We start from the raw sequence: 57,740 nt of genomic DNA on the forward strand, positions 1-57,740 counted from the left end.
CGTGCTTCAGAACTAGCATTACGTTAGATCGAGTCTATTCTTTCTAGACTTTTAGCACAGTGTTGGAATTTTTATTCTCCACAATTAATGGTATTAATATCACAGAAAAAAGAAAAAAAAACCCTTAAAAAAGAAAATGTATTGAATGATCAATTTATCAAGTAGTTGCAGTTTTAGAGTTTGGACAACTATTTGTTCGCTCACGGAACCCTAGGCTTCTTGAGTTCTTGCGTGTGTATGAAGCTAGCGGCCGAAACCAACAGGGGTCCTTACTCCTTTTCAACGCCATCTTGTTGAGAACCCTTCCTGGATTTTGATCAAATTTGGTTACTCTAGGAAGATCTCATTTGATTATCTAACCTAAACAAGAGAATTAAATTACCGACTTTTACAGGCCATATATCTTTGCTGAAGGTATAGAGGTTCTGTTACTTCTGTAGATACATGGATTGAGGCTTCAGTGTTGAGACTTCCAGATTTTAGCCCTACTAGTATCCACAAGAGGTCTAAACCTTATAACACTCAAATGTGTGTGCACCATATTGAGCAGACCATAGGAATTCCCAACCACAATTTTGCCGACTACAAAAAGTTTTTTCCTCGAATATATTCCTTTTCGTTTTTTTTTTTTTTTTTTGAAGCTGATGTTGGGATTCTGAATCCTTAATTTTAATTTTAAAAGATGGTATACATAGCAATTATTAACTAGTTTTTAGTTATAAGAATGACTTAGGAGGTGGGTCCTAACTTTTACGCTTCATTTTTTTTATAAATATATATATATATATATATATATATATATTAAGCATGCCAACTCTAATCTGGAGGACCTTTCGTCATCTAAACATCTACCTATAAGAACCATCTATCTATTATAATAAGATCAGATAACTCTTGCTTCTTCAATTGTTATTGGGGTCTCTTTCAGGCCAAGTTGACCAATAATTTGTATATGGGCACATATGGACCAAAAATTCAAGACGTAAGACGAATATAGCCTAATCAAAACAAAAACATAGCATACAATTAAGGTAAGACAAATTATATATCTCTGATTGAGTTATTGTAAAATAAGCACCTGCAAAATGATTGTACTAATTATAGCTACCAACCCAAAGCCAGGTTGTTTCTGAGGATTAAACCCCACAGATATTGGTGCAGCTTAGTGGCTAGCTATCTCAAATTCTCAGGTTTTTATTTTATTTTATTTTTTTGATACGAAAAGACTATAGAATTAAATCTGGAAGCCTCTAGGGCATCCTGAGTTTACAAAATCAAATCGTAAGGCTCGAAAGGCCTCCAAAGGGAATGCTACTAGTCCATGAGGAGCCATTGGGATGGTTAAGACCTACATTTGTTGAAGTATCTGCCACAAAGTTTGCTTCCCTAAAAATATGCTTAAAGGAGATCACTTCGAATCTGTTGGCAATGGGTTGAATGTCTTGAATGATTTTGATCAAATGCCAGGGTGGCTGTATGACTTTGTTAACAGCCTTGATGACAAGTTTTGAGTCTCCTTCCACCGCGATTCTATTGTGTCCTTGTTCCAAGGCGCAAAGGAGACCATCTCGAAGAGCCAGAGCTTCGGCTTAAGGAATTGTAGTAATACCAATTCTTTTGCTACAAAGAGGTCTGTCATGAATATCACGTACAACAAAACCGCCAGCAGCAGAGGATTCGTTAACAGATCCATCAAAATTTAGTTTAACTGTACCAACAGAGGGGAGTTTCCACCTAATGGTGGTTGAGAGGTTTTGAGGAACTCCATCTGCATGAACAGTTAAAACATTGGAAGAGGTGAGTAATGCAGCAGAAGCTGCTACCACAGAGCGTGGATTTGGGTTTCCATTTCTAAACACTTTGTCATTTCTGGCTTTCCAAATTTGCCAGCAGGAAATGATCACTTTTGCAAAGAGATTGTTATCATAGTGACTAGAAAGAAAGAGCTCTTGGAAAACTTTAATATAGCCATCATTCCTGTCTAAGGATGCAGGCATACCTGACAATCGCCATACTTCAATTCTCAGGTTTATATATAGCTCCTTAACGTACTTAGTGCATAGTAAGAAAAAGGGCTTCTTATTCTTCTTTCTGCTTTTTATTTTTCATTTCTATTCTCGTTTCCATCAAGGCGATACTATAGTTAAATCTCTATAAATCAATAGCCTTCGGACTTATTAATTTAGCGAATATTAAATAATCTATAAATTAATAACTTACTGTTTAAGGATATCTCTATTTGTGTTTGGCCCAAACTCTAGGTTACTTGACCTAGTGGTAATAGGGTTAAATTAGAAGGATCTAGATTCCTATTCAATGTATGATTACTTTCCTTGTACGATTGAGATTCTATGCATTGTAATCCTCTATATAAAGAGGCCCCTATTATCAATGAGAATACACAGCAAATTCCTCTCAATTTCAGTTTCTCTACAACACGTTATCAGCACGAGCCCTAACCCTGAAACCATAATTTCGTAGCCTTCAAATCCCAGAGACCACCGCAGCCCACCTTGAAGATCTCAACTCCAGGAGCTCAGAACCGGCGGCGCTGCCCCCAGAACCGGTCGGAAAATACCCAAACCGGCCCCCGGAAACACCGAAAGTCTCTCTGCCCTGTTCGAAGCCTTCCTTCCTACCCCCTGCTGCCATACTCCACCAGAGGCTGCAACCTAATCCCAGATTGCCGGAGCCGAAAAATCGTCACCGGAACCGGCCGATTATTGCCTGAACCGGCCGCCTTAAGGCACTGCACCACTGAACTGCCGCCTGCCTCAGTCAACCCCTGCCTCAGTCAACCTCGCCCAGCCCAGCAGACGAAGCCAGGCCCAAAGGCAGAAGGAGCAGGCGAGCCCAAGAAGCAAAGAAATAGGCCCAAAAGCCCACTGACGTCAGCCTGCCACGTCAGCGCCCACGCAAGCGTCCAGTCAGCAGCCCACGTCAGCGTCAGAGTGCCACGTCAGCAACCGGCCGCCACGTCAGCACCCCAGGTCAACGCCGGTCAACCCTCTGGTCAACGACCAGTCAACGCCGGTCAACCATTTCCCGGCGACTTTCCCGGCCGACTTCCGGCCACTTTGCGGCGACTTTTCCGGCCAAATTTCCGGCGCCTTATTTCGAGGTATTTTTTACTAAACGTTCCCGTTTTTTTTGAGTTTTTAAATTCAATTTCTCTTCTTTTCTCGGGGACTTTCAACCTCCCTTCTTCTACCCCCCCTTTCTTCTTCATAGGGGAGACCAAAAGCCGAACTGTGGGGGTTCGTGCTCACTCCAAGCTTGGAGCTTGTAGAGTCCTCCAAACTTAAGAGTTTGTTGAGAAAAAAACGATCGACCACACACATCATTGTTTCGATCTAATCCAACCCTTCTTGGAATCGAATTTCTTGGAAGCGACTATGCTCGGAAATTCCTAATTTCTTGGAAGCGACTACGCTCAGAAATTTTATATGTTTTCGTGGTAGCTTTTCACGCTCCGAAACTAACCCTAATTTCTTGTTCTCTTTCAGGATGAGTAACCTGAACAAATTGGACTTTGCTCCATTGGGAACAACTGGCTCTGAATATCACAGGTGGGTTCGTGATGTCCGCCAGCATCTCAAGGCCGATGGAATCCTGGATACGATTCTCGAGCCTAGCCAGGACGTGCTAACTGTTGAGCAGGCTCAAGCTTTGGAAACAAATAGAGCAGCCTTAGAGGCAAATAAGGCGAAAGCCATCATCCTAATGACTCGTCATATGGATGATTCGCTCCAGTATGAGTGTATGAATGAAGAAGACCCCAGAAGGCTGTGGGTCTCACTCAAAGAAAGATTTGGCAACGTCTGTGACTCCTTCCTTGCTTCCTGACCTAGAAGTGAGATGGCATAGCCTCCGCTCCTATGATTTTAAGTCAGTTCTTGACTACAACTCGGAAGCACTTCGCATTAAATCCTTAATGGAATTCTGTGGTAAAGAGATCACAAATGCGATGTTGATTGAGAAGACTCTCTCTACCTTCCCCGTTTCTGCATTGATGGTTGCTAAGAACTATCGAATTGATGTTACTGCAGGACGGATCACAAGGTTTCATGAGCTCATTGGAGCTATGAATGTCACTGAAAAGTATGACAACATCCTTGTGAAGAACTATAATTCGAGATCCGTGGGAACAGAGCATATTCCGGAATCCAATTATAGTTGCGCCCCTAAGAGAAGGCGCCAAGAGCGAAACCCTAACCTTAGGGATACTTCTGGACGTTCTGGTCCATATAATCACTCTACTTGGGAAGGTAACCGCCAATATAGGCGAACACGGAACCGAAGAGGTCAACGTGGAAAGAGAGAGGGAGGCAACGCCTCTGGCCATGTTGGTGGCACCACCAACACTAAGAGCCATCTAAATGATGCTTTCAAAACGCCTCAATCAATGGAGTTTGAGCAAAGAGATGTATGTTCTCAATGTGGAGTGTCTGATCATTGGGCACACATTTGTAGAGCTCGTGAAGAACTTGTCACCGCCTACAAAGCATATTTGTGAAGCAATAGAAGCTCACTATGTAGAACAAGAAGATCAAGAAGATGATCTAGAGTGAAGGGTTGAAGACTACGAATCTGGCTGAGATCAATAGATCGCCAATTCTGTTTAAGTCTTTATTTTCCAAGAGATGTAGGCAATTGCCATATTATTTTTGTAGTAGATGCTTATGGTTTAGTCTTTCTTCAAAGTAGGCGTACTCAATGTAAATGTGATGTCTAGGAAGGTTTTGAGATAAGTGGTAATTAAGTGAGCTTTGCTCCATCGACATCTCCCTACTCACCTGGTCACATTTGCGTTGGAATTACCGAAAGAAGTTAGACGACTACCATTGTTTTGCATTAGCTAAGCATTTGGATTAGATTCTCCTAATGGATAAGAGACAATGATGTACTCCGTTGGCTTATGAATAAAATTTTGAGTTCTTTTCATTATGACTCCATTTTGATTCATGAGCATGTTACTTTGTGACTACGATGGCTGGGCCATCAGTATTAATTCAAGGACATGGAATAGCCCAAGTTCTCTTTGCCAAATGGCACCTTGATTAATGTCACAGAAACTCTCTACGCTCCTAGGGCAACTAGCACCTATGGATAGCCAACGGACTCCATCCGAAAACGCATGTAGAGAACAGAAATGAGTTCTTTTGCAATGCCTCTAATGATTGCGAACGATGGCGCATCTTAGAGAAGTTTATGTGTCTCTCTAGTGGACTCTATGTCACTATTCGAGCTATTAAATCCAATAAAGTTATGAGAGAAGATCTCTTGGATTTAGACACATATTGGCTTTGTCTCGACAGGATAAGTCACCCTGGTCATGATATGATGATCCGTCTACTAAAGACTTCACATGGACACCCTCGAGCGAAATGAAGCAAGAATCAAAAATTGGTTCCTGGACTTAGCAAGACCGCAACAATTGCAGCATCTGGCGCTGCAGCTGTCTTGGGGCGCCATATGGCCGCCCAAGTCCCTTGTGACAACGCTATATATGGCGCTACCCATGGCCATGACGCCATGGATGTCAATCCCCATGGTTATAACGCCATGGATGCCACTTCCCATGGTCATGACACCATGATGGGTGATGTAGTCACCAACTTTGCTTCAATATGCGTCTCAAACGCTCAGGCCCAACCAAAACTCTCATTGGTTGCTTCTAAGGTCTCTCGCTCATTTTACAAAGCCACTTCCTTAGAAAAATTAGGACTGAGACCGTCCTATGCAAAGGATATGAAAATACTCATTATGTTCTTACATAGAATCCGTAGGGATTCTGTGGACTGATTCCACCAACTTGCGGACGTTTAAATATCTCATGATGTTGGTTGATATGCAAACACGCTGGTCACGTGTTGTGCCATTGTCCACTTGTAATGCTGCTTATGAAACACTCCTAGCACAGATCTTATGACAACGGGCTCACTCCCCGAATCATCCTATTCAGTCAATTGGATTTGACAATGCTAGTGAGTTTACATCGAAGACTTTCGATGGATATTGCAATGAGACTGATGTTGGACATCATATTCTCCTGTACACACCCAAATGGTCTCGCGGAAACGACTACGATGGTAGTCAGGACATTGGAAATGCGCCCCAATCTCCTTATCCGCTTGGGGTGATGCAATATCGTATGCAGCAATGCTAATTCGTCTACGACCAACCGCCACTCAATCTACCTCTGCGTTACAGCTAGTGACTGGGTACAAATATCGTACTTACGCATATTTGAGTGTGCCATTTATGTGCCAATTGCGCCGCCACAGCGCTCTATAATGGGTCCTTACAGACGAATGAGCAACTCAGTTGGATTTGCGACTCCAACAATCGTCCGCCACTTAATGCCCTTGCATGGCGATCTCCTTACCGCTAGATTTGCGGATGTCACTTTGATGAGACAGTCTTCCCGTCGTTCGGGGGAGATAAGAACACAGATGTTCGACAGGAACGACAGGAATTGTCGTAGTCTGTCCCCACTATGTCTCATCTTGATCCCTATTGTTGACACCCAAAAATCCAGCTAACAAGCCCAATTCATGCTTTAAGCTCAATTCATATTTCGAGGCGAATTACACCCGCAAACATCACGCCACGCACGTGGACCCAAGCCACATTCACGCACTTGGGGCTTACAAGAATGGGTGTGGTGTGGAAGGTAACGGAATTGCATGAGGCCCGTTATTAGTTTTAGGCTCGTTGATAATTTTGGACTTGGGACCAAAATTCATGCCCAACGGCCTAACTCTTAATACGGGTAAAAGAAGAAGAGAGAGAGCCCAAAAAGCCCAAGCCCAAATCTTTTAGGACCAAACAAAACAGTAAATGTAAACATAGGATTCCTGATCCCAATAGCAGCACAACATAATCCCAGCAACACAGCAGAAATCCTGGGATTGTAATCCCAGCAGCAGATTTCACGGCAGAAAATCTGCCAAGCCTATTCCATACTCTTTTTTAGACAAGACCTGACAGACCAAGAAGCATTACAAAATCCAATACATGCATTTAACCCAAGCCATCTCTTTACCCAGCAGTAGAGACCTTCCACCAAAATCCTTTAGCTGCTGGAACTGCCTATAAATAGCTACTGCTATTAACCAAAGTGATCAGGACGGAGTGTGCTAGCAAGCTCCCTAGCACTCTTCTTCTCTCATGCTTCCTCTCTCCCACATCCATCCATAGTTTTCCATCCTTTCAAACTCACCTTCTATCCAAACCCCCTTATCTCACAAACCTCAACCAGTATACAACACTGTTGGAACCTCTTCTTCTCAAACTCATGCTTTTCTAGCTCCCACGCCACATGCATCTTGCCAAGCCTCTTTTGAAATGATCAATTCACTGCCATGCATATATATAGGAACTGCCGGGAATAACACAACAGCAACCTTCCTAGGATTTTTAATCTTTCGAAGTTTGCTGGGCCTAGTCTTCGCTAACTCAGACAAAGGGGCAAAGTTTTGGGTCCTTACCCATGAATATCCACTGCCGTACAACTCCGATCAAAGTGCCCCCTACATTTTTGGCGACTTCACTGGGGACTAGGCTGTGTTTCCACCTCAGCTTCCTTAACAGCAGCATTTTTCTCCAGAAATCTTCCATGCTCACTTCAAACCAATCATGCTTTATCACTGACGATGTGTATCAGATGCAATCAAGGGGAGCTCTCTTGATGAACATGCCAATACTCATTGAAACACAAGCTTGTTGCTTATTGTATTGACTATGAGACTTCAATCCATGAGTTTCTGTAACAGGAATCATGAAAGCTGTCAAAATCAAATTTATTCACTCATTATTCAAGCTTCAATATTGAGTGAACAAATTAAGAGTCCTATTACTCAATCTATAAAAGCTATCTCACCTTAAGGCTTCAACAAAACCAAACAAGCCACCACAAATAACCTCATCACCAGTTGATGCATTTCTTCTAGATCTGGTAAGGTCTGAACCTTCTGCCTGGAAATTAGGCCATAATTCCAGCAGCTAACCTCTTCCTTGCTGAACATATGTCACGCTGAATCTTGACTACCACTGCTGGGAGCAATATATAAACATCCTGCAAGCATCACAACCATCAGTGCCACAAAACTACCTTACCTTTGTTTAGCCATTTTTCAGGCATTTCGAGCCTATTTACCAGATTTTTCATAAACCTTCCCAACAACATGAAAAAATATATATATATATATCAGTCCTTATTTGTGTCAATACCATCAACTCAGTATACTCAAACTCAAAGTTATCATTTTTCTTTCAAGCATCATGCAAGAATACTTGGGGGCTTTGCTTAATGAATTTCAAAAACATGCTGTGATTTAACCATGGCTCCCTCCATTTCATAGTAGTGCTCTATGCTTCGAAAAAAAAAAATCATGCTCTTATTCCATGGTAGGATGATAATTTTCTTGAAACTATCCATGCTTTTGTTGTCACAACACCGCCAGATACAGTCAAGCAAAACAGCAGCAAAAGGTCAAAGTGATGCAAACAAGCTTAGTAAGAAGATACTTTTTTTTGTTCTTCACTTTTGAAAAAACCCAAATTCAATTTCATACTTACTTAACCTCTGATTTACATCAGAAAATGATATCAGTGAAAGTAAGTTTTGTTTTTCCCCTCAAAAGGCCAAATCTAGCTATTGAAAATTAAAGAAATCACATTTTTTCCCTCTTCCTCTCATACTCTGACACTACCTCTTTCCTGAAAATATTTATCTTTTATCCCAAATCATCATGTCCTTACAAGGTTGAAACGTTTACCTGAGGACTAGGCTATGATTCCAGCAGCTAGCTTCCCCCTTGTTGCAACATATATTAAGCTAATCTTTGTTCTTGATCTTTACAATCACTGCTGGGAGCAGTTTATTAACGCCCCTGCAAGCATTACAACCATTAAAGCTACATGCATAACAATCTTACTATTGTTTAGCCACTTCTTGAGCATTTCAAGCCTATTTGAACATACCCTTTCACTGAACCTTACCAGGAAGCATAGAAGATAACCTCTTCATTGTTGATGCTTATACCAGGCAATAATGATATTCTAGATATCTTATACCTATATCAATCTATATGTCTAGCTAACATAAATGTGAAGCTACAATTCTAGAGAGAAATACTCTCACAAAAGCAACATGCATATGTTTTCTAATCTAAAACCCAGACACACAGCAGTGATCATAAGCACAAGCCCCTCACACTTCTCAAGCGATATTCATTGCCAGAGAACATGCAAGCAAAAGTTAAATCTTGTACTTTTAATCAGGCTACTGCACTTGGGGGCTGATGAGTTGGTTTATGTTGATTACCTTAACAGTAGCTCATCCATCCTAAACTTTTTAGCCTCATATTCATGCATCAAGCTGATCCATCTGAAAGCAAAAAATATTCAAATCAGGCAAAATCATTCCCTTTACATACCACAACCGGCATCAAATTACATTGATATCCAAATCTTGACAACACCTCAAGCAAATCCACTCTCCATAATCAATCATACCATACCATTTCTATCTATTGCAAGCGTATTGATTTAAACCAGAATCAATACATCAAGCATAGGCACTCTTATAATCAGGCTTTTACCATATCTATTGCATCACTCAAGAGCACCTTTCCAGATCCATACGCCAAACCAACCAGCAACAAGCAAGTTTGAAGAAAAGAAGAACTACTATATTACTGACAGATCTCGTGCATATTCATATCAGGCACACACATGCAAAATTTACAATTTTAATTTGAGAATAAGTCTTTCAAGCATATAGAAGAAGTGAAAAGAAACTTCAAGCACAACATTCACTCTGTTGAAAAAAAAAAAAAAAATCATGTATGAAGACAGGAGCTCACAAGAAAAATGGGCTAAACATCATGCTACTCAAGCAACGCCTAAAGCAATTTAAGCATTCCAAACTGCTTAGGTGCTTTAACAAAGAGAAAAGTAAAAAATTCACTGCCAGAACCAAGCCAAGACTACATACATTGCTTATTCATGATCAAGTTGTTGCTGAACAATGCAAGTCACCACTCGCCGCCATGCTAAAATGAGCTCAGAAAAACAAGGCTTCGATCATATCCAAGGGATTCAAATGTTCCAAGCTATTTTGTTGCCTTAACAATATGCAAAAAGAAAAGAGAGGGGAGATCCATTCTGTTGCCACTAATAACAAAGCATTCAATGATTCTAGGTATTGCAACATGCTTGATAAGATGCTATAAATTCCATGAAGCATTTTCATATGTCATATATCCACTAAAATACCAAGCCTCAAGCTCTGCCATCAACAAGTAGCAGACCCATTTTGCTGCTGGGAATAAAGCCAACGTTTAAATACATCCATGAAGAAACTGTACTTTTAGCATGCCAATCCTATCTGACCATGGAAGAAAAACAATTCAATTCAAAGAATTTGAGCAAGCAAAGTATTATGCAAACCCAAAGATCAACAAGCACTTATTCAAGATTCAAGCATCCATGCACTACTGATTTCAGACGATCAAAGTCCCTATGATGTTCGAACTATTAAAAGTTCATCTACACAATGCCAAACTCATGCTCATGCCAAGCTCATTGTCAAGCCAAGCGGATCCATGGCCAAGAGTAACAAGTCAATACTTAAAGAAGCTTACGCCAAGCAAAAAATATTCTTAAGCATATAAGCATAGAAACACCAATCATGTCAAGCTTCTCTCTAAGGTCATGCATCCAACAGCGAACTAACAAGCATACAAAGGCAAGTCATTCCAAGCTCGAATCTTGCAAGATCCTATATGCATCGAAAACCAAGTGAGAATGACGCCAAGCCATTACATCCAAGCACATGCTTTCCAACACTAATGCACTCTCATTTGACCATTAAAGAAACTTGAGGAAGTCACAAGCTTATACCATCAAGCACATGCCTACGACGTGCCCAAGCATAATGGTCACTAATTGAATCTATTCAAACCGAAACACGCAAGGCGGACATCATACAAGCTCATGCTCTTACCAAGCCAAATTCCTTACATGACAACAAATTAATCAAGACATGTATACCTGGAGAGTCAAGCAAGACAATGCGAAAAACCAAATTGTCAAACGCTGCTGTAAAAGCAACACGAACCACTGCCATGCCATATAATTCAAATCAATAGTCTTTTCCAAACCATTTTGTGATAATCTTACTTCGTTAAACCAACATGCTAACCTATTTTTAACCTTATCCATACCAAATTTTTTCTAAACAATCTCTTGTTGTTGTGACAACCTCTTATCATGCTAGCTAGACCAAATCTCGATTCTTCTTAAAATGACCAGACCTAGTTTCAATAACCAAAAGCACCTTCCTATCAAGCAACATATGCTTCTAACCCTTTAAACAACCATCATGCCAAGCTAATACCTAGAACACCTCATGCATATGTCAATCGGATCATAACCAAGATAGCCATGCCAAGCATACAAACTTCTCTCTTTCAAACGAGTGCGTCCACCAAGTAACCATCTGCTAGCTCAAGCCATCAAAAGCTCATGCCTAGAATATGCCCAAGCATGACTATCTCAATCGAAACAAAAGCCAAGCCAAGCAAAGATATTTTTTGTTTTACAATATCAAAGCTAATCAAGCAAGACCAAGCCATGCAAACCAAAGCAAATCCAAGCCAAGCAAATTACTGATGTAAGTATCAGCAACATGTTCAGGCCAAGCTAAGAAACTAAAATTTAAATATACCAAGCCAAGCAATGCCATGCTATATCATTCATTTTCACGACTATAGCAGTAAAATAGAAAAGGCTCACAAACTGCTTGCAAAAAAGGGCTCACAAAGGCAGGTTACATCACAATCCTAGCAATAAAGCAAAGTATGTGATAGCTGCAACAATTAAAACACAGCAAAACATGCCATGCAAATTCATGCTATATCACTGTTGGATTCAATCATTGACAAGCAATATCCATATTCATATATTGTCAATCAATCATTGTGATTATTGAGCAAATTCAAATCCCTGCAGCAAGCCGAAAGAGTTCACCACCAGGAACCGACGTTTCAATTGCATTCGAGAATACAACTTTAAACATCAAACGCAAGCATATCTCATGAGAAGATTCTTGTATTGATACTCACCTGGATATCATGAAGAACCACAATGCAGCGATTTAGCCCAGTATACTAATTCCCAGCAGCCAATTAAAGCAACGACAAAGCTAGCACCGCTGCAATGAAGTCAAGGTTGTGTGTAGTCAGTGCATTACCACAGCTACCATAAACTATACAAATTCACAAGGAGCATGCTCAAAATAAGTAAGCAAGCCAAAGCCAAGCCTCAAAGAAATCCTATACAAATGAAAATTCTACAAGAAAGCATTTATCGATCTAGAAGATAACACCAAGCAAGATGCAGTAAAAAGAATGTATATGACTCAGATATGCTAGTCAGGCACATGATCATGCAAATCTGTGACAATGAAGGAAAAGCAAGCTAAGCAATTCAAGCAAAAAAAAAAAATTCCAGTTACCGTGATCAAGTTAAAACTCACTTCATTGTTGTGTTCAAAGCTTCCACTGCTTACTGACATCTAGTTTGTCATCGGAATTGATACTCTCATATCCTGTATCATTGGCCTCTACCACTCCACTGATGAAACAAAAGCTGCCGTAATCAATTTTATCAAGTCAGAGTTCAAGCACAGAGTATCCCATTTCAACAAAAAAAAAATGTGGAGAAGTCATAAACGCAAGCATTTACGATCCAGCAAGCATTATACAAACTTTCACATGCTATGATTTCAACATCAGGCATACTCTTAACTCAAGTTCCAACCTGCCATAGATTTTTGCTCTAACACCCATGCATATACAGATCCAAATATTGCTACCCACACAAAATTCAGCAACCAAAGTCATACTTTAAGCTTTCATTACTCTACGCAAACATCTACAGCCATACTTTAAGCCTTTATTACTCTATACAAGCATCTACATATCCGGTCTATCACCAAATTTAGTGTCCATTCTTCACAGCAAATATTACCATTTAAATGTCTCGTACATGTTTTGAAATCTAAACCCTATATAAGGTAGCAATCACGAGAAATTTCATGCTTAATACATGGCACTTAGTCTAACTTTATGAACCAATATATCATGCCAAGTCCATGCTAATACCAAGCTTGTGCTCATGCCACTCGAACATCATGCCAAGCACATGCTCATGCTAAGATCATGCTCAAGCCAAGCAGATTCACGACCAAGAGGAACACGCCAATACTTAAACAAGCTTACGCCAAGCAAAAGTAATTTAAGCATACAAGCATCCGACATGCTTACACAAGCCATGCCAAGCTCCTCTCTTAAGGTCGTGCATCTACCATAGAACATATGAGGGCCATGCCAAGCGACCAAGCTCATTCTTTTTAATGCTGACTCCCTCTAAAAATACTTAAGATGGCCACAAGCCCAAGCTACCAAAGCACACACCCAAGCCAAGCTACTACATGTCGTTCACACTCCAAGCAAGAAACCAAGCAAATCCAAAACCATTGAATTAATATGGCCAAGCCAAGCTAAGAAACATGATTTACATGGTAAATAAAGCCAATTAATACCATGCTGCATCAGGCTTTATTGCAATCACAGCATATATATATCAGCCATGGCAAAGCATACTATACAAAAGGATTTAATAGGATTTAATCACAGCATTGTAACTGCAGCAGCTAGCTGCATATATATATGTGTATCCTTGCAGATATCAAGATATTGAAAACTCACATTCTACACAAAGTGATGCCTATAATCAAAGTCAAGCAATTCAGCCATGCATAAGAGTGAAGTGAATCAGCAAAGTGTCAGAGGAAGCATACAATTTCTGGATTTCTAGCTAACCGGTTCACAGTTTTGTTCCCAAGATGGTATATTTAAGTGGTAGGGCTTGATGACAAGAAATTCAAATGCAGTATCAAGAGTTATTCTCATTCAGTCAGTTGCCGACATTGTTGAGCAAATTCACATCACAGCAACAAATCAATGTCGCTGAAGCAACAAGCAATCACTGCAGCAAATTGATGCAAAAACCAAAATACGCGAAACCCAGCAAATCAATCACAACAACAAATCAATGTCGCTGAAGCAACAAGCAATCACTGCAGCAAATTGATGCAAAAACCAAAATACGCGAAACGCAGCAAATCAATCACAGCAACAAATCAATGTCGCTGAAGCAACAAGCAATTACAACAGCAAAATTGATAACGCCAGAACAAAGCACGCGACATGCAACGGATTAATCACGGCAGCAAATCGAATCAAGAAGAAGATTATCGCACCGAGCAAAAGAGGAAGCAGTCGGCCAAGCTTACCAAGCGCAGAAATCACAAATCGGCTCCGCAATGAGCCCGACGCACTCGATCTGTTCTGAAATTGAGTAAAGGACTGGGAATGGAGCCTCTCAAGCCAAAGAAATTTGAAAGGAGAAGAGCCTTCTTTCCTTAGATCAAGGGTCTGACTTTTGAGGAGAAGGACGTCTTGTGGAACGAAAAGATGAGAAAAGCATAATGAGTTTCACGGGCCAAGACCACTTTCCTAAAAGAAAGGTGAATGGAGGCTGGACTCTTTCCTTCTAGGAGTTCCATGATGACTAACATTTATTTTTCAAGCTGAATAAGTCGTAGCTCATATTTGGAGGATTTGCAAGCCAACATATCTTTCAAGCCAATATATCATGCAATGAGTCTTCGGATTTGATTATGTAGCCCGCAACATGCTTGCGCGACCTACATAATCAAGGGGGCTAATGTTGACACCCAAAAATCCAGCTAACAAGCCCAATTCATGCTTTAAGCTCAATTCATATTTCGAGGCGAATTACACCCGCAAACATCACGCCACGCACGTGGACCCAAGCCACATTCACGCACTTGGGGCTTACAAGAATGGGTGTGGTGTGGAAGGTAATGGAATTGCATGAGGCCCGTTATTAGTTTTAGGCTCGTTGATAATTTTGGACTTGGGACCAAAATTCATGCCCAACGGCCTAACTCTTAATACGGGTAAATGAAGAAGAGAGAGAGCCCAAAAAGCCCAAGCCCAAATCTTTTAGGACCAAACAAAACAGTAAATGTAAACATAGGATTCCTGATCCCAATAGCAGCACAACATAATCCCAGCAACACAGCAGAAATCCTGGGATTGTAATCCCAGCAGCAGATTTCACGGCAGAAAATCTGCCAAGCCTATTCCATACTCTTTTTTAGACAAGACCTGACAGACCAAGAAGCATTACAAAATCCAATACATGCATTTAACCCAAGCCATCTCTTTACCCAGCAGTAGAGACCTTCCACCAAAATCCTTTAGCTGCTGGAACTGCCTATAAATAGCTACTGCTATTAACCAAAGTGATCAGGACGGAGTGTGCTAGCAAGCTCCCTAGCACTCTTCTTCTCTCATGCTTCCTCTCTCCCACATCCATCCATAGTTTTCCATCCTTTCAAACTCACCTTCTATCCAAACCCCCTTATCTCACAAACCTCAACCAGTATACAACACTGTTGGAACCTCTTCTTCTCAAACTCATGCTTTTCTAGCTCCCACGCCACATGCATCTTGCCAAGCCTCTTTTGAAATGATCAATTCACTGCCATGCATATATATAGGAACTGCCGGGAATAACACAACAGCAACCTTCCTAGGATTTTTAATCTTTCGAAGTTTGCTAGGCCTAGTCTTCGCTAACTCAGACAAAGGGGCAAAGTTTTGGGTCCTTACCCATGAATATCCACTGCCGTACAACTCCGATCAAAGTGCCCCCTACACCTATTAAAGTGACGAGATCACACAATTATGCTGCAAACATGCCTGCAAGGAAGGACGTCCCTACGAGAGGACGTAGCGCCACCCTACACAGAGGTAGGCATGGCGCCAACGCCATAGAGAGTGGCACTCTGGCGTTACAGGTCATGGCCCCAGCTAGGATGCATGGGAGGCCCGTGGGTTCGAAGGATACTTTGGCACATTTCAATCCTTTGATCATCGACACTCAAAATCCGTCTCATGAGTATCTTCCGGGTTATGGTTATTGTTGGGGGACGCCTCAACGTTAGAACCCTATTCCTGAGAATATAGAGCTCTATGAAACTTACACTAGTGTACATGAGACGTGGGATAGAAACTCCATCATAATTGATGATGTAGTTGCGCATTTCGTTGCGCATGAGTTTGTTGAGTTAGATGATATCGAACCACGCTCCGTTGATGAATGAATGCCAACGTAGAGAGATTTGGCCTAAATGGAAAGATGCGATCCAGGTTAAGTTGGATTCTCTAACGAAGAGGAAGGTTTTTGAGCTAGTGATGTCAACACCTCCTAACATAAAACCTGTTGACTAATGGGTCTTCGTTAGAAAGCGTGATGAGAAAAAGATATGGCAATCTCGCCTTATGGCGCAAGACTTCTCACAAAACGCCCTGGAATCGACTACGATGAGACATATTCTCTCGTAATGGATGTCATTGCACTCCACTACCTTGTCAGTTTGGTAGTTTCCGAATAACTGAACATGCAGCTTACAAATGTGGTCACTACGTATCTCTATGGGGATCTAGATACGGAATATACAAGAAGGTTCATGGTGAACTTCATTTACCCAAGTCAAGTGGCTCTAGACCACGGAGCGCGTTTACAAAGAGGTTGAAACGCTCACTAAAGTGACTACTTGATTGGGAAGGGATATGCCCACGCGTTTTCATAACAAGTTTCAGATTCTATCGCGGTTCATGTTGGACATGATCTTCATTGGAAGGGCTTAAAGGGTTAAGGGAAACCGCTGAACATTAGAAATCCGAGTTTGAGATGAAGGATTTTGGGAGAACACGATTATGTCTCGGTTTGGAACTTGAGCATCGTGTTGATAGATGCTTAGGCATTTTGACAAGGTCAAACCTTCAAGCACCCCCATAATCGTCCGTAGTCTTGATCCTGAAAAGGATCCTCTTCATCGAAAGGATGATGACAAAGATGTGCTAGAGGCAGAAGTGCCTTACTTAGTACAATTGGCGCATTATTGTACTTATCCCAATGCACAAGACCAGACATCTCATATGTTGTGAACTTGTTAGCTAAGGTATAGCTGTGCGCCAACGCGATGCCATTGGATTGGTGTAAAAGGTATCTTTCGGACTTGAGATGTACGATTGATATGGGCATGCTTTATCCCTACAGAGAGATGATGGATTCGGACCCATCACACACCAGGAACGCCGCCAACACCGGCATGTGTCCCCTCTCCCCATCCCAAAACGAAGTTAGCGTTTTGGAAGGTTTTGCTGATGCTGGGTATCTCTCTGACCCACACAAATGTCATTCCCAAACTGGTTAAGTGTTCACCATGGGTAAAGACTGCGATATCTTGGAGGTCTACAGAATAGACCCTAGTCACTATATCTTCGAACAATGCAGAGATCATTGCTCTTCACGAAGAGATTCGTGAATGTATATGGATTGGATCCATAATTACGCATGTTCGAACAATTGTGGTTTGAAGTCTACCATAGATGAGCCTACGAGCATTTAGGATAATGCAGCTTGTTTTGAACAAATGAAGCAAGGCTACATCAAAGCGACAACACCAAGCTTAATCAGCAACAACAGACTCTCCTCAAGATCAAAATGAACTAGGTTCGATTTGAGGACAGTGTGGCAGACTTGCTCACTAAGTCATTGCCTAAATTCCACTTTCGAGAAACATGTTGGTAGCATCGTTTACGGAAGTTATCCGAACTCCCATGACCGTAGTCATCAGGGGGAGATGCAGACATCAGGGGAGATGTCTACATGTATGGTCTCGAAACGTGAAGGGTGTGTTGTGCTCTTTTTCCCCTTCGACCGAGGTTATTTTTGTCCCACTGGGTTTTTGTTACTCGGCAAGGTTTTTAACGAGGCAACGAGAGAAGCACCGCGTTTGGACAACACAAGGGGGAGTGTTTAAGGATATCTCTATTTGTGTTTGGCCCAAACTCTAGGTTATTTGACCTAGTGGTAATAGGGTTAAATTAGAAGGATCTAGATTCCTATTCAATGTATGATTACTTTCCTTGTACGATTGAGATTCTATGCATTGTAATCTTCTATATAAAGAGGCCCCTATTATCAATGAGAATACACAGGAAATTCCTCTCAATTTCAGTTTCTCTACAACACTTACTAATTTATCATAGTATTCTTTATTTTCTTAAATATTGTTGTATTTTGTTTAATGTGCTATGTTGACTGATAGGCAGATAACTGCGAGCATCATGGAAAATGATCAAGATGATGAAGTTGAAGATGATATATAGTTCTACTATGGAGTCTGTTTAGTGAAAGGAAGCTCTCAAAGCAGTGATGACATTGAATAATTTTTTGTTGCAGCATGAGAAAACCACACCACTACTTCATACCAATTTCAATAAGAAGCAAATAACGATTGAGTTATTCTTTATGAAGACTTTATAATTGAATCATAAACACTATTGGCACGTTTACTTATCTAAAATGTAAATGAAAATGAAGGGAATGATTACAATGTATGAGATTTCTAACGTTTACTAACATATATAGGTATGAGAATGATTCCAATGTATGAGATTCTTGCGTTTACTAAAAAGGTATTCATGAGTCACAAAACCGCGCAGTTACCCCCACTAATTACATTGGCAAACAGACTAGAGCTCTAACTGGTTTAGGCCTTTCACCCAGGGGCTTGGTTCACAATTTGCTCACCAAGGTCACATTAAAACCACAGTCACACTAGAGACCAAAACATTTAAGGAGGTCACACTAGACCCAAAAAATGTCCCCAAAAAAATTCAATAAAATGATTTTACAATTGCACTCTTTACAATTGTCATTTCCACAACTCAAAACAGGTCTTATACCCACATCAGTAAGATCACCACAATAGACTCAAAACTCTCTCAATTAAATCATCGAACAAGATAAAAAAAATTGTATTCTTTACAATAATCGGTTTCACAATTTAAGACCATTTCAAACCAATATAAATGATTGCTTCAAAAAATTGTTTCCACAACTCGATACCAATCCCAAAATAGTATAGAAATTATTTTTAAAATATTATTTTTACACCTCAATAACAATCACAAAATAAATAACCTCACTTATATAATTTACAAACAAGAGAGGATAAGGGATACATTAGGTTTTCTTGGTGGCGTCAGGGCAAACTTAGCTGGTAGAGGTTCTTTGCTTCCTCTCTCTGGCTTCTTGGTGTGAAAACAGCTTTAGGTGGCGTACGTGGTCCTCAGTCGTGGGGAATGGTTTTCCTTTTTCTTTTTTCTGTGACGCTCTATGGTAGCGTTGATGGTGACTTCTCGCCGGTTGGGCGAGAGCAGGTGGAGGTAGTGGTCCCAACGCCTAATCTCGATGAGGAGTCGGCAGGCAATAATTGGATGATCTTTGGTTGCCGGAAAGAGTGGTGGTTAGACCATCCGGGTTGGGGGTCGAGAGACCCTGGTTCGGGTGTGAGTTGGTTCGACGTCGGAGGTCATGCTGCTAGTGCGATCTTTGCGGTGGTGGAATCCAACGGAGGATGTGACGCGGGTGGAGCCAGAAGGGTTGCTGATGGAGGCGGTTGCACGAAGGCTCTGGTGCCTAGATGCTTGGGTGTCCCTAGCAAAACCAGCTGCGGAGTTTGGGTTTCAACCCTTGTTAGAGATTTGGAATGCCCCGACGGCGGCGTTGAAGGCTTCCACAAGGGTGGCGACACTGCAGGTGATAGCGGCGGTGACTAGATGATAGATTGGGTGCCCAGATTGTATAGTGGCTAGATGTGGGCTCATACTTGGGCCTGGCTTGCAAGCTTTGTTAAGGTTTAGGAATTGGTTTTGGGTTTGTCTTTTATGCTTGGACTTGGGCTGTAGTGTTTATTGTTATTTTTTATTTTGTCATGATGGATGGGGGGTCTGCGATCTCTCTGCTAGCTTAGAAGAGATGTCGCAGGCTAGCCCCCAGTTCCTGTGCCATTTAATATTCATAGGTTTCTATAAGGCATTTTTGGCTGGGCTTAACAGCTTGAAAAGATGGGAATACTTAGGTAATGGTTTTTCTGTCAGCCCTACTAGAGTGAATCGTTATGTGTAATTCTCGTTGAATTATAAAAGACCTCACATTCTTCTAAAATAAAACAATCACAAAATGATACATATTTCTCTCAAATATGAAAAGTCAACATACAATTATTTCTTTTTCCAACTCATTTGTTTTCTTCAGAAAATCAAATCACAAAATAAAAGTATGATGATCATAATCACAAAACTTACTATTTCTACCTCATAACACAATTGCACTAATACACACACACACACACACGTAGTCATATTCTCAGGAATGCCACTAATATCAACTATAGTTCACTATTTATATAAACTGAAAAGCCTTTTAATTGAAACTCAATTTTGACTTTCCCATGGATTGTTGAGGAACAAGTCCATATATTTCAAAATCAATATTTATTTTCAATAAATATAAATTCACATGCTAACAATCAATTCAAATAAAACAATAAGGTGAACTCCGTTCACTACCAGAATAACATGAGTTTACTCAATCTAAATCATGCTGCGTCTTCACACACAGAATGAGATAAAACACAAAACCACAAATACTGCTCCAAACAACTTCGTCAAGCACTTAAGGAAATTAAGGTCTCAACTTAGTACACAATGAGTCAATGAATAACGAAAGCGTTTAAAGTTTGAAACGTACACTTTGTACTAAAAACCAAAAGCTTATGTCCTATGCTAAAAGGACTTAAAATAGTTGGTGACCCTATGGTAACAAAAAAAAAAATTCAGAAATAGCTTTATATGTAATTGACCCTTTTTATATTTATATATTTTTCTTTGTTATACAGAAGAATGCTTGTAGAAGAAGAGATTGAAAGATTGGAATTGAGACTATTCAAGATTCCAATACATATAAACTGCTAGTGCTTAGGGATTTGGGAACTGAAAAACCTGAAAAAAAACAAACAAACAAAAAATCGAACGGACTTATGTCGGTTCGGGTTTTTGTTGACCCCAACTTCACAATTTAACAAGCTCCACCCAAATGTAATAAATTACAGGCCTTGTGTTTTCACTGTACGACTCGACCCGTGTGCAGCCCTAGCCAGACTTGCCTGGCCTGACGTGCCAAATGAAATGATAACTCTTAAATTGTGTATATACCAAACCCAAAAGTCCAATCCAAACCGAGAATGGGCTCTCAATCCAAGAGGTGAAAAGCAGAGAAAAGAGCAACATGAAGGTTTCATGTGTGTCCTAACAAACACTGCAATCCCTGGGTCTATCCGTCTATAAATACCCTCACCTCCTCTTTCCTATTATCGTATTATTCAACATCTCTATCTCTCTCTCACCCAAAACTATCCCACCCTCCAAAATTTAGAATAAGGAAATGTCCGATGCGTATTGCTCCGACTGCAAGCGCCAGACGGAGGTGGTGTTCGATCACTCCGCCGGCGACACCGTCTGCTCCGAGTGCGGCCTCGTCCTCGAGTCCCATTCCATCGACGAGACGTCCGAGTGGCGAACCTTCGCCAACGAGTCCGGCGATAACGACCCCGTCCGTGTCGGTGGCCCCACCAACCCGCTCCTGGCCGATGGCGGATTGTCCACCGTCATCGCCAAGCCCAATGGAGCTTCCGGCGAGTTCCTCTCTTCGTCTTTGGGCAGGTGGCAGAACCGCGGCTCCAATCCGGATCGGGGCTTGATACTCGCCTTCAAAACCATCGCTACCATGTCCGATAGGTAACAACCCTTTCGGTGCTCTCCTTTTCCCTTTTTTCAATTGGAATTTTTAGGGTTTGTTTGAGAGTTTTGGAGTTGGATCGGTTGGTTCTATGTGAAGCTGATTCGGGATGTTGGGAGACTAGGAATCATAATTCAAGGTTGTGGAATTGGAAGGACGCTGGTTGAGGCTAATTTTAGGTTTCCCAAACTTGATGGAAATATTGAAGCATCCCTAGGACAATTGATTGGCTCTGAAATCATAATCTCAATAGTGCCAATATCTCAACTCGCAGTCTGTTTGATCCTTCTACTTCCAATATTCACTTGGGGTTGGGTTTAAAATTTCAATGTCTAATCCCAGAATTTTGGATTGGTAATAAAGATGAGGGGAAAAGTTCTCATTCCCGTCTGGTTATATATGTGTACAAGGACCGTATGTTTAGTTGTTTTAGTGGAACTACATGCCCCGTAGCTAACTGAACATAGTATTTACTCCTGTGCAAATGGCGTTCAGAGTCGAAATAAAATTGTTCGACTTTCAAATTTTGTCATGGCAACCAATGGAGGATATTACTATTACACTTTTGATATCAGTTACTATGATTTTTATTATTTCATGTGTGGAATTCTCACTTCTTCCCTTTCGTAATGAGTGATGTGTGGAGAGTACTAAGGGTTTGAATATTTTCCTTTTGTGCTACATTTCTTTAAAAATGAGACTGTAAGCTACTACAGAGAAAAATACCTGATGTGATAATATTGTGTTTCAGGTTGGGCCTTGTTGCAACCATCAAGGTATGCTAGTTGATCACTAATAGTTGCTTCTTTATGGGATCATCAATGATTCTAGTACATTTATCTGCCTATACACTTTTTAGTTTGAAATAAAATAATTTGTTGTTTCTGGTTCTATTGAGTGTTTTAGTTTGTTTTAAGGACTTCTTGTAATCTCTTGTACTGTGATCCTTTCTTCTAACAAAATTTGTGGTTCTTAAAAAAAGTAAAGAAATTTGTTCATGATTGTCGTTTGTGATTGTGAGTGACGTAGGACTTTCATATTATAAAACAATATATGAAAGTCATTCTGAATGAGTGACGGAAACGTATTGTCTGTTATTCAGTATCCATATGATATATGAAATCTTGTTCTGAAAATTTTCAGAGTAGCAGAACTTAGTTTAGTACTGTACATTTTCATTTCACGTATGCATATTGATCATAGTATTGCCTAAATGTTCAAAAGAGTTTGTGTCCCTGAGAAGAATTTGGTTTGAGCTGCCCATTACAGTTTTCGGCCACAATTTTTGAAGCAGATGGTATTAAATGGGAAATAGTTGGCTAATTGTATATGGGCAAAAGAGTGGACAATCAATAGATCATTTATCTTTTCACTCTTGCTTCCTGTGGCATATTTAGTTTGAGAAGGATATTTGGCTTGTGAAGGAAACATAAGAGTCAAGTGGAATGGGTTTCCTTAACAGTTGATTTCAGTTTTTTTGAAAGTTGGGGGAGGGTAGAACTTGTATAGACACATGTGCTATTATAAGGAGTATGAGAACAAGTTGAATTCATTTTGCTTGTTGCTTATGCCCTTTTGCATCATCTGTTTCTTGTTGTTGGTAGCTGTACAAGCAAAATATTTTAACTAGAGCCTATAAATCACATGTTCATTTCTCAATACATAACTGTTGAAGTTAAATGTTTAGGTTTATCACTTATCTTGCTTATTAGTTTTTTGTTTAATGATTTGAGTGTTAATCATACCTAATTTTACTTTTATGATTGATATGAAGGATCGAGCTAATGAGATATATAAGAGGGTGGAAGATCAAAAGTCTAGTAGAGGAAGAAATCAGGATGCGTTATTGGCTGCTTGCCTATACATTGCTTGTCGACAAGAAGACAAGCCCCGCACTGTAAAGGGTACAGCTTATGATTTTTTTTTAACATCTGGATGCTTCCTGAATTATCTTTCCCTTTGTGTATAAGCTTCCCTGAACCTGTGGATTTCAATTAGAAATTTGCTCCGTTGCCAATGGAGCCACAAAGAAAGAAATTGGCCGAGCAAAAGAATACATAGTGAAACAGCTGGGATTGGAGAAGGGTCAGTCAGTGGAGATGGGAACAATACATGCCGGGGACTTTATGGTGAGAACTGTTTTCTTTCTCGCTTGAATCCTTTTTTGATTTCAAGTAGAAAATAACCCTTGAATCTGACTTACCTGCATATAGAGCTAGAGTTAATAGTAGTTATTTTTCTCTTTGTTTTATGTTGCCACTGACTTAATATCAACTTGCAGAGGCGTTTCTGTTCCAACCTTGGTATGAATAATCAAGCGGTCAAAGCTGCTCAAGAAGCTGTGCAGAAGTCAGAAGAATTTGATATAAGGTAGTTCTTGTTTGTACGGATTATGAGGAAAATAGTCTTTAATTTCAGTACTAACCATTTCCTTGATAAGAAACCAAAAAAGACGAAAAAAATAATATTTCGTAGCAGTTCGGTTATTGTGAATAGCAGTAGCATATTCACATAGGTTCATGGTTCATTATACCAAATGTCATGTTCTACCACAAATGTTTTGATTTTGTTCATTAATAATAAAGAACATGTTATGTATATCTTATGATTTTTTGCAGTACTTTTAGGAAAAGGAACAATGAGGCGTCATAATGATTGGTTGGAACAAGTACCAAAGAAAATAAGAAATGATGTTCTGTATTTCTGTTTCAACTATAAAAACTGCCCTTCACAACTTAAGAAATGGTGAATCTATCATATTTGGCTATTTTTCAGTTGAACTCGACAATCTGCCATAAAGTATATGTACTGATAAGGTTAAAGATTCTAATAGTTTGAGATTTTTATACATTTTCTGTATGACCCAATCAATTTTGACTCATCCCCTGAGATTTGATGAGAATTATGGTTTATTTTATCATTTTCCTGCTCTTTATTTGCTTTTTTCTTAGACCATATGGAGCCAAGGTTTGGGTGTAAAGTTTTTCGGATTGTCATATGACATGTGCTCTTCATACTGGCTACTAACTATGGCATTATGTTTTCAGGAGGAGCCCTATATCAATAGCAGCAGCAGTTATATATATTATAACTCAACTTTCAGATGATAAGAAGCCTTTAAAAGGTTCAATATTGTTTTTCCTTTGGTCTATGATCTATATGCTGCATTATTTATATGTACAGGTCATGTTCATGCAATCTCAATATGCACCAACATATCTTCATAACATGTGCTGAACTTGAGCAATGGCTAATGTGTGCAGATATCTCACTCGCTACTGGAGTAGCAGAAGGAACCATCAGAAACTCATACAAAGACCTTTATCCTCATGTATCTAAGATAATACCCAACTGGTATGCCAAGGAGGAGGATCTGAAGAACCTTTGCAGCCCTTGAAATGTTGGCAAGCGGATTACTCGAGAATTGAATTGCATTGGAGCATTTTTCTTGGTTGTGCTAAACTCGGATGTATGAACAACGCAGAAGGCTTAAATTTCATTGGGGATTTTTTTTGCTTTCTCATAGTAAATTAATGTTAAACGAAAGACTGAACCGAGTTGAATGCTCGAACTAGGATAAATATGTATTCAAGTTTTAATTTTATTTTTATTTTTTATTTCAAGCAGGTGATACTTTCAGTTTTACCAATAAGAGGACAGAGGCAATTTTTGTCTTCTAATAAGTCTAGACTCTACCACTGTAACAAAAGTGCCCGGGCATATTTCTTCCTAAACCCTAAATCATTTGGGAAAAGATATTGCCAGGTAAAAAGAAGCTCACTGGTTGAGGCAGGGTTTATATCAGGTCACTTCTTCCTGACGTTACAGAGGTGACCAAAAATACGAGGAAAAATAATTTCAGTGAGCACCGTCGACTTTGGTGAACAATTCCCACCGTAAGCTTTACTAAATTTCAATTATAATTTTTTTTTTGGCTTTTGATAGGATGAAAATAAAATTGAGGGACTTAAAACTCCCAATGAGTGGAGGGCTTATTTTTGAGAATATTGAGTAGCGTCCCATTAGAAATTGGTCAACACCATCCAATGTAAGTTATCCACAATTCACCATACGTGCTGAGATATGTGAGAGCGTGAGTATTGTCCCACATTGAGAAATGAGATATAGTATATAAGGAATTAAGGTTATTGGCTTCACGCATAACCCTTCTTGTTGATTCTTTAGTGGCCCAACATTCTCAATAAAGACTATTTTTTATCTCAAAAATTCACTAGATATTTGGCGCCCTGGCCCAATTGTTGAAAGCTGCATTTTACTCCTTTATGCATATGGCCCAACCCATTGATACTGCTTCGCTCTCTGGTGAGCATAGGTTTGGTTTTTTTTGGAGGCTCCTTCTCCTACTTTGTCTGTTGTTCGAATTGAATTTTCGTACATGTTATTGCTTTTTTACCGGTTAATAAAAGAGCCTGATTGTTTCTCACTTTTACCAAAAGAATGTGAAGCGCCCTGTTGGGAGTAAAAATACATGAAGAAGGTTCAGTCCCATGCTCCTAAGAAGATGAAGATCAATGAGTGCAAGAAGAAGTTTACGGTTGTTGTACTTGTATGATAGCATAGGTATAGTGGTGTCACAATTTTTTTAAAACTGATCATGAATGACTTGTTTGCTTTTTGTCACGATCTTGCATTGTTCTTAGGATTATTCACCAAAAAAAAAAAATGTTCTTAGGGTCCTTAACTCATAATTCCAATTCTGGGAAAAATTTTCTCCAACAGCCAAAAAAAAAAAAAAAAAAAAATCAGAAACAAAAAGAAAGTTCGCCATCAACCCATTTAACCTAAAAATTAAACAAAAACATTGGAAAAAAAAAAATTAGACTTTTGATACATTTCCCTTTGTTCTTGACTTGTTGGCTATCTAAAATGTGTGTTTACTCAAGTTGTGAACATATATGGTCAAATATAATCTAGTTAATTGATGTGGTTGAATCCAATATGCTTATCAATGGATCTCGACATCCATAACCATGAGAAGGCAAACAGAAGAAGGGAGGTCGGCGACTCAGAGTGAATCTTTTTGTACATGCCCAAATCTTTTTCACTTTGAGCATTTAGGCTTTCTTTTGAACCAAAGACATCACTGTGGTATTTTCTACAAATCTTACACTCTGACAGAGAAGAATTCCTAATGCAATCATTATTCTTTACTGTGGTATTAGTCTTTCTATTCCTTCCCATTTTTGTCCTTTTTCTTTCTAATTCTTTTTAAACTTGGAAAAGCAATTTCTGTCTTAATTATAACCACTCTGATTCTCTCTTGAAACAATGCTAAAAAATTGAAAAGCACTCTCTGTTTCATTCTCATCCTATGTTTCTAATCTCTGGTCAAAAGTTTTGAGAGATCTTTTAAAAGCTTTTCTCTCCATATCTTTTGTTTCTTCAATGATTGCAACTATCGATTCATACTTTTTAATTAAACCCAGAAGAATCTCCTGAACTATCATTTTCTCTGCTATTACTTCACTATAGGATTTTATTTGATTCACAATAAAGCCAACCCTAGTCAAATAATCTTTAAGCAATTCATCCTTAGTCATTCGAGTATATTTAAAATCCCTTTTTAAAGACTAAAGTTTTACCACTCTAACCTTTGTTGTACCTTTGTATTCTTCTTGCAATGTTTTCTAAGTAGTGTTTGTTGTCTCCTCATTTGAGATGGGGAAATAATCTCATCGGTCACTGCACATTGAATCACAGCTAGGGCTTTAGCATCCCTATTAATGTTGCTCTTCAGAATCAATTTCTTGACTATGGTAAGAGTCTCTCTATCTATTCGACAAGACTTCAAAGATCATGTGAGACGAAAATTATACTACTCTTGATCCTCCAGAAGTCGTAGTTCTCATTGTTGAAGATTGGAGTAAGTATATCACCACTGCTACTTGTGTCCGCCACGATTTTGATGAAATTGATTCTAGGGTTTCATTATTTGAAATCTCCCTAATTGAATCACAGTACACCCCAAAACTCTTGGATCAAATTAGTGCTCTGATACCATGTTGAAATTTAGCTCTTTGCTTTATCGATCACATGCACTCACACAAATTCACAACAATAAATATGATTACTGTAGTAGCAAATCGATCACTGCAGTGATAGCAGATGAAAAGAGGCAGAAGGAATGAAGGAGTTGTGCTCACACTGTAGCTACGACCTATTTTCGTTAATATTGAACAACTAATTTGTGAGACTTATTATTCTAAAAAAAAAAAAAAATTGTGAGACTTATAACATCTCCTTAAGTCTGGAGCGCGTTCTTTGTTAGTTGGTGTGTATTTGAATACAATTGTTTAGTAGAGACTCAGGATATTATTTCAAGATGTACTCTAGGTGCCTATTGTAATCAGGGGTTTAGGCTCAATGTCCCCCTCTTGTATTCGACGGTTTCATTAATCAAGGCTTGAGGGCAGCCGCACCAGCCCTTTATTCAAAAAAAAAAAAAAAAAAAAAAATCTCCTTAAGTCAAACATGTGGCATATACTCTGACCATACAAAATCTATTGCAGCAAATTTCAAACATGTGGCATTTTCAAGAGTGTACGTAATTTTAACAATCTCAACATAGACCCTGCAAATTCACATATCAAACACCAATAGAGAAAGTCTCAGATAGACGATATCTCCTTCAATGAAAAGTCCACATCCCTCATTATCTAGAGGACCCTCTACTTCTCCACCAACAGTTCACAAATGCACCTAACCGTCCGATATAGATCAGATCTTAAGAAATCAAACGGGCAACTACACACACATCGTTGTCCTCATCGTCAGCGACGCCATCATCATCAACTCGGTCCACCACCGGAGTACCGGACCTCATGGATAACACTGTAGCCAAGCTCTGGGTAACGTCCTCAACGCAGCGCGCCTTAGTTGGATTGAGTAGAGAGAGAGATCGAGTTGCTAGCTTTCATATTTAAAAGTCAAAAATTGTTCCTAATCTCTATAATACTACATCTGGATCGTTATAACACGAAGTATAACTATTCGGGGTACTCTTTTCTTTGTTACTAGGCAGAAATTCTAACTACTTAGACTATTAAGTATAAACACCTGGATTTTTATTAGTTTCCACTTGTCAATAATGAAAGCTCTCTGCAGATAAAATGAAAATAATAACAAGTACAATTATTGTTGATCGAAATATTATATCTCTTTTTTCACCTACTTCATCTTATCTGATCTTGATTCTCATGCATATATCCTAATGACTATGAACACAGTATCTGTAAACCTGAATATGTAGCTTATCAATCCCAATTGCCACAGCTTACAGACCCAATTGTGAGATTGATCGAACTATATATAGTGATCGTTGAATACGCAAGCTGCAATTGAAAGCTATGAGCTGTATATAGTGACATGCCCGTCGACTGAAAACAACTCTTGGGAGTTGGAATAGCCGGTAATTGATCAATCAATTGTGGACAGATGCATGCTGCAGCATGCAATATGATCAAGTGGAGTCTGCGTGCGTAGGGCACAGTAATCAATCAATGAAAAATTAATTATATGGGGCGGCATAGGATAAGGATCATCAGAGATTCAGAATATGTATGTGTGTGTATCTTCCAAACATATATATAGGTTTGGTGTGTGTATGCGCCCGCGTTTTACATGCAAGATCATCAAGATTGAATTGTCTGGATGAGATGGCGTACGAATCAACTTATGATCAAACCAAAGAATCTACTGATGCTTTAATTAAATTTTGACAGGTTTCGGCAATCACAGGTTTCGGCTAAATTTTGACTCATCTGCTTGCCTTGCTTGGTTGTCGTAGGGTCTAGGCTTAAAAGGCCGGCAACGCTTTATTTATTTATTTGATATATTATTATTTCCTCCTGAATGAGCTCTTTCTCCTCCTCCTATCATTAGTTTGCTTATTATTTCCATCGAGTCCTCCCGTGTCAATATCATCATGGATTCGTATTCTTACGATCTCAACTAATTTCAAATTTTTAAACATGTTAAGAAATAAGTTGTCAAATTGCATTTTAAACACATTTATCTTAAGAATTTTCCCTCATTCAAACACACTTAGAATTTTAATCTTTTTGAAATTTTAGTTTTAAAATTTTAGTCGTGTTATACTTGAGCATCGATTTGTACTATGAGGAGTTTTCGAACCTCTCAAGCTTGATCAAATGAGGTCGTATGACTTATGTCAATAGATATGTCTTCCATTGCCCCAAAAAAAAAAAAAAAAAAAAAAAAAACTATTTTTTTGTTTTTTTTTGTAAGGGGAGTACCCTTCTTTTGGGGAAAGTAAAGCACGCAATCGTATAGCCAATAGGAAGTAACAGATTTGAATTTTATTTTTCTTTTTGTAATCTATTTGATTTTATATCATTTTGAGCCAAACAACACAAATGTGTATCCTCATGGGATAATGCTACACATCCCCAGTTGGTAGGCAGAGATAGTGGCTTGCACCAACTAATTTGGCCGAAGCCACTTGATAAGTTGATATTCGTCAAACTCAAATATTTTTGTTGCAGATTCTTTGCTATCTAATCTAGGATTGATATTAAAATTTAACCATTAATCTGGAATATCATTTTTCATGTAAGCAATGACGATGGGCTGAAGACCGATGTTTTTGGGGCAAAAATTGATTAGATTTTTATTAGGTAGAATTACACAAATGATTACTGAATTTTTACTTATTTGACACTTTGATCACCCATATCACTTTTTAAAAATATCACTTTACTTGATCAATTTAGACATCGTCTTTCACTTTAGTTATTTCATCAATTTTGTTTGTCAAAGACTCGTAAATATCCACTATTTGAAAAATATTTTAGTTAAGATGGTATTTGTTGCTCTTTTTTTTTCACTTTTCTAGCTCTGTCCACCGCACTCGTATTCATCTTTTTCACGATACTCACAATCTTGATTAAGCTTCAAACTTGACCTTCCTCGATCGAAAATAGAATTAAATAAAAAAAGGAAAAAGTAAATGAATATAATTTTATTTTTATTTTTTATGATTGAACTAAAATACCCTCAAGTTTAATGGTATATAACGACAAATTTGATGACAATGATTAAAGTAGATTGTAATTTTTAACTTGAGTGACTAAAATAATATATGTGAAAAATCAGTAACCATAATGTCGAATGAATTATAACTATAACTCGACCATTTGTATAATTCTTTCTTTTTTAGTAAATTAAAAACAATCATCCTTGTTGGTCAGCTAATGTATTTAATTATTCTTGTATGATCTCACTTTCCTTTTCTTTAATTAATTTGTGCCGTCCTATGTAATATTGTAATGTGCCTGCGGCCTACATGCCAGCTAAGTTAGGTCATAAAATCATAATGCAAGATCATGGTTTTTCTTCTTTTGGTAAAAAAAAAAAAAAAAAAAAAAAAAAAAAATAGCAAAAGCATATATCTAGGTTTATTCTAATGAACCGTCAGCAATAGCATGCAAGAACGTTGGTTTTTTTTGGTCGAAAGGTAGCATCAAATAACAAGGCTCAAAGCCAAACAACAGTACAAGGGACACAGCCCAATACAGACAAGTCTGTAAAGCATGATTCACATAGTCAACTGCTAGAACAAGCAAGACTAGAGAAATCCAAATACAAAAAAGAAACAGCCGAAAACAAAAAGGCCTAAGCAGTCCAAAAAAACCCAAATCGTATTCAAAGCTTCTTCTTCATCTCCACCTTGTAGCCGCCATAGCAGATTCGACACCGGAGCTCTGACGGAAATCATGAGCGACGGTTGGTAACCAGGGGTGGTCGGCAGAGGTGCAATGCATTCTCCAATTGACCGATTACGAGAAGATCTCGCATAAAAGGATAACAACAACCAAACCAAAATAGATCTTAGCAAACAAACCTGAGATCTGAAGAGGTGGTTGAAGAGGAGTGCGAACTCTTCCATGGCAGGGCAAGGTAGACAAGAAAGAGATTTGTTCACGGTTTGGACATCTTGAGGAGCAAAGGCAGAACAAAAACTGAAAATGACCATGAGAACAAATCTGAGACTAGATCTTAGAGATTCAGATCTAAAATCTAAAAACCGATTTGAACATTGAGGACAATAATCAGAGGCAAAAGAAGAGAAAAACAAGGAAAACAAAACACCACTTGGGGGAGGAATCATCACAGACGATGAGGAATCACCACAGAGGGTGAGGCATCACCACATGGGTGAGGAAAAACAAAGAAGAAAAAAGCTGCAGAGAAGAAGAGAGCCTGAGTAGAGAGAAGATGAACAGTAGACGACTCTCATCTGCCCCCCCTATATCTGTCCACTGCAAGAACGTTGGTTACAGATCAGTAGTGTGGGATGAGAGTACTGGTGGCTACTGTCAATTTATCGAATCAATAATTTTTGTGGCTACAGATCTATCGATGACAATAGACTATTCCCATGGCTGCTCATCGATAAAAACGGAAAGTGATCAACGACGGCTCGTGGTTGATATCATCTCAATTCTCAGAGATATCCAAAAATTTATAAATAGAAACATGTCATCTATCCGGTGCATACTAACGTTAACCACAAATAACAAAAGCTTTTTCTTTTTCTTTTTTCTTTAGAGATTTTGTCCATTTATCTTAATTCTAGGGATTTTTTTCCCACTTAGGTTTTTTTAATTCCCTCTTACCCATGAAAACTCTAATAAGGTCTTTCCTAATACCAAATTATGTTTTTTTTTTTTAAGTTATTTTTGATACTATTTTACTCTCACCCCTTTGTTATATAAAGAGAGAAGCTATAAGAGACTTCGCTAGAGTCCCGTCACCGGTCACCTGAATCCGGCCAATGATAGCTTGAATCCGGCCAACAATCGCTGAATTTCGGCCACCGGTGCAGGAATCCGGTCACCGGCCGCCACCCACTGAACTTCTCTAAAAACCTCACTGGAGGTCCTAAAGAGGTCGTCGGAGATCTCACAGATCGCCGGAAAGGTTTATTACTCCCAAATAGACGTCTATTGCCCCCTAATAGACATCTATTGGGGAGCAATAGAAGTTTATGAAACCTCGCTGGAAGTCACCAAAGAGGTTGTCGCAAATCTCATATGGGACCGGAGAGGTTTATTGCCCCATGAATAAACCTGTATTGCCCCCCAATAAACATCTATTGCTCCCCAATAGATCTTTCGGTTTCTGGAATGGAAACTAATCTCTCTAAAATTAGACAAATAAAACTTTGATTAAAAAAAACGAGGAGATTACATCAATTTAAAACATTTATTGCCCCCCAATAGCCCTTATTACGAGATAATAAAACGTTTTTTTTTCCTTCTTGGACTTCTTCTGCCCACAGTTTACCAAAAAAAAAAAATGATATGGGCACCCAACTCTCAACCTTTCTTCTCCAGTTGCAGACTCTCAGTTGCTGTTTCGGTCCCAACCGGTCGATCGAAACCGGAGCACGGAGATGTCTAAATGCTGTGGAAGGTGAGATTGGCGAGATGGAGATCACGACCTCACCGGCGAGTTGGAGATCATGACGTTTGTTGGATCGTCGAAATCTGCAAGAGAGAGAGAGAGAGAGAGAGAGAGAGAGAGAGAGAGAGTGTCGTGCTGGATAGTTTGTTAATTATGTCAAGGGTAAAATTGTCATTTTACTTGAAACAGGGTAAATGAGAATACAAATTTGTTGTTGGGCTTTTTTAGCCAATTTTAGTGCATTGGGTCAACATCCATTTTCTTTATTTATCTATGCATAACTATTATCAAAAAGCTTAAAGGTTGATCGATGAAAACAACATGCATGGGGATAAATAACATAGATATCATCATCTTGTTCAGAAGTATATATATCTTCCCAAAGTCCATACATTAGCCAACCCTTTCGTACCACAAACCTCATAGAGAGCCTGCACAGAAGTTTCGTATTCATGGCTTCCAACCACCAAAACAATGCCCCTAATGAAGTGGTGGTTGTCATGGTTCCTTTACCGGCACAAGGCCACCTCAACCAGCTCCTCCACCTCTCCCGCCTCATCTCCGCCTACAACATCCCCGTTCACTTTGTCGGAACCCCCAATCACAACCGTCAAGCCAAGGTCCGAGTCCACGGCTGGGATCAAACCTCAGACGTCAAAAACACGATCCACTTCCATGACTTCATCATCCCTCCTGTCTTTTGCCCTCCTCCCAACCCCAATGCACCAAACAAGTTCCCTTCTCATCTCCTACCCACGTTTGAAGCCACCACCCATCTCCGCCACCCTGTCGCCGCACTTCTACGAAATCTAGCCTCCCAAACAAGGCGAGTGGTGGTCATCCACGACTCCATCATGGCTTCCGTCATCCAAGACATTGGTTCTATCGTCAACGGCGAGTCTTACACGTTCCACACTGTCTCCGCCTTCGCCGTCTTCTTGTTCTTGTGGGAAGGAATTGCATGTCCACCTGAACTCGAAGGGGTACAAGTCAAGAGTAAGATCCCCGATACCACCCCGGGTCTGGAGGATTGCTTCCCCGACGAGTTCTTGAATTTTATTGTTACACAGTATGAATACACAGTGCACAACTCCGGGAACATCTACAACGCCAGCAGAACCATAGAAGGTGAGTACATTGATTTACTGAACAAACTTGGTGATAACAAGAAGCATTGGGCTGTTGGGCCGTTCAACCCAGTTTTAGTACCGGAAAAAAAAGAAGGCTCAAATGATGGTAAAAGGTGTTTGGCTCCAAAACCAGTTGGCTTGCAAACTGTCTCTTTTGAGCGTGTGATTGCGCAGGCGTGCCAGCACCGTGGGGTGTAGTCGTCGGGGTAGTCCCTTGATCTGACTTCTTCTTCAAGCGACCGTGGACGAGGAGAGCACCAACCTCGTCACGGGGTTCTTCTCTAGCCTTCCGGAGAAGGACTTCTTGCCTTACTGAGTAAGGGCTTTGGTTGTGGTCTCTTGCGTTCACCAAATCGATACTTAGTGTTGTAGACTAAGCAGAGCAATCATTGGGAAGTTGGGAGAAGCACGGGGTTGCGCTAAAGCGTGACTCTAGCTTCGCTGGGTGCGAGGGCGTTACCCTTGCTTCGCTGGAAGTAACAGTGGCGGTTGCGCTTGCAGTCGGCTCGCTGGGAGACTGGGACTGGAAGTACGGTCGCCGGGTTGATCTGGTGATGCTAGCAGTCGGCTCGCTGGGAGACTGGGACTGTATCGCGGTCACCGGGGTTCAACGAGGTTGAAGGTTTGCTCCTGGGAGGCTTTGTAATCGCTGGGATTGATTGATTTGAGAGAGGTCCTTCATCTGTCCTTGAAACCTGGTATATATACCTAGGGTTTCGACCGTTCCTTATCGTAAAAGGATTATTGACTGGAGTTTCCTAGTCAATCTCTATTACTTGATTCCAATAGGACATTGCTCTCCTCATGGATTCCGAAATAGGCGGAGTTGTAACCCAAAACCAAGTATGTTTATTTTTGGGCCGCAGGTATCGGCCCGCTGTGCTAGATCCACTGAAGGATATTGCCAAAATTACTTTTGGGCTCAAACATTGCCCCCCAGGCCTCGAAATCAGGCCCATGAAAGTGTAACTGATTGAAGGGGACTAAAACGACACGTTCGATGCTCGAAACGATGTCATTAATGAGGGTTGCGTCTTTTCACTCGCGAAACGCCTTTTTGTCGCATCGTTTCCCTCACAAAATCTCTTATTTAAATCCGCAGCCACTCCAGACCTGTCACATCAGAAACTCTTTTAGTCTCCTAAACCCAGAAACCTTCTGTTGCACACATCCTTCTCACAAAAACCCAGAAATGGCTCCCCCGAAAAAGATGGTTATCGACCAAGAAGAAGAACTGAATGAACAGGCTGCGCGCTCTTGGGGAACTGGGATTGGCGCCAGCCTGATTCTCCAGACTACCATCCAAAGACCTCTGCTCCTCCGACTTTCGAACCAACATGCCGGACTGGGTCCAACGCCGCGAGATGTGTTCCCGGCCGACGCTATCGCTTTTTATGGCCTACCTGTTCGCCGCCCCATCCCAGTCCTCCGAAGGACTCCTGGGGATTTTACCAGTTGGAGTGCCCCTAACCATCGATCAAAAATAGGGCATTGGCCATCCTCCATCAGTGCGGAAGAGCTTTCTTGGTACCGGGAAGCACGCGCTCGAGATCTAGCCCGCTGGAACGCAGCAGGTATCACCCATACTATTGATCTTTGTTTTCGTCTTCCGCGCGGTGGCAATCGTTCGCCACTCGCTGCCTTTCTGTGTTTCTGGAACACTGCTACCAACACCTTTGATTTTCGATTTGGCCAAATGAGTGTCACTTTACTGGACATTCTCACCATCACCGGCCTACCCATTGATGGTGAACCCTATCTGCACGGCCAATTCGACTCTGATACTTTCACCTCTACCATGGCCCAACATGGTCGTGGTGCCCATAACGGCTCCTATCCGCGGTGGCTGGCCTATTACCGCCAGGAGCACAATGCGACTGGCGGGATTGCCTTCTTAGAGTACTGGCTCTGTAAATTTATTTTCTGCACCTCCTCCTGTAAGCCCACTGGTGCCTGGACTTCCCTGGCGACGGCCCTCTACAACGGCCACCGTGTGGGACTAGGACAACCAGTATTAGGTGCCCTCTACCGTACCTTGTATCAAGCCACAATGCATCCCTTTGAGACTAGCATTTCTGGCCCCTTTTGGATCCTTGATTTCTGGGTTCAAATTTACTTTCCATACTTTCGTCGCGACGACATCCCATTACTTCCGCCTACTGACCAACTCTTGGGTCGATGGCTCAGTCGCGGCGAAAGGTACACATCCCCTCCTTATTTTGAGTGCTTCACATACCTGTACTTACTGCACGAGATGCCATACTGCGACTTAGTGCTGAGTAGAAGATTCCCAGCCCCGCTTGAACATGGATTCCTCCCTGGCGCCTCTCGCTACAGTGATCGCGCGCGCTTGGCTTTTCGCCGCGCGATCTCCTGTTCCGACATCAGGATTGCCACTGACGAACTCAGTTACGAGCTCTATGCTCCCAACCACTTCGCTCGCCAGCTCGGCCTTGTCCAATTAGTGCCATTCCCTCTATATGATGCTTGGAACTACAACACTTCCTGGCGTAGAATTGGGTCCCTCTCTGGGCCTCCGCCAGCACAAAGCACGCTCGCGCTGGTTGACCTTCCTGACTGGGCTAAAGAGATTGACTCTGTGGACGCGGCTGAGGAAGGATATGATGTATGGTGGGCAGAAGTCTCTGTTAACTGCTGGCGGCAACAGCACGATGAAGTATTCGCTGCCATCTTCGGGGAACTGCGATATCCCTACGCGGCCGACGTTGATCAACTTGCTCGCACCCCTGAAAACGCTGCACAAGCTCCTCCTCCTGCTGCTGAACCGGCTCCGCGACCCGCGCGAGCCCCACGTCAGGCCCAGGCTGGTATTGTAATCCGCGAACCCCTTCAAGAGGTAACTAATCTTGACTCATGTTTTGTCCCCTTTGTTCTTTTATCCCTTCCCCCTTAAATTCAAACTTTGTTTTTTCAGGGGAGCGCGCCACTTTCTGGCAGTCGCGCAGCCAACGCTTCCCAAGCCTCTGGCCAGTCTGGGAAGCAAAAGGCGGTAATGATAGAGCCTGAGGACAAAGAATCCTCCTCTGATGATGATGACATGCAAACGGTAAGAACCCTCTGTTTGTACAAGTCATGCTTTCTTTTACGAGTCATACCTAATCCCTTGCCTCTAACAGATCGCTGCTCTCTCGGCTCGGAAGCGCGCTCGTTCTGATCCTCGAACTGACCTGTGGGCAGAAGATGAACCAATCGCTGACCGACTGGTAAGACACAAGTACACTAAGCACTTGTTAGAAATTTCTTTTCATTCTGTGTGACTCTATAACAATCCTCATTTGCAGGTTCGCCACAGGTCCTCGAGACACGCTGAAGAAGGATCTTCAACTGTTGGTGAAGGCACATCTGCTTCCCAAGCTCTAGCGCCAACTGTTGTGACCCACTCTCCAACTCCTGCGGGCGCTGTAGATAACGCCCAATTGGCCTTGATACCAGTGCAGATCATAGATGACAGCTCGCCAGAGGCTGAAAATAGCGTACTGCCACTGGACGCCCCTCGCGAGGAAACAAACGACGTTCCTGTCCCCAGCGAGGCTAGCCCAGAGACAATGCTCGCGATCATTGTGTATGAGCCCCCAATCGAAGAGGTATTCCTCCCGACCAGCTATCTCATCATTACCTCCTGGTTCAAGTATTCTGACAATGTCTTCTTCCAGGTTTCAAACGTCGTGGGAACTGGGGACGATGTAATCGGGGCAGTAGAAGCAGAAGCTGCTGAGCCTGTCCCTAACATGGTTGATCAGGAACTTCCTCCCCCTGCCCCCAAGTCGCTGAAGCTGAAGAATTGGAAGACCTTCCTGAACCAACGCCGGAGGTACCTGAAACAGTGCCAGAAGTACCTATCGCTGAACCTCCTGAGGCCCCTGTCGCTGAGCCTCCTACTCCTTCTACTTTGGAAAGGTTAGCTCGCGTGCTTGAAGTGCCCCCCCCTGGGGTCGTAGATGAAGTCAGAGAAGGCCTTCGCCGCTTCCTGGGCCCCGACATCTTGATTCCTGGTGCGCCTGTGAGGGTCCTAGAATACTTGAGGGTGCTCTTGCGCGAGGGAGCCATCACTGAGGAACAATTCCAGGAAATCGATCAACTGTTGCAGGCTCTTCCTCAAGGGCTCAACGAGCGGGCAGTCGCGAATGCGCAGGCCAGGCAAACCGAAATGCATTATCAGAACCTTAATCAGCAAACGGAGACCGCGCGCGACGTCTTGGGTGACCAAGCTAACCTCATCAGGGACCTGACGCTTGAGAGGAATCACTTGAGGGCCCAAATTAAAGCCTTTCAAGCCCGGTTAACCGAAGTTACTGCTATGCTCGTTCATGCAGAGCCTCAGTTGGAACAACCCCTCGCTGCTCTCGAGACGCTATCCCAAGAACTGGCTCAGGCACGCGCGGCAGCCCAACAAGCCGCACAAGCTGCTGCAGATGCCAGTTTTCGTTTGGATGAACTCTTCCTTCGCCTGACCCATGCAGGCCGAAGACTTTTGGGCCCCTAGAGTTAGGCCTATATTTTGTATGAACAATATTATTATTATTATTAACTATTTATTTAGCCCACTTTGCTTGGCCCAAATAATACCTCATTCTCTCAAACGGTTCAACGCTTTAAGTTGCCTTTATTGCTTTAAAACCGTTTGATAAGATTGAAAAGATAATCTCGAAATGGAGCAGTTACCTCCTTGGAGACTGCCCCGTCTCCCACGCGCTTTCAATTACCTTCATTTCCGAGATCTTCGCATTTAATCTTGTTGATACGCTCATTGATGACAATGAGAATATCACAACTGCCCATCGTACGGTTGAGGCCACTGAGATTGGCGCTATAAATACCTGCACTCTGTAGAGATGATCGACACAAACGCAATATGGCTTTCCCAGAAATAGTATCGCAATCTCTACTTCTCTTTCTCCAGTTTCTACGATCTTCTCCTCATGATATTAGCCTTAGCCTCAAACCCCTAGGTCTTATGGCTTAACCTCAATACCTGGGTAGGTCTTATGGCCTAACCTCAGGTCCAACCTCATGTCTTTGGTCTCTGGAAGTCGCGGTGAAATCCACCGGCCTCATTTAGACCAAAGAACATGTGGTGCTCCCGTAGCGGCGGAACCAGATTTTGAGGGGTCTCCTCTCTCAAACTGCCCGCGTGGAGCAGGAGGAAGAAGGGCGGAAGACCAATATGGGTCGCCTGTTCTTGCTCCGTAGCCTGCCTCCAGGGTCTGACTACCAGGTTTATGTTTTTCCCCTGGAGGTAGATGTGGTTGTGAGTTGCGCTTCTCTGCGAAGACCATCTCCATCCCGGAGGATAATCCTTCCCAAAAGGTTGCGGTGGATTATTTCCTTCGTTTTGGTCCGGTACAGACGGTAGCGGCTGCAACTCAAAGCAGAGGAGGCATGTGGGTGAAGAGAGGGAGAGTAGGAATGCCCGAGCACAGCCCCTTTGCTGCCACAAGATCCAGAAACTCTCAGCAGACCTGTAACTTTATGGTTTTTACTCTAAGCCACTTCTGGCCTTGTAAACCGCAAACGTGGTTATTTTGATTTGCACTTTGTATTGCTTTTGGCCGCAAAGCCACTTTATGAATGAAAGTCTTTAACACTTTTCTGCAAATCAAAGTAAAATAAGGCCTCAGGTATAGGCCATTACATGCATTCTTAACACCATAATGTCAAAGAAAAGAACATTGAAATGTAAACATTATTGAAAATTTTTGAACGAAAAGCCTCAAATAAGGCCTGAATGTATAGAGTGTTGCCCCCCTAGTATGCGTAGGTGAAGCAAGTACAGGATACTAAGGCCACAGGAAAGGCCTGAATATGGATGAAGCGAACCTGGGGAGACTAAGGTTGCCCCCCTGTCTGAGAAGAAGGTTGATCCGGTGGATCGTCAAACTCCCAAACACTAGGGTAGTATTTCTTCAGGAAACGCCCGTTAATGGGATTGCGGTGGAGGTCGCCATCCAAATCTTTGAGGTGAAAGGCCCCGCGCTCCAGAATGCGATGAACAACGAAGGGTCCTTCCCATCGCGGAGTCCATTTACCGCGACCGGTCAACTTCTCGCCAAAAGGCAGAACAACCTTCCAAACCAAATCACCCTCTTTGTAACTAAGGCCACGTGTCCTCTTGTCATAGGTGCGAGCAATCCGTTGTTTTTCCATGACTAGGTTATCCAAAGCGGCCAAGCGCTGCTCGCTGAGATCTTCGTGTTCTTGCCACATTGCCTGAACATAATCTTCCCCGATCAAGTGATGCTGATCTTGGACGCGCAAAGATTGGACGTTGAGTTCCAAAGGTAAGACTGCATCATGGCCGAACATTAACGCATAGGGGGTTGTAGCAGTGGGATTCCTCTTGGAGGTACGATACGCCCATAAGGTTTCATACAACGTATCGTGCCACTGTCTAGGGTTTTCGACAAGCATCTTCTTGAGCAAGGTGATAATGATCTTGTTACTGGCCTCTGCTTGACCATTGGATTGGGCATAATAAGGTGTGCTGTGGACGAACTGGATGCCCAAGTCCGCGACAAGTTTCTCTACCTCACCGCCCATAAATGCTGCCCCCCTGTCGGAGACCAACACTTCTGGAATGCCGAACCTGCAAATAATGTTCTGAAAAATAAACTGGCGAATGTTAGCGCCGGAAGCTTCCTTCAAAGGTTCAGCCTCAACCCACTTCGTGAAGAAGTCAGTGGCGACAATGATGAACTTATGCTGGAGTGAGGAATGAGGGTGAATCATCCCAATCAGGTCCAAAGCCCAGCCTCTGGCAGGCCAGGGTTTAATAATAGGTTGCATGGGAATATTGGGAATGTGCTGCACTGGACCATGCGCCTGACAGTCTTGGCAACCTTTCGCGAACGCGATACAGTCCTTCAAAATGCTGGGCCAATAATACCCATGTCTTCTGATAAGCCAACGCATCTTGGGGCCTGCCTGATGGGCTCCACACACTCCTGTGTGCGCTTCGCGCATCAACCTCTTGGCTTCGCGGCCATAGACACAGCGAAAGTCTACGCCGTCTTCCCCACGTCGTCGCAGCTCGTCACCTCTGAGAAAATAATTCAGGGAGAGAAAACGAGTCTTCCTGTCTGCTGTAGGGTCTGGGTTCTTGAGGTAGTCAATCAGCGGCATGCGCCAATCGACGTCAATAGGCTCGAGAACCGCGATAACTGGATCATCCGGTGGGTCAGGTCGCGCGAGCCACGAAGGCAGTGTGCGGCGCTCGACCTTCAGGATGCGCTCGCGAACCCCATACTTCAATGTAATGCCTGTAGCCAATTGAGCGAGCTCATTGGCCGCAAAGTTGCGCTCGCGAGGTATGTGTTCCAAATCCGCTTCATCGAATTGCTCCAGAAGCTCAATGGCGCGATGTAAATAGGGTGTAAGCAAAAGGCTTTCACACTTATACTTTCCATGGAGTTGATTGATGATAAGCAAAGAGTCACCGTGTACCTGAACGTCCCTGACTCCCAATTCAAGCAGAACCTCTAGGCCGATGATCAGGGCCTCATACTCTGCTTGATTGTTTGTACATTTGAACTCCAACTGGAAAGAATAAGAAAAACGATCGCCCGCTGGGTTCTCCAGAACAATCCCTGCCCCTGCTAACGTTTCTGTTCTTGAACCATCAAAGTATAGTATCCAGGGCTGCAAGGAGACTGTGGCTTGATACCGAATAGCGTATTCTGGGATGCGCGCTAAATCTGGCCGAGCTATGGTAACAGCTGCTATTTCTAGCTCCTTCACTATAGGGATGTCTAAGGTAGGATGGTGTGCAAGGAAATCTGCGATAGCCTGTCCCTTAACTGCCTTTTGTGGCACGTACTGAAGCGAGAATTCAGATAAAGCCAATACCCATTTGCCAATGCGGCCTCTCAAAATAGGCCGCGACAGCATGTACTTGACCAAGTCAGTCTGAGCGATGATGCAAGTGGTAAAGGACAACATGTAGTGGCGCAGCTTGCATGCTGAGAAGTACAATGTGAGACACAACTTTTCCATTGGAGTGTACCTTGTCTCGCAGTCTGTGAGTGTCCTACTAAGATAGAATATAGCATGTTCGACACCATCTGCATCATCTTGAGCAAGCAGGCTGCCAACGGAAGCCTCAGCTGCTGAAACATATAGTTTTAATGGGAATCCAGCCCTAGGAGGAACGAGCACTGGTGGGCTCGCGAGGTAGGCCTTGATTTTATCAAAAGCCTCTTGGTGTTTACGCTCCCAGACGAACTCGCTCTGGCCCTGTAGCTTCAGCAGAGGAGAGAACGGCTGGATCTTACCTGCAGAGTTAGAGATAAAGCGTCTCAAAAAGTTAATTTTACCGAGCAAACGCTGCAACTCTTTCTTCGTGCGTGGTGGAGAAGCGTTGATGACCGCGCTCGCTTTGTCTTCAGGGACCTCAATTCCCCTCTGATGGACAATGAACCCAAGAAAGTCTCCTGCTTGAACCCCAAAAACGCACTTAGCGGGATTCATTTTAAGCTTGTGCTGTCGCATGCGCTCGAACACTTTCCTGAGATCTGTGATGTGGTCCCCTCTTTTCTGAGATTTGACAACCACGTCATCAATGTAAACCTCCAAAATCTTTCCAAGGATGTCATGGAAGATCAGGTTCATGGCTCGTTGATAAGTCGCGCCAGCGTTCTTCAGTCCGAAAGGCATAACCACGTATTCAAAAACGCCCGCGAACCCAGGGCAACGAAACGCGGTCTTGTGTCTGTCTTCCTCTGCGACCGGGATCTGGTGATACCCTGCAGTGCCATCCATGAAGGACAATAATTATGTCGCGCAACGGCGTCGACCAACATATCCGCGACCGGCATGGGGTAGACATCTTTAGGTGTAGCAGTATTAAGGTCTCTGTAATCTACGCAGACCCTCATCTTACCATTCTTCTTGCGGACAGGCACTATGTTAGATAGCCACTGATTGTATTTGGCCACCCTGATAATGCCTGATTTATGCATTTTTTCAACCTCCTCCTTGACGAGGATTTGAGTCTCTGAATTCATTCTTCGCGGCTCTTGTTTCACAGGCCTCTTGTCAGGGAGTGTTGGTAGCTGATGGCAGACCAAGTCCGGTGACAGGCCAGGCATATCCTCATACTTTTCCGCAAAGCAGTCCTTGAATTCTAATAATAAGTCAATAAGCCTCTGTTTCTCGCTAGGCTCTAAGTAAGCGCTGATAGCCACTTCCATAGGCTCCTCTGCTGTTCCGAGATTGACTTTCTCGGTAGGATCTCTGACCTTAGGAGGCGTGTCGTCCAATGCTGCAAGAGCGAGCTGGATTTCTACCTCATCCTCTTGTTCCTGATCAGAGAGTCCCTCTTCAACGATTTCCAAAGTCGCGATTTGCTCATAGGCCTCTTTTTCCACTAGATATGATGATAATCTTTCATGCAGCGAGTGGAGGGCCTCTATCCCTTCCTCTGGAAGGTAGTAATCCATTAATCGTTCAAGGGTTTAGGCACAGCGTGGCCAGGCCTCTCTAAGCCTTCTTTTGCGTGCGTAAGCCCCCACTGTGCCAGTTCAGAGGCCGTCACCCCTGTGGGGCGGCCTTTGTTATCGATGCCACTGACGTGCAATGGAGCGATAGGCTCCAAGTAGTACCTGGCATCTACATAGTTTGCGGATACTGGGAAAGGACGAGGGTCCGCCTTGATCACTTCAGCTTTGTCTGTCTCCCTGTTCCACATAATAAGTTCCTGATGGAGGGTTGACGGAACACAGTAGCTCCGGTGAATCCAATCTCTGCCCAGGATAGCGATGTAGGCCGCATAGCAGTCTGTCACAAAGAAAGCGTAAACTCCCTCTGCTGGACCTACCTTGATACGCAAGAAAAGTAAACCCAAGGTTTTTGTTACAGTCCCCGCGAAGTTCTTGAGAGTAAGAGACGTCGACTGGATCTTCTCCTTCTTGATCCCTAGCAGGTGCATGGTCCTGGTAGTAATGACATTAACAGCAGCTCCGGTATCAACCATGATCTTGCTTACTTTGGTACCGCCAATGTCCGCCGTGATGTATAAAGGTCTCATGTGTTGGACCATAGCAGGCGTTGGCCTAGTAAAACTCATGAAGAATTCTTTACCGTTAGCGTCCTCTGTTTCCAGACAAACAAACTCTTCTACCGGTGTTGGGACTGCTGACGTGATCTGTAGGGGTGGTGTATTACTTTCTTCAGCTTCTACGCATTCTTGAGCAGCGACCGGTATTGCATACCGCGCTGGAAGCACATAAACCATATTGCAGGACGTTTTGAGTTCATCTATGTCGTCCTCCAGGTTAAGCTTGGGTTCGTGGACGGGGATATCCGTGTTGAATTGTTTGACCAACCTGTCCACTAAGGATTCCTCGGCGAGGCCTTTTACTTCATATTGTTCGAGCTCTTGAACCACTGAAGCTTGTTCAAAGGAATCTGGCTTTAGTTCCTTAGCAATGTCCGCCTTTGGGGGAGCAACCACCAAACTCTGGACTTTCTTAGGTCTCCACTGTAAAGTGTCGGTAGTCTTGTCTTTGCCCCCCAGTCTCTCGAAAACCGAGGATTTGGCTTCGGGTTCCTCGCGAGACATCCTGCGCCTGACGTGTGGTCGCCTGGACGGCGAGCTCTCCTTTCGGGCCAGCGGAGGTGTTCTCTCCTTGGTAATCCTACAAAAAACAGTGGGCTTAGATGCCCCAGGTTCTGAGCTCGCCGGTTTTCGCAGACTGCGAGGAGCCACTAATGGCTTGGCGGCGAGCGCTTCCATCTCCTTCTGATACTGCTCAGGAGATTTGACCAACTGGGAAGGTTTGATCAGGCCCTGGTCTAAAGCCTCTAGCGCGCGCTTGGCTTCACCAAATCTGCGCTGCAGTTTTCGCTTCTTGGAAGGACTTATCTCCACTGCCTTCCCCTTTTCCCTGGTGTACCACTTTCCCTCTTTAATGGTAGCGGTTGAAGCAGGTGGTATGTAGGGCTTGGTCAAAATGTCTTTGTGCTTGTTCGCGACCTTTTCCTCCATCTTCTGGTCAGCCGCAGCTGCCTTCAGCTTCTTGAAGAGATTGGAGTCCTTTGGCGATGTAGGCGACCCCATTCCCTCCTTTTCTCTTGGGCTGGAAGGCTGGTAGTTTCGTGATAGCGAAGCCCACTCAATGGGCGGGAGAGAGCCAAAACAAAATGTCTGCTCGATCTCTTCGTGCGGCGCTTGGATGCCACACTCTTCTTTGCATCGCGAGCATAGCACTACTGGCGAGGCCTGACCAAATGGTTTAGTCTTCTTCTGGGCCGGAGCCTCTTTAGGCTCCGTTTTTTGTCCTTTCGTGGATAAATCCAGAGTTGGTTTCCTCTGGTTCTGCTTGGTCCAGTTCACATCGACCATGTTAATGCCAGTATCAGGAAAAGGGTTTAGGTCCACAAGCGCTGCCGCAGTTACTGGAGCTTCCACCTGAAGACTACCGTTGTTGAGCCATACCTGAATCTGGTCCTTGAGCTTCACACAATCAGCTGTATTATGGTTCCACAGGTTATGGAATTTGCAGTACTTCTTTCCTTTCAGCTGATCTGGTCGAGGGAAAGGTCCAAAGTCGGTCTTCACCATCTTCGCGGCGATCATCTCATCTAGAATCTCGTGTGCCTTGTTGGCATCATATGTATACGTCGCGAATTCAGGTTTAGTGAAGGCCATCGATTTGAGCTTGACAGGTTCCTTGGAGATTTTCAATTGCTTTAAGGCTGGGTTCTTTCTCCCTGTCAGCTCATAAGCGGCGATGTCGCTTTCATCTTCTTCCTCGTCCTCCTGAGTCACTTCCTCACTTTGATAGTGGTAGTAAGGATCATACGTAGCCGGCTGGTAGCTCAGGGCCACTACAGTGCGATGTTTCCCTGGTACGTATGTGCCTCTGGAGGCATTCTTCCTGGCGTCAGTTTCTCTGAGGAGGTGTTCGAAGCTTCCCACCTCTGTGATAAGTTCTCCCATTGACTGAATCATGCTGCCATGCTGCTTCTTTCGTTGGCGAGGCTCTAGGCCCTTGATCGCCAACTTGATCAATTCTTTCTCTGGCAGGATCACATTCAGCTTGGCCTTTTGAATCTGGAAGCGCTGAAGATAGGCCACAGCGGACTCTGTGGGCTGTTGGGCCATCTGGGTGAGAGAAGCCAAGTCTACCTCAGGTTCTGTGGCCCCGAAAGTCTCCCGGAAAAGCTTTTCCATCGCAGGCCAATCTGCTACAGTTCCTGGCCGCAATTTGGAGAACCACCTGAAAGCAGCTCCTGAGAGAGAAGTGCCAAAAATCCTGCACTTGAGGATATCATCATTCTGATACTGGCCGCATTGTACCCTGAACCTAGCCAGATGGGTTGCCGCATTCTCGGAGTCTTCCCCTGAGAAAGTAGCAAATATAATGTTCTTATAGCCCCTGGGGAAAGGCGCGAGCATTATATGTGGCGGGAAAGGTCCCTCATAGACCCCATCCATCTGGGCCCTAGGGTTAGCCTGTCTAATCATCTCCTCTACCTCATCTCGTCTCACATATTCTGGACCCGGAGGAGGAGGAGGTGGTACGGCCGCTGCATGGCGAACAGGCTGCACAGGTATTGCTTGGTTTACAGTCGCTGTTCCTTCTCCTATGTGCACAACGCGAGTTGTAGCGGGTTGTTGAAGAGTTACTGCTGGTATGGGCATCTCCTTTGCCAGCGCTGTTATCCTAACCGGATTACCAGCCTGGTCAATCCCATAGTAGCTTCCCGGCAGCTCTTGATATACGTTCTCTGCTCCGTCGCTGTCGTATTGAACGAACGTAGAATCGGACGAGGTTCCAGCGCCCTTTGAGGCCTGGTGCTTCTGCCTGGTAGTCTGCCCACTCGAGGCAGTACCTTTATCTTTGCTGCCACCGATAACTAGCGCTTGTTCTTTGTTTTTCGACGGCGTGGCAGCACCAGTTGTGGCAGGTATAGCGGTATGGCTGCTAACCCTCTCGCGCTGGTTCGGTGGCACGTATTTGCCCGAACCGGATGGTTGACCTAGAGAACCAAGGATAGCATTGGGATCACCCAGGGTCTGGTTTAATACCTCCTTAGCCTGGTTCAGCTCGGCCCTCTGCATGGCAACCTCGGTTGCGAGGATCTCTCCATCTTTACGGAGACCAGCCATGTCGGCCGTTGTTTGCTTCGTATGGTTCGCAATAGCCTCTATTATTCCTTTCTGGCGCTGGTTCTGCTCTTCTGCGATACCTGAAGCATGGGCCATCAACGCATTCTCAGTCTGTGAGATTTGCTGCTTAGTTTCCTTCGCTTGTTGGGAAATGCGCTGGTTTATCTCGCGTATGACCTGGTCGGCTCTCGCATTATCCCTTGCAAGGTCAGCAGCTATTTTCTTGCTGTGGTTTTCGATGTTCTCCAGGATAATTGCGAACGCGACCTCAGAGGAGGCCCCTTCTGGGATAGGCTTTGGAACAAAAGCCTCTCTTGGGACCCTCGTCGCTGTGTTGGAGCTAGCGACGGTATCAACCGGCTCGCTGGCCTGGTTATTAGTGACAGTTTGACCCTCAGTAGCGGTCGAGTGACTCTCTCCTTGTTCAGTTGACATATCGGAGGATTGGGGATGAAGAGCGAATCTTTGAGTCACTTGTTGCTCAGAAAGACCACGACAATCCGCGCGAGAATGCGGCTTGTAGCTGGAGGTCTTGTGCTTTGGGCAGTTAGCGTAAACCTTTTGGTAGGGGTTTTCGCTTGACTTCCCAATGGCTACGTTCACGAAGAGACACTAGTTTGGTCCCACTGGGCGTGCCAAAATGTTTGGCTCCAAAACCAGTTGGCTTGCAAACTGTCTCTTTTGAGCGTGTGATTGCGCAGGCGTGCCAGCACCGTGGGGTGCAGTCGTCGGGGTAGTCCCTTGACCTGACTTCTTCTTCAAGCGACCGTGGATGAGGAGAGCACCAACCTCGTCACGGGGTTCTTCTCTAGCCTTCCGGAGAAGGACTTCTTGCCTTACTGGGTAAGGGCTTTGGTTGTGGTCTCTTGCGTTCACCAAATCGATACTTAGTGTTGTAGACTAAGCAGAGCAATCATTGGGAAGTTGGGAGAAGCACGGGGTTGCGCTAAAGCGTGACTCTAGCTTCGCTGGGTGCGAGGGCGTTACCCTTGCTTCGCTGGAAGTAACAGTGGCGGTTGCGCTTGCAGTCGGCTCGCTGGGAGACTGGGACTGGAAGTACGGTCGCCGGGTTGATCTGGTGATGCTAGCAGTCGGCTCGCTGGGAGACTGGGACTGTATCGCGGTCACCGGGGTTCAACGAGGTTGAAGGTTTGCTCCTGGGAGGCTTTGTAATCGCTGGGATTGATTGATTTGAGAGAGGTCCTTCATCTGTCCTTGAAACCTGGTATATATACCTAGGGTTTCGACCGTTCCTTGTCGTAAAAGGATTATTGACTGGAGTTTCCTAGTCAATCTCTATTACTTGATTCCAATAGGACATTGCTCTCCTCATGGATTCCGAAATAGGCGGAGTTGTAACCCAAAACCAAGTATGTTTATTTTTGGGCCGCAGGTATCGGCCCGCTGTGCTAGATCCACTGAAGGATATTGCCAAAATTACTTTTGGGCTCAAACAAAAGGCACGCCTGCTTGGATTGGCTTGATAAACAAGAACCAAACTCGGTGATCTACGTGTCGTTTGGGACAACAACATGCATGACAGACGAGCAGATCAAGGAGCTGGCTATTGGGTTGGAACAAAGCAACCAGAAGTTCATTTGGGTGTTGAGGGATGCTGATAAAGGTGACCTTTTCATTGACGGAGACCAAGTTAGAAAGGCTGAGCTTCCAGAAGGGTACGAAGAGAAAGTGAAAGATAGGGGAGTAGTGGTCAGAGATTGGGCGCCCCAATTGGAGATTTTGTCCCACAATTCAACTGCTTGGTTTCTGAGTCACTGTGGATGGAACTCGTGCATGGAGAGCCTCACTTTGGGAGTGCCCATAGCATGTTGGCCGATGCACTCAGACCAACCGAGGAACACGACTTTGGTGACGAGGGTGCTCAAAGTTGGTCTCGTTATAAGGGATTGGGAGAGAAGGAACGAGCTTATTACGTCGTCAATGGTGAAAGATGGTGTGGAGAAACTGATGGGATATGGAGAAGTGGATGAGATAAGGAAGAAGGCAAGAGAGTTGGGTGCTGCCGTAAGAGGATCTATGGTGGAAGGTGGAGATTCTCGCGTGGAGTTGTCTTCTTTTATTGCTCACATCACCAGATAATTATGATGATCGAAAATGGGAATGTACGTAGTATTGGGAAGAATTGATGTATGATAATCAGTTGCGAAAAAGACTACTAGTTCATGCCCCGTCTTTTTGTAACCACTTTGGAAAGCAAAGCACAACAACTGTATGAAGTACCATCTTGAATTTTTCTTTTAAGTAGCAGGTGTTAGTTTCAATGTCTTTATCCTGATCGACGAGCTAGTGAGTTACTGCTGCACATGCAAGGACTAGACAGTTGGTACGTACGAGATAGTTGCTTCTAGCAACTAGACTTGGGTGCAATTCACTTGGTCAGAACCTCTCATGCAGTCAGTTTTCCTTGAAGTTTTTCATTACTCGAACATTTTGCTCCACGATGATGACTTTTACTGGGCATGATCAAAATTTTTTTAACCGGATCTATTCATCAAGCAGAAAGAATATCGGTGCTGATCGATGATAATAATGAGTGTACGTGTGAAGTCTGCAATATATTATTATTTTTTTTATGTTGTTTCTCCTTTTTTCTTCTTCTTAATTTTCTTGATTAAGCACCAATTATATCATATTCTGCATATATACGCTTGCCGACATGCTAATTAAGATCATGATGTTCAGTCAAAAATGTTTTGGAAAAAAAAAAAACTCTTGATATTTTAAGGTGGAGGGAGATCTTATGGCCATTATTCTAATATATATCAGCAATAGATGCATGGAAATTGAGAAGGTTTGAGTAAGAAGTGTGCGATAAGATATGCAGACGCTGAGACGGACTAGTCGATCTGTTCAACCTTTTCTGCAATGTTGATGTAGGTGATGATCAAATTTATCAAGATATTCAATTACTTATATATACAGTTATACTTTTTTTATTATTTTTGGCGGCGGCGATAAAACACTACTACCAGAGATGCATCAATAGTGAGTGACCATATGCAAAAGAAAAAGGGTCTTGACGGGATGATTAGGAAAAGAAATAATGATAAATAAATAAATAAAAGAGATGATAATGTTCAAGAATTTTTTTTTTTTTTTTTTGAGAAGATAATGTTCGAGAACTTTAAAAGGATTCTTTCAAAACAAGAACTTAAAAAGGGATTGGCCACCTACCATCTACAAGGTGGCTACAAAAGGAAAAGAATTGGTTAATTGAAAGGGGAAAATATCTCATAAAATGACCTTATCATAAATAATTTAAAAAATCAAATGGAAAAAAATCTCACACATGAAGAAAAGACCTAATAATAACATATAGGGGGCGGATCCGTGGCCACCTAAATTATAGTTAAAATTATACTCTGATTCTAGACCATTAGATCATATAACAACTTTAGTCTGAAACGACAAACAACATACAAAACATTATTTACTTTTCTTCTCTTTTTTAAGGTAAAAAACCTTAAGAGTCAGATTTATTGATTTATTGACGAGAAGAGAATAACATACAGGAAAAAAATAAAAAAACATAAATCATCTACATTTTCATTAGTATAAAAACCCTTGAGGCCTTGAGTACTGAACCCAAGAACTCATATCAAAAACCTTATAGGGCATAGTAGCCAACCATTTTTCAAGTTTTGTATTCATGGCTTCTAATGAAGTGGTGATTGTCATGGTGCCTTTACCATTGCAAGGCCACCTCAACCAGCTCCTCCACCTCTCCCGCCTCATCTCCACCTACAACATTCCCGTCCACTTCGTCGGAACCCCCAATCACAACCGTCAAGCCAAGCTTCGAGTCCAAGGCTGGGATCAAACCTCAGACGGCTCAAACTATATCCAATTCCATGACTTCACCATCCCTCCTTTTCCTTGCCCCCCTCCCAACCCTAGTGCACCAACTAAGTTCCCTTCGCATCTCCAACCCACATTTCAAGCCACCACCCATCTCCGCCACCCAGTCGCCACACTTCTACGCAAACTAGCCTCTCAGTCAAGGCGAGTAGTCATCATCCACGACTCCCTCATGGCTTCCGTCATCCAAGACGTGGGTTCCATCGTAAACACCGAGTCCTATACCTTCCACACTGTTTCCGCCTTCGCCATTTTCCTGTTATTATGGGAATCAATTGGAAAGCCTTCTAAGCTAGAAGGGGTGGAGGTCCAAATCCCTGACACCGTCCCCCGTCTCGAGGATTGTTTCCCCGACGAGTTCTTTGATTTCGTTGTTGCTCAATATGAATACAAAAAGTACAGCTCAGGGAGCATCTTTAACACCAGCAAAACCATAGAAGGTCAGTACATAGATTTACTAAGCAAATTAGGTGATAATAAGAAGCATTGGGCTATTGGGCCGTTCAACCCGGTGTCCATATCCCTGAAAACTCCAAAGCACATGTGCTTGGATTGGCTTGATAAACAAGATGCCAACTCAGTAATATATGTGTCTTTTGGAACAACCACCACCATGACAGATGAACAGATCATGGAGTTGGCTATTGGGTTGGAAGAAAGCAAACAAAAATTCATTTGGGTATTAAGAGATGCTGACAAGGGTGACCTTTTCCTCAACGGAGACCAAGTTAGAAAGCCTAAGCTTCCAGAAGGGTATGAACAGAGAGTGAAAGATAGGGGAGTAGTAGTTAGAGATTGGGCGCCCCAGTTGGAGATTCTGTCGCACAAATCAATTGCTTGGTTCGTAAGTCATTGTGGATGGAACTCATGCATGGAAAGTGTCACCATGGGAGTTCCCATAGCATGTTGGCCGATGCACTCGGACCAACCAAGAAACACGGTTCTGGTTACTAGGGTGCTCAAAGTTGGTCTGGTTATGAGAGATTGGGAGAGAAGGGGTGAGCTTGTGACATCTTCAATGGTGAAAGATGGTGTGCAGAAATTGATGGGATCTGGAGAAGCGGATGTGATAAGGAAGAGGGCAGGAGAGTTGGGTGTTGCTGTGAGAGGGTCGATGGCGAAAGGCGGAACTTCTCGGGTGGAGTTGTCTTCATTTGTTGCTCATATTACTAGATAATACTGAAACATGAAATGTCGTGCTAGGAATAAAAAAAATTATAAATAAAAACATTCTTATAAACGTAAAGTTGTATGTGCACTTTTAATTCTGTAAGAAAAACTTGTTAAAGTGGCTCAATTTCGGAAAGATCTACCAAAAATGGAGGTCTGCGCCTTTCCTCCATTCAATAATAGAAAGCTTTTTGAATCGTTTTAATTTTTTGAATTATTTTTTGGTGCATCGCTAATTTTGAATTGGAAATACAAATTCACTCTAGTTATACTTACCAATTCTTTTTAGAAACAATATCAGCAATCCAGTTCATCCGTAATCTGACTCGTATAGCCATGACATAATCAAATTGGTCTTCATATCTCGAAATGGTAGAATCACTTGTTCACCGCAAAAGGGATCCAGATTTGGACCACATAAATGTAATGATTCAAGTCATGCATGTAATAGAGTTTTTATTTTTATTTTTTTGGAGATTAATGAAACCCTTAAATCCTTAATGAAACTTCATTAATAATTACCAATGGGAGTAAACCCAATGGGAGATGCCCAAAACAGGGCCCAATTACAAATAAATCCAATAAGGAAAATTATAACTCAACCATAATCCACATGGACAAGCAAAAGAGTGTAACTCTAAAAATTAAATAAAGCATCAACTCCTACAATACTAACCCTTGAGGGTGCGAGAAGTGTTGAATCGAAGTGATGAGTACCGAGTGACCGTTGCCAGAAAAATCCCAAAAAGCAGATCCAGTCAAAACCAAAGTTTAAGGGGATGAGAGAGAGGAACCAATACCACACACTGACTTTCTCTTCTCCACCAGAGAGACTCAAACCGGAAAGGGAACAAAGCCACCGAAATGGGACAGAAGCCAATAGTAAAGAAAAAAACCAATGGTGAATGGGGAGTGAACATGAGTGAGCATCCATACTCCTTTAGGTAATTGATTCTCACTTTCAAGAGGTAGCCACAAAATCTTTCATGGAGCAGGTCTTTGGTAGATGGAGGGGAGTTGGTGTGAGGTAATGGGTGAGGGGAGTCATGGAGTTTTTTGGATCTGAATTTTTTTTGGGTTGATCGGCAAAGAAAGGAGGAACAAGGTCCTCTAGAACTGAACATAAGCCAGCAAAATCAGCACAAAATGGGTGTAAATCACCACAAGGGGTGTGAGAGAAGCGAGAGAAAAAGATGAAGAACAAATGAACTGAGAAACAGAGAGGCCAAACTAGAGAGGCCGCCCCCAACTCTCAAGCCTTCGATCTAGATCTAGAGGGATCAAGATCCGGGCAAGAGAGAAGGGGGAGGGAGATAGGTTTTCTCAGATATGTTTTCTCTCTCTAGGTTTTAGAGAGAGATGCTCTGTTGGTTGGAGTGTAGAGTATTTTGTTTTCTAACTTTTTGACTTTTCCTAGGTTCAATGACAGTTTCATGCTGTTTTGTTTTCTCACTTTAAGAAGATCGAACTAGGATTCACAAGGCCAAGGTGCTTTGTTATAGTCTATATATCATATCCATAATGATTGTAGAATTTATTTTTTATAAACTTTACATCGATCTCTAGATCGATTCTAAATTTAGTAATTATTTGTTCAGTGTCTTTATCACTTGGTTTAAGCAAGGATTGCAACTATGGATCCAAAACATACATGACATTTAGAACAGTAAGCATGAATTGCATCTTGTCCTTCCATCTGGTGAAATATGTTCCATCAAATTTCTCAAATGTGTAGACATCTTGGTTGATAATACTCATATATATGTTTCTAGACTTGTTCTCCATAGTGAAAATAATACTTTAAGATTGTTGGATATATAGATTAAAATAGGAGAATGGGAAAAAAGGAAATAAAAGGACAACTTTGAGAAATGATTCAAATTATACCTCAAAGTTGTTCTTCTATTTTTTTTTTTTCCATTCTCATACTTTCATTAATATACCCAACACATCAGACCCAATTTTCACCGGAGCAAACATCCTTATATGTAAGAGGTGCAATTCTTAGTCTCAAATTTAGTATTATTACTTCAAACCATATTTTTCAATATACCCAACACATCAAACTCAGTTTTCACTGGAGCAAACATCCTTATAAGAGGTGCAATTCATAGTCTTAAATTTAGTATTATTACTTTAAACAATATTTTTCAGTAAGTTTGATATGGCAGGTGAGTGAGGTAACAAATTTGCCTTTATACACTAAACTAAATCTAGATCTATGTATGGTTTAGTAATCTTTCTAGTCAAATTTCTCACTTTTACTTTCACACTGTGATATAAGTTGCAGGTTATTTCAATCTATTTTCTTTTCAATATAATGGTAAGGATTTAAGCCTAGCTGACGCTTGTAGTTCAACTGTGCTTTAGGACGAATCATTAGACTTTACTTTGAGAGAGAGAGAGAGAGAGAGATTCACATTAAGCTTATGAGATATAAGTACATCATATAGTTATTCTAGTCTATCCTCAATTCAAACTTAAAATGTATGAAACAAAAGCGTCTTTTAAATTAGTAGATCTGTTACCTATTTGTTTAGAGATAAGAGATAACATTATAAGTGCGACTATTATCACCTTACCATTTTCTTTGTTCACCCTACATTTTAATTTCAATTATTAAATTTACTTATCTAACTCATTTATCTTTTCAGAAATATCCTTATATGACATATCCAATTAAAAAAGAAACTTTTTTTAACGAAATCTCTCATTAATTTAGGATTTTTTTTTAAACAGTACATGAACTAAAGGTCACTATGAATTAACGTTCCTCACTTTACACTAATTACACTTTGGTACCTGGACTATAAAACCCGACCCAATTATTGTACCTGCCGTTAATAACACCGCTAACCTTATGTCATTATATATTTTTTAAAGGGTAGTTTGGTATTTTCACACACACACACTCTCTCTCTCTCTCTCCCTCTCTCTGCAACCAGCAATCGGGAAAACAAATCTTCAGAAAATACCAGAAATCAAATGATCATATGTTCTTCATGTTCAACCAAGCCAAAGAACAGTAGAGACACCCATAACCCATAGCATACGATACCATGATTCAGGCTTGGAATTGCAGACGAAGCAAACCTTCTCTTACTATTTCTCGCTCTGCTAAAAGTTGGTCGCTAATACTCGGATTGCTTTATAATCTAAGAAGACTGATAGTATATAATGCTTGATTTGTTTCTGTCAGAATCCAATTGGAAAGAAGATGACTTTGCCGAGATGAGAGTGTCTCTCTTGAACAGATTGGAATATGTTATTTGGTCGTTGATGGCTTCTGGAGGTCAATCAAAGGCTAGACTATGGCTTTGCAACACTATAGCTGACATAAATTCTATCACTCATCATCAACGTGAGTTATTTATCGACTTATTGAGATCTAAGCAGCTGACGAAGAGCACCGAGCTCTTACTTCTCTCTGATTTTGCAAATCCTTCTCGGGAACACGTACATTATACCCATCTTGCTTGCATCTTCTGATCTGGGTTTTGGAGAAGAGCACAGGGAGATCTGAATTCTGTTACATGTGGAAGATTTACAAGGATTTGGGGTTCGTTCATTTGCTATTTGGGCTTCATTCTTGTCTTCTGGTCCTTACTACCTTGTGCTTCATAGCAGTTCTAATCTAGGCTCCCAAAATGGAAAAGGAGGAGAAGCAGCAAGCAAAAACCAGCAATTTTATCCATGAAAATAGAGAAGATGCAGACGAAAGAGAAAGAAATAGATGAAGAAGAAAGAGAACAGTTAGAAAGAAATGAACGAGTAGGAGAGAAAGAGAGCTGGGTGATCAGAGTAGGAGAGAAAGAGATGGGTGTTCTGAGTAAAAATCTGAAAAGACAACTTTATCCTTGAAAAGTAGTCGGGTTTTATAGTCCAAGTACCAAAATGTAATTAGTGTAAACTGAGGAATGTTAATTCACAGTGACCTTTAATTCATGTACAGTTCAAAAAATTTTCCCTTTAATTTATACCAATAAAAAGCAAAATATATTAACGTTTCTTAATAAAATCATAATTTGATTTGGGAGATTCTATTCATACCTCCTAAATTGATATTTTGACCTCTCATTCTAAAATTTGCACAAAACTTCCAATCTTGCCCTTTTTTGTATCCACGCAATTTTTTCCAATAGAAATCTACTAGTAATTAATATCTTATTTTTTCATCACTTAAAACTCAGTTCATAGCTATGACTTAACACCATTCACCTTGTAAGCTTGGATACTCTTATGAACCTCCTTCTATTTCTTAATAAATAGTGCAATTTACAATATCACAGGATGACTATTATCAAAATCAATTTCCCTAAACCCAAATCAGGCTAGCAACATAGTCTACTCTAGCAAAAAAAAAAAACCATAAAAAGAGACCAAGATAACAATTAACGATCAACTCCATGAAGCGAAGCAATTAAGCCAAACTAGAAAGAAACAAAAAGAATAGGAAATAGAAATTGCTTTTCGATCATTATTTTCTTGATTGTTCTTCTCTATATTCTTTGTCCTTTATTCCATTTTGCAATCTTTAACATTCTACCTTAATCAAAGTTGCCCAATAATCCTCATGTATGGCTGTAAGAGAATGAGGGAGGGGGAAGGGGGGAGAAGAGAAGGTGCAGATTTTATTTATTTTTTTTAATCTTTCATTTTGTTCATTTTTTAGAAGGGCAAAGTTGGATTTAAAAACTTCCAAAAATTGTTGGAGGTCTAAATACCATTTTAGGAGGTATGAATAGAACTTCCCATTTGATTTACTTCTTTTTTTTTTATTTTTTTTCTTTCAGTTTCAATGTTCGTCTAAGTTAACAACTATGAGCAATGAAGAAGATATTGATTTTTTTTTTCTCATGCTTAAAATTTTTACTTTTTGTATTCACAAGATTTTGATGAAGTTAACACTAATGGTTGTGTAAATTGAATAGAGAATTAACGATGAGGAGGCAACAAAAAGACAAAAGAAAATAGTAATAAATTCAAATTTGGGTGGAGAAGAGAAAGATTTTTTTTTTTTTTTGACAAAAGATGAAGATTAACGTTATCTAGTGAGAAATCAAATTGTCTTTGTATTTAATTAATTGATTATGTATTTAGCTTTTCTTACATATTTGGATTTTAGAAACTCAGTATACTTAGAGCATCTTTAGCAATGCTAGCTA

At 41.9% G+C, this 57,740-nt stretch overlaps 4 protein-coding genes across 4 annotated transcripts; all 4 read left to right on the forward strand.

The window, feature by feature from the left end:
* Positions 1-21,376: 21,376 nt before the first annotated feature.
* On the forward strand, positions 21,377-25,445 carry LOC133721409 (transcription initiation factor IIB). Its single transcript, XM_062148012.1, has 7 exons — positions 21,377-21,818; positions 22,571-22,595; positions 23,594-23,723; positions 23,818-23,948; positions 24,101-24,189; positions 24,867-24,943; positions 25,083-25,445. The coding sequence occupies exons 1-7, from the start codon at positions 21,466-21,468 to the stop codon at positions 25,214-25,216; spliced, it is 939 nt and encodes a 312-aa protein (XP_062003996.1). The 5' UTR covers positions 21,377-21,465; the 3' UTR covers positions 25,217-25,445.
* Positions 25,446-33,619: 8,174 nt separating this feature from the next.
* LOC133723335 (zeatin O-glucosyltransferase-like) lies at positions 33,620-49,791 on the forward strand. Its single transcript, XM_062150145.1, has 2 exons — positions 33,620-34,510; positions 48,987-49,791. Exons 1-2 carry the CDS (start codon positions 33,720-33,722, stop codon positions 49,624-49,626), a joined length of 1,431 nt encoding a protein of 476 aa, XP_062006129.1. The 5' UTR covers positions 33,620-33,719; the 3' UTR covers positions 49,627-49,791.
* On the forward strand, positions 37,337-38,790 carry LOC133723336 (uncharacterized). Its single transcript, XM_062150146.1, has 4 exons — positions 37,337-37,464; positions 37,535-37,621; positions 37,700-38,002; positions 38,072-38,790. The coding sequence occupies exons 1-4, from the start codon at positions 37,411-37,413 to the stop codon at positions 38,318-38,320; spliced, it is 693 nt and encodes a 230-aa protein (XP_062006130.1). The 5' UTR covers positions 37,337-37,410; the 3' UTR covers positions 38,321-38,790.
* Positions 49,792-51,085: 1,294 nt separating the features above from the next.
* LOC133721828 (zeatin O-glucosyltransferase-like) lies at positions 51,086-52,780 on the forward strand. Its single transcript, XM_062148569.1, has one exon. It carries the CDS (start codon positions 51,197-51,199, stop codon positions 52,580-52,582), a length of 1,386 nt encoding a protein of 461 aa, XP_062004553.1. The 5' UTR covers positions 51,086-51,196; the 3' UTR covers positions 52,583-52,780.
* Positions 52,781-57,740: the final 4,960 nt, after the last annotated feature.

The sequence above is a fragment of the Rosa rugosa genome, chromosome 7 (assembly GCF_958449725.1).
Source record: "Rosa rugosa chromosome 7, drRosRugo1.1, whole genome shotgun sequence".
Classification (NCBI taxonomy): domain Eukaryota; kingdom Viridiplantae; phylum Streptophyta; class Magnoliopsida; order Rosales; family Rosaceae; genus Rosa; species Rosa rugosa.

Bases quoted from the DNA above. Each gene is read 5' to 3' on its own strand.
- LOC133721409 (XM_062148012.1), top strand. From the start codon at position 21,466: ATGTCCGATGCGTATTGCTCCGACTGCAAGCGCCAGACGGAGGTGGTG. The intron at 23,724-23,817 runs GTACAGCTTATG...GATTTCAATTAG, and splicing joins CAAGCCCCGCACTGTAAAGG to AAATTTGCTCCGTTGCCAAT. The intron at 23,949-24,100 runs GTGAGAACTGTT...ATCAACTTGCAG, and splicing joins TACATGCCGGGGACTTTATG to AGGCGTTTCTGTTCCAACCT.
- LOC133723335 (XM_062150145.1), top strand. From the start codon at position 33,720: ATGGCTTCCAACCACCAAAACAATGCCCCTAATGAAGTGGTGGTTGTC. The intron at 34,511-48,986 runs GTGTTTGGCTCC...CTCAAACAAAAG, and splicing joins GGCTCAAATGATGGTAAAAG to GCACGCCTGCTTGGATTGGC.
- LOC133723336 (XM_062150146.1), top strand. From the start codon at position 37,411: ATGATAGAGCCTGAGGACAAAGAATCCTCCTCTGATGATGATGACATG. The intron at 37,622-37,699 runs GTAAGACACAAG...CCTCATTTGCAG, and splicing joins AACCAATCGCTGACCGACTG to GTTCGCCACAGGTCCTCGAG. The intron at 38,003-38,071 runs GTATTCCTCCCG...GTCTTCTTCCAG, and splicing joins ATGAGCCCCCAATCGAAGAG to GTTTCAAACGTCGTGGGAAC.
- LOC133721828 (XM_062148569.1), top strand. From the start codon at position 51,197: ATGGCTTCTAATGAAGTGGTGATTGTCATGGTGCCTTTACCATTGCAA.